General features: G+C 44.6%; 3 protein-coding genes across 8 annotated transcripts; 2 read left to right on the top strand and 1 right to left on the bottom strand.

The window, feature by feature from the left end:
* Positions 1 to 7,671: 7,671 nt before the first annotated feature.
* Positions 7,672 to 18,546, bottom strand: MTHFSD (methenyltetrahydrofolate synthetase domain containing). Of its 6 annotated transcripts, none has more exons than XM_039356044.1 (8): positions 18,168 to 18,546; positions 16,927 to 17,030; positions 15,329 to 15,442; positions 14,109 to 14,222; positions 12,458 to 12,548; positions 12,053 to 12,165; positions 9,985 to 10,110; positions 7,672 to 8,500 (listed from the first exon to the last, which is right to left on the bottom strand). In XM_039356044.1, exons 1-8 carry the CDS (start codon positions 18,187 to 18,189, stop codon positions 8,003 to 8,005), a joined length of 1,182 nt encoding a protein of 393 aa, XP_039211978.1. In that variant the 5' UTR covers positions 18,190 to 18,546; the 3' UTR covers positions 7,672 to 8,002. The 6 variants fall into 6 exon arrangements, with proteins under 6 accessions (XP_039211978.1, XP_039211980.1, XP_039211977.1 ...); XM_039356046.1 differs by having other exon boundaries at positions 16,927 to 17,027; positions 18,168 to 18,545; XM_039356043.1 differs by lacking the exon at positions 15,329 to 15,442 and adding an exon at positions 15,189 to 15,302 and having other exon boundaries at positions 18,168 to 18,544.
* A 3,920-nt stretch (positions 18,547 to 22,466) lies between these two features.
* FOXC2 (forkhead box C2) lies at positions 22,467 to 25,970 on the top strand. Its single transcript, XM_039356049.1, has one exon. It carries the CDS (start codon positions 23,154 to 23,156, stop codon positions 24,792 to 24,794), a length of 1,641 nt encoding a protein of 546 aa, XP_039211983.1. The 5' UTR covers positions 22,467 to 23,153; the 3' UTR covers positions 24,795 to 25,970.
* A 16,138-nt stretch (positions 25,971 to 42,108) lies between these two features.
* FOXL1 (forkhead box L1) lies at positions 42,109 to 44,877 on the top strand. The gene has a single exon (XM_039356050.1). The coding sequence runs from the start codon at positions 42,220 to 42,222 to the stop codon at positions 43,741 to 43,743; it is 1,524 nt and encodes a 507-aa protein (XP_039211984.1). The 5' UTR covers positions 42,109 to 42,219; the 3' UTR covers positions 43,744 to 44,877.
* The last annotated feature ends 26,074 nt before the right edge of the window (positions 44,878 to 70,951 follow it).

A 70,951-nucleotide genomic window follows, 5' to 3' on the forward strand; every position in this document is an offset into this window, starting at 1 on the left:
AAACTGTCGTGAAACACAGTCACGTGACCCCGGGATGTTGCAAACCACTGTAAATGCAGCTGTTTATCAAGAACCACCTGCCTGGGAACTGCATGGCAACATTTTGAAAAGAGCAGAGTTTGGTGCACACATACGATACAATTCTCCCAATGTAAAGATATGGGCACAGTCAATCCTGATTTAAAAAACAGATGAGCCTATTTTAAAACATGGACCACACGTGTTTTAAAATGGCTGACGTGTTCTTTTGACAGGAGTCGGGTTTTGCTTTCATGAAAGCCTGGAGGTGGGGGGGCCGTGTTTTGCATCCCAATTAACCGGTCTCACTTGAGTCACTTTCACTGACCAAAGATAAGCTTTGCATGAGGGCTTGCTGAGGTGTAAGCCCTAATGGGAGTTGCCCTGAAGTCAGTCTGCCAACAATTCATCACCTTGAATTCAGTCTGCAAACAAACTTCCACCAGATTTCATTATGCCTTTGACTCTGTGTCTTTCTTCTTGAAAGCAAGCAAGCATAAACCGAGATCAAGTTTGCTCGAATGCAGGGATTTGGCCTGCTATTTTAGCCCCGATGTGTGATGCCCAACTGATAAAAGACAGGAAATGGCTACTTGGCTGAGGTAAACATGAAAGAGGGCCCTAAACACAAACCAGTGGTTTATTTCCAGGGAGGCCTCTTTCTCTAGCTGGACAATTTGTTCTTGGAAGAAAGTGACTCTTTTTCTTTGAATTGAGTGGAAGTAATTGATCAGTCCTCAGTCGTCTTGGCCAGGAAGAATCAAATTATCCAAGTGTGTCCTCAGGATATGTAGTTAAGAACTCAAGATGGCATCCACAAGGGTGTGATGGATGTTCTGGCCATTTTTACGGGCTTTGTGATGCCCATAAAAAACCTGGACCTATTTTGACCCCACCCCGTGGACATGTCTGAACAGGACAGATACGTAAAAGGAGAAATTAAGAGTCTCATTTGGATCTCAGGTAGCCTTGCATTCATTTATCTGTTTTTGGATTGTATCTACTGGCAATCTTATTAGATTCACGGCCTGGCTCCACCAAACCAACTGCCCCAAGTTCTGGATAACAAACCAGCAGGTCCCAATATTTTTGCGTCTCCAAGTGGTGTGTGGTTATTTAATTAATAGAAGGTTGATTATACCTTCCAATTTCAGAGCAAGCTACAACATGCAGTTCACAGCAACTAAATTTCAGGGTGGTGTTTTTCAAACTGGACCCCTTGAAGATGTATGGACCTCAGTTTCCAGAATTCCCCAGCCAGCCTGCTTGAAACTTACCACAAACCATGGTTCTAAATTCTGGCTTCCACAAACCAAAATGAGAACTTCTCTAACTTTGAATGACACATTAAGCCGATGACTTTAATTACTGAGCCAGGACAGGGCATTGAAAGGATCTCCCTTGTTCAACTTCTAGGGCTATTTCAGAATTTGTTTTGTTTTTCCCAGCACCAAAAAACTGGGGTCATGACTAATTCCCCAAATCTGGGACTATTTGAATTTTAAATATGGTGTTGAAAGCCAGCTAGAATTACAGCTGTGAAATATCTATTTAAAAAAAACCCCACTGCTCATTTACTTCTATTTAGCCTTCTCCAGTTTTTCTTTTAATGGTGCAAAAGCAGGAAGCAATATTTATAAAGTCAAGATTCTCAAAGATCTGTTTTTGGGAAAAAGTTATTCCAAAAGAGATTAAATATAGTTAAAGTTGATTCTAATTCAGTATTATTTCCTTCTTTCTCTAAAACAGGATTTTTTTAAAATGCCAAAATAGACATGAAGGAAACTTAGTGAAGCTGGAAGACTTCTTTACAGAGTAAACTAATAACCATATTAAAAAGCTATTAAATGTAACTGAAACAAGTAACAGCTATTTGTTTGGCTAGAAATAACTTTTTTTTTCTTATCTAAGAAATAAATCAATGGGTAGAAATAATGCCAGAACATAGAAACAATTTTACATTTTTCTGCAGTTCTTATTCATTTAAAAGAAATTGTTTACAATATTCTTTCTACTTACGTCACCTACTTCACGTTCTTCCCAGGCCTCAGTATTCACATAACTGTGGTTTGCAATATTACCGAGATGTAGAAGATGCTAATTATATACTGATACACTGTAAGGATTTTCAAATTTTTACACATTTGCTGCTAAGATTATCCTTTTGTTTTTACAACTGCAGAAGTTGCCAAAACATGGCAAGTAAAAAGAAATTAAATTGCCACTGAAACACCAAAAAAGAATATAATTCTCCTTGCTTCTTATTTGGCACGGTTTGCATCCTTCTAATATTATCCCTGGTTTATATAATACATTTCAGTAATTTTTAGGAAATATTTTGAATAGACTTTTGCATTAAAGCTGTAATTGCTAGCATAAAATTAGTAACAGTTACTTTTCTTTCTGACTCATTTTCTTTTCTTTTTTCTTTTCCTGATTTCTGGACCCACCACACTTGGAATGTCTCTAGAGATCAACTCATTTTTTTTTCCCTCAAGCTGATTATTCTAGGCCACGGAGAATTTTTTTTTTGTTCGGTTTACAGAGAAAAAAATCAATAGAACCCACTGAAGCAATTAGTAGCTCAAATTCCTCACTGTGAGCCTGTCTGGAATTGCTGCATTTGGGAATAATGTGGATTCTAGATTCTTGATTTTTAATATGTCCAGAGTTAGCAAATACTAATAAAAGAGAAAAGTTTTTCTCAAAGTGAACTGGCAATGATGCAGAGCAATGCGACTGTTTCAAAGTCTTTTTTCCCCCCGGTCACAGAGTAGCAGACACTTTTATTTCATTTTTTTAAAAAAATTCTTCTTTCTCCCTTCTCAAAATAAGGCTTGTCAATCAAACTGTAGAAAAAAAAAGAGCTGGTGCTAAAAGCAGGAGGGGTGCCTATTTGCAGAGCAATGAGGTTATAAATCCCCTTCTGGGCTTGCAAGAAATTGGTGTTAAATTGTTTGTGTCTGTCGCCTCTTCAACTGAAATACCCACCTCCGCGCATCTGTCCAGCGTGGAAAAATTCAACTCTCAATTTTTCCTTTCAAACAAGAGATTGAAACTACGCCATGCGGGATGCCAGACCTTTTTAATGGCTTTCTTAAATATCTAAAAAAAACGGGAAAGTCTTTCTAGTAACGTGGGCTGTATCAAAAGCATGCCTGCATTCCTTTGTGATGTTAAATTGTCTTCCTAATTTCTTCTTGGTATAAAGGGCTCTTTTCATAAAATGGTAAACCCGAGAAGTGAATTTCAAAAATCCAACAGGCGGCCAAGGTGCATGGAAAATTCCCAACTCTTTGCTGCCATCTAGTGGTTGTCTGGATTTCTTCAGACCGAATCTGAAAGCCGTGGAGGTAACCACATGTAGGCAGATCCATGCCATCTTGCCAGCTTGATGGAAAATGTTTGTCATTTTGTCAGTTAATGGGATTTTCTTCACTCCCTTAAATGCACCAGCCTAGCCAAAAGTTTTGGGATTTTTGTGGTGTTCCATCCAAACTCTACACAGGCCTGACCCTAATCTTAAAACTTAATCTAAAAAGGCAGATTCTTCTTATCCACGTTGTGTCCCTTTCAAACAGAAATTCAGATTGAGGCCCGAAGAATTCATATTTAACCGTATTTAAGGGTACGAGAGATCCTTTTCTGTAATATACAGAAAACACTACACCAATTAATTAATTCAACTGATTACTGAAGATCTATCTCAATCTATCTGTCCATCAAGGAGGCTAACAACAGCAAAGAAAGACAAAATGGGGAAAAAAGAAAAAGCAGCTTCTATGCAATCAAAATCCAGATTAAACTCTACAGTATTACAATAAAATTCCCCAGTGGCTTTATAATGCTTTCAAACTGATTGTTTTTCATATATGGGTGGGTTGTGGGGTTTTTTTTTTTTTGTTTTGTTTTTTGTCTTTCATCATGTAGTGTTTTGGTGCTGTTCTGCATAGGTTCAATAGCACCAAAAATCCACAGTGGCAAGACGTTTATCTGCAGGAAGCGTATAAACATAATTTAATACCAGAGATGTTTTTTTTCCCTGTGAACATGTCCTCCAAATGCCGAGATTCAATGAACCATCAAAATTAATGGCTTTTGAGCTGCAGCCACTAAGCCTTTTCCCCTTGATTTCAACTCCATCGCTCTGATTCATCCCTAGCTCAGTCAGCCTGAAGGCCAAAAGCAACAGTGGAGAAATATTTCATATAATCACTTTTGGAACTTCTAAAAAAATGCAACCCCATCCCACCTGCAACTTTATTTCTGCGGTAGCAAGAATCCACATCTCTGCATCAGGAGAGCATTTAACACTGAAACATCATAAATGCTCTGTTCTTCTGCAAAGAATCTGCAAACACCCCAAAAATTGCTGGCTTCATTTTTTCCCCCCTTCAACCTATATTCAGCCCTGATGATTTTTGTAGGCTTGTGAATATATCTGCTAGCACCCTAGAAGTTGTCCCAGGCCCCCTTCAGCATTAGCAAGAGAATTCTAACATTACCCTAGAAATGGATTCCAAGAAAAAAAATGGGATCAACCCCATTCAGTCTCTGCTTGGCCTTCTCCATTTGATCTTCTCAGGCCCAGGTGACCTTGGAGATGTTGGGCATCAGGGTCATAAGGAAGTCAAACTGATATAGGGTCTCCAGCTTGAGCTGGGGGTTGGACTAGACTACAAAGTCCCTTCCCACTCTGCTATCCTGTATTCTGATCAAAAAGTAGGGATGTCTATGATCCAACTTTTTCTTCAGGAAGTTCTCCAGATGAATGTACACCAGGGACACACTGTATTCTCACCTTAAATACTCAGTGTCAAGAAAAATAATCAAGGTAAAAAAGAGATAACCTGTAATAATGGGGAGATAATGGCAACCCCTGTGGGAAGGCCGTTCAACAACATCACATCTGGTTAGTGACATCTGCTTTCCTGTAGGTGGTGTTTCATGCACCCATTGTGCCACCTGCTGGAGAAGCAACCTCCAGCCCAGTTTTATGGAAAGTTTTGTTTCTACTAAGTTGAACTTTTAGGGAGAGAAAATCCTACTTAGGTTGAGTAATCTGAAGTTTTAGAACAGCAGATGCTGGATCTGTTTCTCAGCCACATCATTCGAGTAAAATCCTTTAAGTGAAGATCTGGGCTGATTTCCGGGCACTTAATATTCTGAGTCGCACTTGGAAAAGGAAATGTTGAAAATAGCTCCAGGCTCTTGAAACATGACAGTGGAAAGGCAGGCTGGGAATCTAAGGACCAGAATGCGAGTGACACCTGGATGAACAGGATCTAATAATGCTTCCCCAGAGATTTGCAAGGAACCAGCAGTTTATTATGTACAATAGGACCCTCATCCCTTGTTTATATGCAGCAGCAAAGAATAACCCCATAGCTCAATAGCCTGAATTGTAGTTTCCTTTTTGAGCTGAAAAAAAATTTGCTTTGCTTAAAACGGTCCAAAATGATAGAAGTCTGAAAAGCAAATCACCTTTTGAGATTCTAATAGCTAAGTTCATTCTGAAGGCGGATCTTTCCTTCTTCCCCTTCTCCCTCCCTCCCTCCCTTCCCCTTTCCTTGTTTTCCTTCCTTCTTTCCTTCTTCCCTCCCTCCCCCCTTCCTCATCTTCCTTTGTTCCTTTCTTCTTCCCTCCCTCCCTCCCATCCATCCATCCATCCATCCATCTACATTGATTTTCCTCCATCTGCTTTGGGAGCACATCAGCCTGCCTGGTGCAAGTCCATTTCATTGACTGGGGTTAGAGTGACTGCATTAAGCCTTCACATGGTTGCCTTGGTTTTAGTTTACTGTCTTAGTAAGACTCAGAACTGTGGTTTGTGCTACACTCAGCTCATGAATGCAGGCACTTGCAGCTTGTGCTAGAAACCGTGCTTACAAACTATAGCTCAAGCAAGGCCACAAACTCAAGGCTAGAGAAAAGTCTCTATAGCACTTCTCAGTTGCAAATCTTGATAAGCCTTGTTTGTGAATGACACCTTACTCTATCTGGCAGGCATAATCTAAGAGAGGGAAGGAAATATGTTTTCCCCTGTTTTTCCTATTGTGTTGATGGCTTTTCAATCCTTGCAAGGTGCTCCTGTCATTGCATCAGACTCTGGCTTTCTTTTGGTGAGGAAAGAAATCAGCAGAGGGAAGAATAGAGTAGAACAATCTGCCAGTTTTCTTTTTTCGTTCTTTTTAAACAGTAACACTCTACAACCTTGGGAAGGTTTATTTTAATGCTTTCTGAAAGGCCCACCTCTCTTGAGGCACAATAATATACTTAAAATACACTTAGTAGCACACCCTGGAGGTATGAAAAGATTTCCAACTCTCTCCGATTTTAAAGTAAAGAAACATTTCATTGCTTATTTTGACTTCCTGCCTGAGATCAGCTGCGAAAGAGCTTCTGTTGAGAAAGAAGTACAGCCAAATTCAACTTTTTGTTCCAACAAAGCAAAGACACACACACACACTCACTCACTCACTCTCTAGAACTGCTTTGCTTTTGTTTTGCAATAAGCATTTGTCAGTACTTTCTAAATTTAGTCTTTCTGTCAACAATCTCCTGTAGAGAAACTAGTGACTGAGGCTTGAGACTCGCTGGTCAAGAGGGCAGAGGAGTATCCCACAGCCCACTCCAGCTTGGATACCCTCTGGGAATAAACTGTGGACTAGAAACCTAACCACCTGAAGGGCACCTGGTTGAAGAAGGGTAAGCTCATGTTTACCGGGAGGGGAAAAAAACATTTTCTGTAAGACTCGCCCTTCCTTCTGATTTTCCAAACTATTCTGTAGTGAACAAAGATATAGACACCTTGTTTTTGTGGGGTGCTTGGTGCTCTCTGAGCTTGGTTGTTTCCTTGCAGACGTTTCATGACCCAATTAGGTGGCATCATCAGTGCTAGAAGGGAGTGGGGTTTGTAGAGAGGAGGAGGAGAGGATGGAGGAGGAGGAGGTGGAGTAAGATTGTGGGGTGCTTGGTGCTCTCTGAACTTGGTTGTTTCCTTGCAGATATTTCATGACCCAACTAGGTGACATCATCAGTGCTAGAAAGGAATGGGGTGTATGGAGTGAAGGAGGAGAAGGAGAAGGAGAAGAAGAAAGAAAAAAAGAAAAAGAAAAAGGAGGAGGAAAAGGAAGAAGGGGGGAGGAGAAAGAGGGGGAGGAGGAGAAAGACTGTGGAATGCTTGGTACTTTCTGAGATGGGTGGTTTTCTTGCAGACATTTCATTACCCAAATAGGTAATATCTTGAAGAAGATACCTAGTTGGGTCATGAAACATCTCCAAGAAAACCATCCAGCTCAGAGAGCATCAAGGACTCCACAGTTCAACCCGGAGCTACATATATTCTCTTCTGTTAGCAAACAAAGAACTCTTTGCTTGATAAATATCAACTCAGTAGCACTTGCCTTTCAATAGGCTATACAATAAGGATCTGAGGTGGAGAGAGCCACCACAAGAGTTGATAGGCATTACTCAAGAGTTGTGCTATGCAAAGGAACAGACACTTCGCAGAAAGGAGAGACCAGCCAAAGGTCAAAAAGGATCTTTCCTTCTGCAACCCAACAGAGTGTATTAACATCTCCGAGTCTTGATGCAAACCCAGATTGGGTACCTTCTCATATTCTAAAGACCACAGATAACAAAACACTGAACTGGTGTTGCTTTGTAATGTGTGTGTGTGCGGACAAATACAAATCAGAGCCCTTCTCCAGAAAACATGTCCACTCGTGAAGGAGGTTGGGAGCTTCAAGTGAACTCTATCCAGAAGATTACAGGTGTTGCCCTAATCTGCTCTACAACTTCACTACACCTTCTCCACCTAATGGTGTGAAAAAGTCAAAAGGCCAAGAAAACAGCTGTCATATAAATAATCAAACCGCCCAGATGTAGCACAGCCTCATCTCTGGTAGACCGCCCCATCAAACTCTTGGCTGGCTGCCATTTTGCTATCAAACTGGCATCTGTTTCAGCAGGTCCTTCTCCGCTAACGGGGACTAGGAGCCATTTTGCCCGACTGGTTCCTGGCCCATTCCACCCGCAGCAAACGCCCTTGGAGAGTTAAGCCTTGCAAAGCTGTGATGGCCTCTTCAGCCTTGGATTGATCACCGTAGCTGAGGAAGGCTTGGTGATGTGCGCCTCGCCAGGAGAGCCTTGCCGGAGTCACGTGGTGCTTTTTGAGGGCCTCCTTTAAGTCACTCACTCTGGTTCCAGAGGAGATGTTGCCCACGTAGACGGTGGCAGGAACACTGAGGTGGCCTCTTTCATCTGATAAAGCCCCTTCTTCTCCCCTTGGCTGGGCCAAGCCGGTCTCTGCCTGTGACCAGCTGCCTTCTGGAACATTCTCATTGGCTACTCTCGGTGTCTTCCTAGCCCTCAAAACCTCAGGCCATTCATCTTTGAGGAGAACAGTTTTGCCTTCCAGCTTCTCTCTGCCGTGAAGAATCCTGAGGACTGGGATTTTCTTCAGAGTTTCCTGGCTGATCTAAAAGGAATAGAAACAAAAGTGAAGCAAATTACAGGGTAACGACCATAGCTACCACCTGATTTTTCCAGGAGCATCATGAGGGCATCAAAAGAGGCTTAAGATAAGACCAATTAATCTGAAGAACAAGATGCTGCCAGGAAATATTGTGTGTGTGTGTGTGTGTGCTTGACCAACTGCCCTATTGAAACCCCATCATCCTTACAATTATCTCCATAGAATGGAGCAACATCTGTCTGTCTGTCTGTCTGTCTGTCTGTCTATCTATCTATCTATCTATCTATCTATCTATCTATCTATCTATCTATCTATCTCTATCTGTCTCTATTTGTCTGCCTCTCTCTCTGTGCCCACCTCTCTCTCTCTCTCTCTCTCTCTCTCTCTCTCTTTCATCTATCTATCAATCAAATTTATATACTGAAGCTGTCTGTCTCTCCTGAAGGGGACTAATTTATCCTAATCCTGAAACCCAACTAGAAATTCTGAAGGTGAGGAAGGTAAGTTAAGTACCTCTGAAGCTGTGAAAACCTACACTGGGTAATAAAAACTCAGAAGGGAAAGGTCCTTTTCAAAAAATGCAACCCCTCTCAGGGCTGCGCATGTTGACAATTCTTCTGATGTCCCATTCCTGTAGTATTTGCCATCACAATCAAAGCCCCTGTATTTTTTTTCCTTCCTTTTTCCTCCTTCCTGTCTTCTCTGCTGGGGGGGGGGGGAGGAACTTCACAAGAGACTCTCGTCCTGGTCCAGATCCCTGGCTAAAGAGGTAGCAGTGCTGGGATCAAAAAGGACTTCTTCAATCAAGGAAACAGATGGGAGCGCCTGGAGGGAGATCTTTGCCCTCCGGCAGAATGAAAGCTTTCATCTCCTTTTCCCTGATAAGTGAAGATCAGTCAGATAAGCAGGATCAGGCTGCAGACCAATCTTGTCTGCTGGGGTGTCAAAATCGGCACCAAGATGAAAGCGTCTCTGGAGCCTCAGCCAGAAGCTGGCAGATTTCTCTTGCAAGACTAGAAGCCAGGGAGCCCAAAACAACCAAGAAAAGATTTATGGAGATTGAATTCCAACACCAAAAAGGTGTGTGTGTGTGTGTGTGAGAGAGAGAGAGAGAGAGAGAGAGAAAAGAAGAAGAAGAAGAAGAAGAAGAAGAAGAAGAAGAAGAAGAAGAAGGAGAAGGAGAAGGAGAAGGAGAAGAAGAGGAGGAGGAGGAGGAGGAAGAGGAAGAAGAAAAAGAGAAGGAGGAGGAGGAGGAGGAGGAGGAGGAGGAGGAGGAGGAGGAGGAGGAGATGGAAGGGAGACAGGAATGTCCGAGGCTGAGCACAGTAGCATCCAAGGCCATCCTTGATAGAAACAGGAAAGAAGGAATTAAAGTCACTTAGAAAATTTAGCTAGGTTGGTGTTTCTCAACCCTGACAACTTGAAGAGAAGTGGACTTCAACTCCCAGAATTCTCCAGCCGGCCATGGAGTTGCAGAGGAAACCTACCTTATGCCACATGATTCCCCAAGGTTTCGGCCGCTTGCATTCTGTCTTGATGATCCTTGTTGGGGTAAGGATATAATCCACAGTTAGATCATGGTCATCTAGAAGCTCTTCTGGAATATCCACTACCTAGTAGAGATGCCAAAGTGTAGGATAATCCCACGGGGGTCCTTCAGTACCTTCAAAGGACAATTTTTCACTTAATCAAAGCATTTCCCTCACCCCCCATTTCTACAATCTGGGGTCTCTCCAGAAATATGAACTTCAGTCCTGGAGTTTCTCAGCCAGCCTGGCCATTTCCAAAACTCTGGAAGTTGATTTTCATGGGTCAGCCTGAGAAGGTGTCCACGTTGGAGAAGGCTGATTTGAGGTCCTAATGATCAGCACCAGAACCTTGACTTGGGCCTAGGAATTTTGGACAGTAGATGAAGCTGTCCTAGGCAAAACCAGACCCCAGTCCACCTTGCTCAGAATGATTTACCTTGATTAGGAGAAAGTTCTCTGGCATTGCAAGCAAAGAACACGGGATCTTCTGAAACAAATCAAGTGGCACGTTCGACTTAAATGAGCACCATTCTTTTACTAGAGCTGGTGCAGCTGACATAATCCTGACCCCAGATTGCTCTTTATATTGCACAAAATTAGTGTGTCGGTGGTATTCTGGAAGCCCTTGAGAAGGGGGTCTCAGGGCTGTTCTCTGTCACTGATCAAGGTGAGCTGAATCACCACTTCTTTTCACGAGAAACATTTATCCTAGGTCAGTGTCAAAGATGCTTTTTCATAAGGGCACCTTTTTCATGTATGGTGGACATGTAGAGAAGCACAGGTGTATTGGCGTATGGTCTGGGATTGGGCAATAGAAATGACTAGGCAAAACATTCAATACAAACCGGAGACATTACTATTAGGAATACTAGGGAAAAATGTAAATAAAGAGGACACATATTTAATTATCCATGTGGTCACAGCAGCAAGGATACTATTTGCTCAAAAGTGGAAAGCAATGGAAGTACCAAGTGGGGAAGGACTAATAAAGAAAATCATGCATTGCGCAGAACTAGATCGGATAACTAAAAGATTAAAAAATCAGGAAGAAACAGAATTTTATCGAATATGGAATAAATTTTATAGATGGAGGGAAAAAAATTGGAGGTCACAGTAAAGAGATAAACTGAGATAGAGACTAGAAATGTATAGTTGTATATAGGTACTGTATATTATATGTAATTAATGTACAATATGGACTGAGATGTCAGTCAAAGACGATTTACCATGTTCAATGTTTTTAATCCTTTTTTTTTCTTTGTACTTAATAAAAATTTAAATTAAAAAAAAAGATGCTTTTTCATGAGGCAACTGGACTTTCTTGTTTTTTCTCTGAAGATATTTCGCTTCTCAGCCAAGAAGCTTCTTCAGCTCTCAGTGCATAGCTAAATGTCTATGTTTCTTGGATGAGAAGCGAAACCTCTTCAGAGAAAAACAATTAAGTCCAGCTGTGCCGCATGAAAAGGCATCCCTGGGATAACTATGACCTGGATGACTGAGAATCTCTATAGGCCAGTGGTTCTCAACCTGTGGATCGGGACCCCATTTGGGGTCGAACGACCATTTCACGGGGGTCGCCAAACAACGCAGTCCGCCATTTTTCCCCCCTTTTCCTTAGCTGTGCTACTCCTTTTTATTCTATTGGCTTTTGAAAGCCAATAGAATAGACTCTCTTAAATAGAGTCTAATTCTATTGGCTTTCAAAAGCCAATAGGAATTGTCCAGGCTGTCTCTGCCCTGCTGAGCCCGCCAAAAGTCCCATTCTGCAAACGGTGCTGCACCCGTTGAGTAGTCCTCGACTTACGACCGGATGGGGGTCGTGGCATTAAAAAGGTTGAGAACCACTGCTCTAGACATCTTAGATCAGTGCTTCTCAACCTCGGCACCTTTAAGAAGGGAAGACTTCAACTCCCAGAATTTGGCAGTTGAAACCCCTCCATCAAAGTTTCTGAGGTAGGGCAACGTTGCCTTCAATCTCTCTCTCCCTCCTCCCAAAGGTTTTTAGCTCCCTGGCCCTAACCATTACCTGGCAGTCATGGACCGCTGTGATGACCACCGTCCTCTGCCCTACGGCTCCCATAGAAACCATCATGGCATATTCCATGTCCGCGAAGCCTTCTCCTTTCCCGATCCGCCAGCCTATAGTAAGAAAAGGGAGCACCTGTCTAAAACAGGAATTCAAACATCGAGTTACAGCAGGGCCAAAAGGACGGAGAGGACCCTTCGTTTTTCCCCAGCTGGCCCGAAGCCCTCCTGAGATGCAAAGAGGTCACTGAATCTCATCAAATCCCCGCTGAAATAGTTCTCCGGGGATCTGGGAGAGCCCATCATTTTGCTGGGAGAGGCCAAAAGAGTCTCAAATGTTAGCAGGAACTAAGATAAAGAGACAAAGCCGGCATGGAAATGAGAAGGACACTTGACAGCCACCAACCTTTCTCAGAGACAGCCACTGATCCCACCACAATCAGGTCCACGTGGACTTTTGCATCTAGCCCTACTGGGACACTATAACCTCTGACACCCTAAAAAAAAGAGGGGGGGGGAGAAAGACAAGACATGATAATCAGGAGAAAGAAAATATTTCTGAAATCTCCCCTTCCTACATCTCCATCAGGGGTGTCCAACCTTGGCAGAGTTAAGACCTGTGGACTTCTACAGACCTGCTGGCCAGTGGACTTCTGGGAGTTGAAGTCCACAAGTCTTAACGTTGCTAAGGTTGGACACTCCCTGCTCTACGTGGACATTAACCATTCAAGCATTCAAATAGGTAGGAACCATCCCTAGGCTTCACATCACTTGAAAATATCTGTCAGCAACTAAGATGCTCTAATTGTCTAGGTTAATTTTTGGCTACGATTGATTAGGCAGAACACAGATCTAGGTTGTCATTTCAACACCAGCCCTCTACTGTAGGGTATCAATATGATCTAACTCAGTGTTTCCCAAACTTGACAATTTTAAGGCATGTGGACTTCAACTCCCAGAATTCCACAGCCAGCGTTGCTGGCTGTGGAATTCTGGGAGTTGAAGTCCACATGCCTTAAAATTGTCAAGTTTGGGAAACACTGATCTAACTCAAAGCAAATGTAAATGGGCCTTTTCCAGAAGCTGCGCTGATGTCCTCTCATCAGTTCTACTATTGGGAAGATTTCACGGGACTCTGTATTTCCAGAGACTTTGTCCTTGTTGATCCAGGGAAGCAGAAACTCTCCCTCATGTCCTCCTACAGCAGGGGTGTCAAACTGCTGGCCCACGGGCCGGACACATCACGCGGAAGCCGCGCCCACCCCATGGCTGGCAATGGCAAAACCGTCCCGATAACATTGCGCGACGTCATGTGATATCGCGAGTTTGACATGTCTGTCCTTGTTGTTAATTGTGAAGTCATGTCCGACCCATCGCGACCCCATGGACAATGTTCCTCCAGGCCTTCCTGTCCTCTACCATCTTCTGGAGTCCATTTAAGCTCACACCTACTGCTCCGGTGACTCCATCCAGTCACCTCATTCTCTGTTGTCCCATTCTTCTATTGCCCTCAATCTTTCCCAGCATTAGGCCCTTCTCCAGTGAGTCCTTCCTTCTCATTAGGTGGCCAAAGTATTTGAATTTCAACTTCAGGATCTGGCTTTCTAAAGAGCAGTCGGGGTTGATCTCTTATGTCTGTCCTACAGTGTCCTTTTTTAAATGAGGCTCCAAGACACACTCTGATCTCCTCGAATGTCTCTAAATTTGAAGGTCACACTTATAAATTTTACCATCATTATTTTTTAAGGGATGCCAAGCCCACATTCACGTGTCAGGTGTCCAAATACTTTCACCAAGTTATACAACTGCAAAACTTTTAATCAGATACATCATTTTATTGTCCTTTTTTTTTTGTTTTGTTTCCCAAGAACGAATTGAGCCAAACTAGCTTTTTTTATTATTATTCTAAAGGCTGGGCAGACTGTAATAAATGTGTTTGATTTGTCGTTTCAACACAAGAGGGCACCAAAGTGCCGCGTTGAAGTGGACAGATAAAAAGGGGACCTTCTAAATCAGCCACACGATGCAATCCAGCCTCACTTGTTTGTGACACTTACTTGGGAGGTTGCACATTTTCTTAGGGTCTCCTTAGTGGCCCTGGGAGGAGGCACGATTCTGTTGAACAGCCCTGTACGCAGACGGGGGGTGGGCACCAGGAGGGTTTTCCTGGCCTGCAAGAAGAGGAAATAAGTCAATGGAGCAGCCTTCCAATTATAATTGTACGTTGCTTTCTAAACTTAATTGTTTAAATTTCTTACAGACGTTTCATTGCCCAGCTAGGTAACATCACCAGTCCTAACACTGATAATGCCTAGTTAGGGAATGAAACATCTGCAAGAAAACAACAAAACAGACAGCACCAAAGGCCCACAGTCATTGTTCTCCTCCTCCTCCTCCCTGCAAACCCCACTCTCTACTAGCACTGATGTTCCCTAGTTGGGTAGTGAAACATCCACTAAAAGCAACAAAACAGACAGCACCAAAGGCCCAGAATTGTTGTTGTTGTTGTTGTCCTCCTCCTCCTCCTCCTCCTCCTCCTCCTCCTCCTTCTCTCTGCAAACCCCACTCTCTACTAGCACTGATGTTCCCTAGCTGGGTAGTGAAACATCCACTAAAAGCAACAAAACAGACAGTACCAAAAGCCCAGAGTCGTCGTCGTCCTCCTCCTCCTCCTCCTCCTCCTCCTCCTCCTTCTCTTCACACCCTATTCCTTCCTAGCACTGATGATATTCCCTAGTTGGCTCATGAGACGTCTGCAAGAAAACAACCAAACTCAAAGAACACCCTGGACCCTGCAGTTCAACCCTGACTAACTCTCCCCCACTTAAGACTCAACAACCCCCCCCCCCAGAAAATGATAAAACGAGTCAAAAGGAAGCGTTTGCTCACATCATTCATGATGGACTTATGGAAGACATTAGCACAAAATGGGATGGTGAGGACAATTTTGAAGACCAGAAGAAAGGCACAAGCAGAAGTTATGGAAAGGGAGAATATACATTGGAGGTAGTGGTGACAATGACTAAGTAGACTACATATTTGGAAGAATTAGAGCTTCATAAGGTAGGGACGGCTTTTAGGGATCTTTGATAGAATATCTCTGGTTTGATTTCCTTGAGCAATGAAAACTTGTTTACCTGGATCACCGACAGGCGGATCCCCTCGAGAGGTTTGTCTGGATCCACCTTCACTTCCCTGGCTTCATCAAACTCATCCCAGCTTTTGATGGACACCCCTGTTTGGAAAGATCCCTGCAAGGAAAACGTGACCTACTCACTTCCAGGGTTAAAAAGCGGATGTCCTTCTGGGGAGAGTCAGGGTTGGCTTTAACTGTCCTGGCACTTTGGAATTCCCCCAAATCTAGAATTTGCACCGAGGCAAGAGAAGCGCCCTGTTGGGTAAGACAGCTCAGATCAGTGAGGGACCCATACAACTATGGCAACTGTCTTCCTAGTTTCTTTCTAGAAGAGACTGGACAATCATTTGTCTGAAATGGTATAGAGTTTCCTGCCTGAGCAGGGGGTTGGACTAGAAGACCTCCAAGGTCCCTTCCAGCTCTATTCTATTCTATTCTATTCTATTCTATTCTATTCTATTCTATTCTATTCTATTCTTCTGTTCTATCCTAATTGTATCCTATCCTATTCTCTATTCTATTTCTATTCTTCTGTATTCTCTTCTCTTCTCTTCTATTCTTCTGTTCTATCCTAATCCTATCCTATCCTATCCTATCCTATCCTATCCTATCTTCTATTCTATTCTATTCTATTCTATTCTTTCTTCTGTTCTATCCTAATTGTATCCTATCCTATCCTCTATTCTATTCTATTTCTCTTCTCTTCTGTATTCTCTTCTCTTCTCTTCTACTCTATTCTACTCTACTCTATTCTTCTATCCTAATCCTATCCTATTTTCTATTCTATTCTCTATTCTATTCTATTTCTATTCTCTTCTGTATTCTCTTCTCTTCTACTCTACTCTACTCCACTCTATTCTTCTGTTCTATCCTATCCTCTATTCTATTCTCTATCCTATTCTCTATCCTATTCTCTGTTCTATTCTATTCTATTCTATTCTATTCTATTCTATTCTATTCTATTCTATTCTATTCTATTCTATTCTATTCCTATTTCTATTTTGTATTCTCTTCTCTTCTATTATTCTCTTCTCTTCTCTTCATCTATCTAGGCTACTGTTTCTCAACCTTGAGAACTTGCAAAGGTGTGGACTTCAACTCCCAGAATTCCCCAGCCAGCAAAAACTGGGTCTATGCCTCTTCAAGGTGCCAGCTGACAATGGCAACTTGAGAAACATTGCTTTAGACTAAGCCTGGGCATTTTATGGCCTGTGGTCTCACCCATCCCACAGGGTGTCCCAGTCCAGCCCACACTGGTAGGTGGCATGGGTGGGGGATGGGGCGATGGCCCTTTTTCTTTTTTCCCGTCCTTTTCTTCAGACTCTTTCTTTCACTTTACGGCCCCTCTTTTAATAAAAATTGTGTTCGTTTGTGTGTGTAAGAGGCACAAAGACCAAGGAGGGTTTACGGAAATGCCCTTTTGAATGTAACAATTGAATTGCTTGAATTAATTAAATATTATGAAAATCCATTCATTGTTACCAGGGCTGCACCCGTGATTTTAGTAATTTCCGAGATGAAAAAGTACAGTTTGGGCAGCTTTGAGAATTTAATGAGAACCTTTTGAGCGCAAAGTATTTGGGTCCTCTAATTAACTGGAAGCACTCTGTGTGTCTTGATTGTAAGAACTAAAAGAGTATTCTGGAATTTAACCGTATGCCTTTAAATATATTATTTAATATGAATCGTTAAATGTTCTTGTGGATGCAGAAGTGGGGAAGGAGAGAAGAGAGAAATACCTTGAAATTGGGAATCCGATGGTGGACCGGTCTTGGAAAATCAGCCAGGTTATGGGCTTCCATGTAATCCCAGATTTTGTTTCGGATGTTCCATTTGGAAACTTCTCATGGGGGGAAGAAGAAGAAGAAAAGAGATCAAACTCACCCCTAAGTTTTTCCTTTAGTTTTCAGGCTAAGCTAAGCTGTAAATGCATATTTATCTATATTTATCTATTTATAGTTATATATTTTACTTATATTCTATTCTATTCTATTTATATTTATCCATATTAATCTATTGCATCTTAAAAATATTTTTCTCCAAGGAATGTCAAGTTTTTTTTGTGTGTGGCTGGGGATGATGGGACATATAATCCACCTTTTTTAGGAAGGCGCCACTTTAGTAAAGGATGGCCAACTCCTTCCATGATGCAGCAATTTGTTTCTCAGCCTTGGCCCCTTGAAGATGTGTGGACTTCAACTCCCAGAATTCCACAGGTCATCTTCTGCACCATGCTGGCTGGGGAATTCTGGGAGTTTGAAGTCCAGACGTTTTCAAGTCATCAAGGTTTTTAAGAGACTGGACAATCACTTGTCTCAAATGATAGGGCAGTGGTTCTCAACCTTTTTAATGTCGCGACCCCCAACCGGTCGTAAGTCGAGGACTACTCAACCGGTCGTAAGTCGAGGACTACTCAACTGGTGCAGCACCGTTTGCAGAATGGGACTTTTGGCGGGCTCAGCAGGGCAGAGACAGCCTGGACAATTCCTATTGGCTTTTGAAAGCCAATAGAATTAGACTCTATTCAAGAGAGTCTATTCTATTGGCTTTCAAAAGCCAATAGAATAAAAGGGAGTAGCACAGCTAAGGAAAAGGGGAAAAAATTGGCGGACTGCGTTGTTTGGCGACCCCCGTGAAATGGTCGTTCGACCCCAAATGGGGTCCCGACCCACAGGCTGAGAACCGCTGTGATAGGGTCTCCTGCTTGAGCAGGGGGCTGGACTAGAAGACCTCCAAGGTCCCTTCCAGCTCTATTCGGATTCTGATTCCGAATGAACGGAAGCCACCTCACGCAGGGACCCATCAGCTAAGCACGTCGGCAGGGGGCGCACATTTCTGAGGCGAGAGCAGGCTGGTTCGTGAGAATGCGCCCAGATGCGGGCAAAGAGGAGGCTCAGTCCCCGAGTCTTCTGCCCGCCGAGCTAAAGGTCGGCTCCTCTCCTTTGCCTCCCTTCTCTTCCTGTAAAATCCTTCCTCTTACCGGAGCTCCCCATCCGCTCCATGGTCCTTGTCGGGGGCAACCTCCAGAGCGAGATCAAAGCCTCGGAAGCCAGGACGTCGTAGCCGAGCGCTTCATCCGCCAGTTACATTGTAGCGCCGCCCCTGCGCTCCCACGGCCACGTGTCTGCTCTGACTATGGCAGCCGAAGGGGGACAAGCCGTCGAGCGTCTCCCGCCGCTCAGGATCCCCCCCAGGGCGGCTGGACAGGATCAAAGGGTCGCCTCGCTGTGGGGTCAGCATCCTTTCCGCCTGCGAACCGCTAGATTTTCGGGAAAGGAGATACTGCAAAGTTTAAATCCTTCCTTCTTTCCTTTCCTTTCCTTTCCTTCCCTTCTTTCCTTTCCTTCCTTCCTATTTCAACTTCCTTTCCCTCATTTCTTCTCTACCTTCCTTCCTTCCCTTTTCCTTTCCTTTCTTCCTATTTCAACTTCCTTCCCCTCATTTTCTTCCTTCCTTCTTCCTTCCTTCCTTCTTTCTTCCTTCCTTTCCTTTCCTTTCTTCCTATTTCAACTTCCTTTCCCTCATTTCTTTCTTTCCTTCCTTCCTTCCTTCCTTCCTTCCTTCCTTCCCTTCTTTCCTTTCATTTCTTCCTATTTCAACTTCCTTCCCCTCATTTCTTCCCTTCCTTCCTTCCTTCCTTCCTTCCTTCCTTCCTTCCTTCCTTCCTTCCTTCCTTCCCTTCTTTCCTTTCATTTCTTCCTATTTCAACTTCCTTCCCCTCATTTCTTCCCTTCCTTCCTTCCTTCCTTCCTTCCTTCCTTCCTTCCTTCCTTCCTTCCTTCCTTCCATTCTTTCCTTTCCTTTCTTCCTATTTCAACTTCCTTCCCCTCATTTCCTTCCTTCCTTCCTTCCTCCCTTCCTCCATACTTCTTCTCTGGGAGTAGGAGATCTTCCCCATTTCAAAGTTAGCTCCACTATTTTTTTGGGGGGGGGGAGGGAGGGGTGACAAATTACTCCGACCTCTCCCTCCTCTCTTCCTAACATCTTGCTTGGCTAAGAGTTCAGGAAAGCAGAGTCCTCTTTTGTAACATTTTGGAATGTTCACCTTGGGCAATTCTCAACGCGTGTAGAAAGCTTTGCTCCCTACAGACGCCAACACGCCTCATAGCTATTTGCTATTTGTACTCTCTCTCTCTCCCCCTCTCCCTCTCTTCCTCCCTCCCTCTCTCTCTGTCTCTCCCTCCCTCTCTTTCTCTCTCTGCCTCTCTCTCCCTCCCTCTCTCTCTCTCTCTCTGTCTCTCTCTCTCTTTCCCTTTCCCTCTCCCTCCCTCCCTCCCTCCCTCCCTCTCTCTCTCTGTACTATCGCAGTCCATACACGAGGTGTCACTGTCTTCAAAGAGACTAAACTTTTTTTCCAAAAAAGGATTACAATTCATTCTTTTGACCTCTAGAGGGCAGTAAACGCCAGGCGTGATGATTGCTGACAATCGCGGTGGCTCCGCCGGCAGTCTTAACGATTACGCTGAATTACCTATTTCCAGGGTTTTTGTGGGCAAAGCGGCGCGGTTCGCCTCGCCCGTAGCCCCTGAGGTCTCCGCATTCTTGAAACAATTCCACGGGGCAGGGAATGGAAAGGAAGCGAGGTGCGTGAAGATGCTAAATGGCGTTGACCGAGGCAACTGCGTGGAAGGAGTGGGAAGTTTGCGCGCCGCTACCCTTTGCCAAACTCGCTCGCGCGGGGAAAGGGCCCCATATTTTTAATTTACAAGACAGGTGGTGTCATTTAGGATCAATAATTATGCGAGCGCATGTGACTGTAGGAATTTTATTTTAAAAGACAAAAGGTTTTTTTTTTTTTTTAAAAAAAATAAGTATCGTGTAATTTAAGAGAAAGCTACAAATATCTTTCTTTTCTTTTAGGTAATTTAATACAAACGTCCTTTCTAGAAAATTAGCCATCAGGAATGCAGGTAGAGCGAGTAAGATCATTTATTCTCCAAGAGAAGAAAACTTATTTTTCCCTTTGAAAAATTCTATCAGGTCTTTTACAGGACGTGATTATGATAAGGATTAATGCATAACTAGATCCTCATTTCTGCGTGTCCTTTCTAGTTCATTTCCCAATTATTTCATTCATATTTTTGACCAATATTTAATTAGACATTGGAAGGCTGGATTAATCCTTATCATCAAGTAAAGCAGAACGAAGAAAAGCTTTTAAGAACACTGCAAACGTAACCTTTTCTTGACTTAATTTAACATTACTAATTTATTTAACTTTTTTCATCTCTTTGCTTTGTCTTCTCACAGAAAGACGCCTCCTTCCCCCCCCCGGAAAAAAAAATCACGGGAGAAAAATCGAAAAAGGGATTTCGATTTTGTAAAGGGATTTTCCAATCATTTTAGCAAGCTTCCTTTTAGTTTAAATAATTGCCTCTCAAGTTTCCTGCATTTGAAAATACAAATATTCCTCTGAGTTCCTCCTCAAAAGAAGTCAGTTTTTCCGAAGCTGGGTTTTTTTTTTTTCTTTGTAACTTTCATACTGAAGCGCTGTAGTTTCCCAGCTTCATTTCCCCAAATATAAACGACTCTGGACTCCTGCGTTAAAAAAAAAAACCCTTCCTTTTATTATAAATAAATACATTTTTAAAAAGGCATAGGGTGTAGACCATTTTAAATTTGTTTTCATTTTAGAAGCTTGTGCTTAGTGAATTAAAACCACCGCTTCCAAAACTGGGACACCCCTCAGAAAACGTGCGGGCATCGCCTCCACCCGTTTCATCATGACAATTTTGACAATTTTGCAATGAGACACAATCCGTGCGAGAAAAGTCCACATAATCACAGAAGCGATTACTTCCAACTCTATCTAGCTGCTTAGGAAACGTCCTGTCGAGCTAAGCGCGTTGCTAAAAGAGTCAGGAAAAGTTCTGGCGGAAAAAAAAAAGTTTGCAAAAATATAGGAGAGAGTTTGGAATACGTTCCCCTCCCCCCAAAAATTTGGTTCAATTTCTCCTTATTTCAACCTTAAAAAAAAAAGGGGGGGGACGCGCAAGAGATGGTAAAACATTTTTTTTAGCCGTGGCTTTTCCCTATCACCGATTCCCTGCTTGCTAGCCAAACGAACGGAATTCTTGCCAACTCGAAAAAGGCACAAAAATCACATCGGGTTAATTATCCAGCCCTGAGAATCTCTAATGGAACAATCAAGGGGTGGAGGGGTCCCCCGGGGGGGGGAGCGGGGGGGGAGGAAAGTGGGGAAAGGGCGATGAGGAGGAGATGCAGGCCAAATTTAGCAGAATAATATTCAGCCCCGTTATCTGTGCAAGGCTTAATTAAGCCTATTTGCCTGCTTGGGAAGAAAAATCAGCGCGTTTCATTCCAGGCGCGATCCTTTGGGCAAAATTCCTCCCCCCCCTCTTTTCGGAGGAGCCCCCCCCCCAAGTCCCTTAATTCCAGGTATTTAGGACGGAGGTGTTAATTGAGTTTAGAACCGAAGTGCTAAATAAGCTTCTTCGGAATTCTTCACCCCAATGAGCTGATGCGGCGGAGCGAGGTTCCCCCGTGGGGGGGGGGGGAACGGTCGTGGCCGCTCGCTTCTCTCCCGCACCTTTCCGAACCGGGGCTGCCTGCGGAGGAGGGTCGGGGTCCAGGATGGAGAACCGGCGGGCTGGCCGTTGAAACCGAACCTGCTTCAAAACACAAACAAAATACAACAACCGGCGCTTTCTTTTCTCTTTTAGGAAAAGTTTCGCGCTGCCAGAACTCGGAGGGCCGGACGCAGGAATATAAAATAGAGCTGGAAGGGACCTTAGAGGTCTTCTAGTCCAGCCCCCCCCCCCCGCTCAAGCAGGACAACCTATCCCATTTCAGGCCAGTGACTGTCCGGTCTCTTCTGAAATTCTGCGGGTTCCCCTCCGCCTCGCGCTGAGCGGCTGAGATTCCATCCAGGATCGGGGAGGTTAATCGTTACGGTGGTTAAGGAGGGTGATGATGGTTTAAGAAGGGTGACACTTTGGGGCAGGGAGGGGGAAGGATCGCCCCTCGGCCCCCCCCCCTTCCCCAAAGGACGGACTCAGCCAGCGCTGCCTTCTCGCCCTCCTTCGCCCCTGTCTCCCCCGTAAGAGCCCCGAGGGGTCCGGCGAGGCCTCCCCAGCCCCGCGCCTAACCCCGGGGTGCTCCCCGGAATCCCGGTGTCCTCACGGCGCCTTCCTCCGCCTCGCCCATTGGCCGAGCCGGACCCCGAGCCGGCTGCCATTGGACGGCGGCGGAGGGAGGGGCCAGCGAGAAGTCAAAACTGGCCTGGCCCAAGAGAACTTTGGAAAACTTTTCCCGGCCCCTGGATGCGGGACTTGGCTTCGCGCGGGGCGCTGCCCAGGCTCCGGAGAGGCGCGCGCGCCCCCGTTTATTTTGATTCGGAGCGCTTGTTTTTGTTTACACGCTTCACTTTTCGCCCGGAAGGGGACGGGGACGGCCGAGGCAAAGCGTCGGGGACAGAGACGGCCCAGCCAGCGCCGCGCTGCCTCGGTCTTCCTTCTGGGTCTGCTATTTGATTTTGATTTTTCTGCAAGAATTTTGCCTTCTTCCCCCCTCGTCGGCAGCGCGAGCAGATTAGATCCTTCGGACCTGCCGGGGTTTCTATTTAACCCCCCCCCCACCCTCATTCCCTCCATCATTTTCTTCAGGAGCACATTCGCCCTCCTCCTGCACTTTTACGACGGGGGGAGGGTGGGAGGAGGCGAGCGAGCGAGCGAGGAGCAGAGACCGGAGCTTGCCGACCCTTTTGCAAAAGATCTGAATATGAAGCAAGCGGGCTCGGCTCGGCGGGCCTCTTAACCCAAGACCCGAGGAGGACCGGCCGAGGAGAAGCTTCGGCGGAGGAGTCCGTGGAAAGGCTCGGGGGGGTCTCCGGAGCAGGGCGCCCCGTTGGCACAGGGGCCGGCTTTCCTGGGCGGGCCCGCGCCCTTACTTTTGGGGGGAGGGCGGCGGCGGGAAGCCTCCTCGCCCTCCCGGAGCTGGGCCAACCATGCAGGCTCGCTACTCCGTCTCGGATCCCAACGCTCTGGGAGTGGTACCCTATTTGAGCGAGCAGAATTACTACCGGACGGCGGGCACCTATGGGGGCATGGCCAGCTCGCTGGGGGTCTACGCCGGCCACCCGGAGCAGTACGCGGCCGGCCTGGGACGCTCCTACGGGCCCTACCCGGGCCACCAGCCGGTCCAAGCCCCGAAGGACCTGGTGAAGCCGCCCTACAGCTACATCGCGCTGATCACCATGGCCATCCAGAACGCGCCGGAGAAGAAGATCACCCTGAACGGCATCTACCAGTTCATCATGGAGCGCTTCCCCTTCTACCGGGAGAACAAGCAGGGCTGGCAGAACTCCATCCGCCACAACCTCTCGCTCAACGAGTGCTTCGTCAAGGTGCCGCGCGACGACAAGAAGCCCGGCAAGGGCAGCTACTGGACGCTGGACCCCGATTCCTACAACATGTTTGAGAACGGCTCCTTCCTGCGCCGCCGGAGGCGCTTCAAGAAGAAAGACGTCTCCAAGGAGAAGGAGGACAGCCTGCGGGAGAAACACCTCAAGGAGCCGGTCAAGGCCGCTGCCGAGCTGGGCAAGGAGCCGCCGCCGGCCGCGGCCCCCGTCCCGGCCTCGGCCGTGGCCCCGTCCGAGAAGAAGGTGGTCATCAAGAGCGAGGCCTCCTCGCCCGAGCTGCCCGTCATCACCAAGGTGGAGACGCTGAGCCCGGCCAGCGGCAGCGCCTTGCAGGACAGCCCGCGCAGCGTGGCCTCCACGCGCTCGCTCTCCACCGAGGGCTCCTTGCCGGGCGAGCCCCACCAGCCCCACGCCCACCCGCACCACCACCACGCCGCCGCCGCCAACGGATTGCCGGGCTTCAGCGTGGAGAACATCATGACTCTGCGGACTTCGCCCGGCGCCGACTTGAGCCCCGTGGGCAGGGCGCCGCCTGGCCTCTGCGCCTCCTCCTCCTCCTCCTCCTCCTTGCCTCTAGGCTACGGCCCGGCGCCCGCCTCGTCCCTCTACAGCCAGGCCTGCAGCCAGGGGGGCTTGGGCGAGGCCGGGGGGGGCAGCTACCAGTGCAGCATGCGCGCCATGAGCCTCTACACGGGCGAGCGCAACGCGCATCTCTGCGGCGCCGGGGCGCTGGAAGAGGCCGCGGCTTCGCTGTCCGAGCCCCCGCCGCAAGTGGCCAACGGCGCCCCCTCGCCCCTGGCCGGCCTGAACCTGGCGCCAGGGGGACAGCAGCAGCAGCCGCCGCCGCCGCCGGAGAGCTCCCTCCCTCCCAGCCACCACCACCACCAGCCCGGGCACCACCACCACCATCATCCCCTCCCGCACCACCAGGCCCCGGGGCAAGCCGCCGCCGCCGCCGCCGCTGCAGCCGCCGCCGCCGCCTCCTGGTACCTGAACCACGCGTCGGAGATCAACCAGCCGCTGCCCAGCCACGCCTTCGGCGCCCAGCAACAGAGCTTCCCCAACGTGCGGGAAATGTTCAACACTCACCGGCTGGGGTTAGAGACCTCGACGGCGCTGAACGAGCAACAGGTGAGCCCCAACTCCACCTGCGAGCTCTCCTACCGGGCTCCGCCCTCCATTTACCGCCACTCCGCCCCTTATTCCTACGACTGCGCTAAATACTGAGCTGACTCCGGGTTAAGCAGACAGACAGAGGGACAGAGGAGACCCGGGAATGGGGGGGAGGGGGCGCCTGGCCCCCGACGCAGCAGGCGGACTAGAAGGAAAAATTAGGCCTCTGTGTTTAAAACGTAGTTGGGGAAAGCCAACCAAATTGACTCTGGTGGTTTGGGGCTTTTTTTTTTTTCCTTTTCTTTTTGGTTGTTTTGTTTTTAAAAACAGATTTACAGACTTGGGCAGAAAGAAAGAAAGGACAAAAAAAGAAAGAAAGAAAAGGGAGAAAAATCGCCCCCTCCCCTTTCCCGTCCAAAGTCAATAAAGAACCCGAAAATTCGATATTTTTTTTCCCAACTCATCTTTCCAGTCGTGGGGGAGGGGGGGAAAGCAAAAGAAATTAAAACAGCCAACATTAGAAACGGAAAAAGGACAGCGTGACCTGGGCTGGGGGTTTTCTCGAACAGAAATACTAACGACAATAATAATATAGGAGTCAAAATGGATAAACAATATGTTGGCGATGAGGGGGCAATGGAAAATCGCCCATTCCACAAGGACAGCTTATGCAATTTTGAAAAGGAGAAAATAATAATGGATACGCTATATAAATATAAATGTATAATACGTCTCGACATGGTTGGTTTTGTTTTAATGAGGGGATGATTCCATTTATAATGTTGTAAATATGTGTGGTTTTTGAATTGGGCTTCCGTGCAGGGCCGTTAATATAATATTTAAAGTTGAGGTCACTGGATTATTCGTCTCTCAGCCCCCCCTACCCCACAGCTGCCAAATGAATTATGCTTTTCTTCTTATTTCTTTAGTTTTATGTACAAACTTGCATTTAAAAAAAATCCCCTTCTTTTTAAAGTTAGTCTTTTTATATGAATAATTTATTTTTCCCTTCCTTGTTGAATATTTTCCTGCCCCCCAAAAGTGGAATAATAAAAAGAGGAGGGTGGGCAAACCAAATACTTTTTTTTAAAAAAAAAGTGGGGAAAGAAAAAGCAGAAGTGAGCTTTATTTTATTTTTCTTGTAAAATAGAGTCCCGTTCCCTTTTTTTTTTTTTTTTTTTTTGAGCCTTTCCTCACATCGCTTTGATTTTATGTGGTCTTCAATTGTTGTATTCATTCTTTTGGACAAATAAGAATAATAAACCCGTGCTGTTTATTTCTCCTTTGAAACAAAAGCGCATCTTGTGTCAATTTTTGCCATTTCCTGACAATTCCTACTCTCCAGTCTGGAAAGCTGCAGTTTTGGGGCATTGCAGACTAGATCCTGTGTGCGTGGAAAAAAAAAAATCTCTGTTTTCGGATTCGCGGGGGGAGGGGTGATGGCTGGGGGGTATCAGTGGACTTTTCAGAGTTTTAGGTTAGGCTTAGGCCGGGCCCACCGAACTAGTTAAACCGGACCTTCTAATCTAGGCTGCCGTTCTGAATCTCAAACGAGCCGCTTCCTCTCTAGGGACTTAATTCGGTTTTAGGGACCTCCATGAAACATATAAAAGTTTAATCTCGACAGAGCAAGGCCAGATGACGCTGCCGAGATTTAGGGAAGGGAATCTGGGCCTGCGGCGGGTTTAGAGTAAAGGAGAAGCGGTAGGCAGCCCTTCCCTCCGTGGGGAACCCCTTTCGCGCGTGGATCGGAAACCTCGTCTTCCGCGCGGCAGCCGCGGCTGGGGAGACTTGTCCCGCTTTGGGGGACTAATCTGCCAATAAGGCCCAGCCGGAAGGGTCCATAATCCGCTATGCCGGGAAGCTGGAAGGACGCAGGATCCAGAGCCGCTCCGAATCTGGGGAGAAGTTAGACTAGATTAGTCTTTAAAACAATATATATATATCTGCCTCTCCTCCGTTTACGGGCCCCGGGATTGCAACGGTTTAATTTATTCCTTTAACCACGCTTTCTTTCGAAGCGTGAATTAAGCTGGGGTTTGGGAAAGGAATTCGGAGCTGGTGGAAACGGAAGGGCCCCGGGTCTTTTCTTCCGCGTCCGCTCGACTCCCAGCCCTGCCCAGGGAACAAGGCTCAAGCTAGCCAGGTTTGTTTGTTTGTTTGTTTTTACGCGGGGGGGGAGGGGAGAAATTAGCAAAGAATTGGAGAGAAAGAGAAAAAGGCCAGGCGGGCGGGCGGACGGACCGAAGCGCAGGCTCTTGATTACTTTAGTTCCAGGAAACTCGCCCAGGAAGGTCCTCGGAACCGTCCCAGGTCAAAACCGATTTCACTTCGGATCCTCGCCGATTTGCGAACCGCCTCGTAAGCAATTCCTGCGGGCGGTTTGACTTTCGGCCAGAGACACGGGACTCGGTTGTTAAATAGGTCTTTCCTTTCCTTTCCCATTTTCTTTCTTTCTTTCTTTCTTTCTTTCTTTCTTTCTTTCTTTCTTTCTTTCTTTCTTTCTTTCTTTCTTTCTTTCTTTCTTTCTTTCTTTCTTTCTTTCTTCCTTTCTTTCCAACTCTCAGCCAAATCAGAGCTAACTCCAGGGAAGTCTTCTCCCTCTCTCCCGTGCCCCCCCATCCCCACCCCCAGGCCCCATCTTCCAAACGACTTGGAATCAGAGCGTTTAATTCTACCCCCCCCGGAGAAGGAGCTTGGCCCCTTCATCGTGCTCCTCCTGAGTGGGGGGGGGGGGTTCTCGGCCCCCAGGAAGTCGGGGTGGTGGTGCTGGGGGGGGGGGGGCTGAGGAACAGCCACAGTTTTGGGGTCATGAATTCTCGGTGGATCTCGGTTTTCTGAAAGAGAGAAATAAAACACCCAAATAAAATAACGTTATTGCGGTCACTAACCAGAAAGAAAAGACCATCTGCGCTCTAGGGAGATTTGGGGCATCTTGGCACCTCTCAAGGTGCTTTGGGCCAGTGCCCCCCCCCCCGCTCTCCCTCAACCCAACTCACCTCAGAGTTGTTGTTGTGGGGCAAACAGGCAGAAGAGGGAGTTTTAAGAATGTTTGCTGCTTTACTGATTCAGTAATAAAGGTGGGATTAAAAAAATCAAATAAATAAGTTCTATCTTTGGTATGGTCTTTGACCTACACTTGTTTTTATCCCAGCAAAGACAAGCCTGCAAGGTAGGACAGGCTGTGAGGAACTGTCCCCAAACAGCTCTGTGAATTCTGCCTTCAGATCCAGGACTAATTCTGGCATATCTGCCTTTAAGCCGCCGCTCTGACCTCACCCCAGAACCTCAATGCTTCCCTCTTCCTTTCTTACTTTGAGGTAAGCTTATTCCAAATCTGACGCGGTCCCTACTTTCTTTAGGGCTATTTCATTCATTCGTTTATTTAAAAGATGCATTTAGCCAGCTATCTTAAAGTAGCCTAACGTTGAACAATAGCAATAAAAATAGATACTTCACAATCTTGGATTCTTCCAGTCATCCTTCTTTATTTTTCTGCTTCTTTTAAAAATGTCTTATCCTAAAGCTTAGAAGCCCCCACCCCTTTGCCCAGGGAAGCCAGCAGCAGGCAGGCTGGGATGGGAGGTAGAGGAAGGAAGGAAGGTGGACAAGTGGAAAGAAAGAAAAAGAGAAAGAGAAAGAGAGAAAGAAAGAAAGAAAGAAAGAAAGAAAGAAAGAAAGAAAGAAAGAAAGAAAGAGAAACATCTACAAACTGAAAGAGATTGGGGAGGGCAGGAACTGTCATAGCTTTCCTGAGACGCCTTCAGCCCAATCTTAGATCTGTCACCAAGATCATAGAGCTTTCACTCAAAAGTAAATTGCCCTTCACTTAATTAAATGGACGACTGCAGTTTTTTTTTTTTTTTTAACTAAGAACGTAAACGGGATGACAGTTTGGGTCTTCTGTTCTTCAGGAAGGCGAATGTTTAATGGGTGAACCTCCAAATAAAAGAGACATTTATTTTCCTTGAAAAATATTTCTTTTGTTTCTGATACTATAACAAGAAATTAAATAACCCATTTAATGTGGTTCTTTATACAAAAGATGTGGTTTAAAAGTGAACACAGAACATAGAATAAAAGAGCTGGAAGGGACCCTGAAGGTCTCCAAGTCCACCCCCCTGCTCAAGCAGGGAGACTTTATATCAGCTGGGACCAGTGGCTGTCTAATTCCTTCTTAAAATCTTCCAGGGAGGGAGCACCCAGAACTCCCGGAGACAAGTAGATCCATTGATTAATTGTTCTAACCATCAGGAAATTTATCCTTAGTTCTATGCTGGATCTCTCCTTTATAAGCTTTCATCTGTCGTTTCTTGTCCTGGAAACGGTGACAATCTTGCCTAGTTTTTGGTTTTTAGCAGTATAGGTAAATTGAACACCAATTTAGCCAAAGCAAATCAGTTAACCTGTTGCTTGCTCTCCTTGGCTTGTTTTCTTCCATCAAAGCATGATCTCATGACCTTTTAATTTGGGGGGTGGGGGGAAATTCTCTGAAAGAAGATGTACTTTCTCAGATAGCATCTAAGTCTCTTGAGGTCCTCTTCAGTGCTACTGTTTGTGTAGAGATGCAGGTGGGAAAAAACAAGCAGACCTCGTCAAAACATCAGAGAATAGCTTCCATCGGCACAGGTAGAAAACCGGATTTCTGGCTGTTTGATAGGATGGGACTGTAGCAGATTTTACTGTAGCTGGGATTTCTCCTAACCTAACAGAAGTCTTTGCGTTTCAGCAGTCTTTAACTGCTGGAGACAGAAAACCGTTTTCCATTCACCTTGCCTATTCTGAGGGTTATTTCTGAGCTGCTCCATTTTGTGTATTTTTAATTACAGGTAGTCTTCAATTTACAATAGTTCATTTAGTGACTGTTTAAAATTACAATGGCGCTGAAAAAAGCGACTTACGACCATTTTTCATACTTACGACCGTTGCAGCATCCCCAGGGTCACATGATCACAATTCAGACGTTTGGCAAGTGGTTTATATTTATGATGGTCACAGTTTCCCCGGGGGTCACATGACCCCCCCTTTTGTGACCTTCTGACCCTCAAAGTCAAGGGAATCAAGATTCAATTAACAACCATGTTGCTAACTTAACATCAACTTAACCACTGTGGCAAGAAAAGTCGTAACATGGGGCAAACTCGCTTAACAAATATTTTGCTTAGCAACATGAAGTTTGGCCTCAGTTATAATCCTAACTCAAGGACGACCTGTATAAATGCAAACTTATTCTAGAGAGTTTTGGAGGGCCTGGAATTCAAGTCAAGATTGGCCCCATGGCTGGCTTGGTGGGTTGATGGGCTGTGGGTCCCTGGGCATAAAGATGGACTTAAGTTAGAAGAGGCAATGCTGGTCTTGGTGCCCAGAGTTAAACTAAATTTTTCTTTAATTCTTCCACTCATTTTTCCCCCTTCTCCTTGGGAGTGTGTGTGTGTGGTGTTTGTGTGTATGGTGTGTGTGTGTGTGTGTGTGTGTGTGTGTGTGTATGTGTGTGTGTATGGCAGGACTGGTGTCTTTAATTTCTCCCTTTCTTTTGATGTTGAAAAGAATGTGCATGGACTGCAAAGCAAATATGCATTCATGCACAATAATTTTGAGCTGGCATGGGGTGTGTATGTGTGTCTGAATGCCGATGGATTTGAGAGGGGAATGCTTTGGGGGCACTGAATGCATCCACTTATTTATGAGATGAAAACCCCACCTTTCATAAAATAGTTCAAGGGGGCAGGCATAACTTGGCCTCTTATTCCCCCCCCCCTTCCCCAAGCCCTGGGACTCTGCAAAGTAGGTTGGTCTACTCTATGACAAAGGAGCTAATTCAAAGTCCATCTAGAAAGCTCCCTGGCTGAATGTGGATTATCCACTAACCAATATACATTACTGCCTCTCTTTTAGAAGCCCCTTTTGATTCTGGGGTCTGACACCACTGGGCTGTGCTGCCTTAGCTTTGATTGGAACTTAATGGCTGCTCTTGGACAGAACTTTTAGTGGAATTGATAAGTTAAACAAGCTGGCTTCAAGTTGTCTACTCATTTGGTGTGTGAAGTAAAGCAGAGAGAAGGAAAGGAGGAGAGGAAGGAAAGAAGGAAGGAGAGAGAAAGGAATGAGGAAGGGAAGGGAAGGGAAGGAAAGGAAAGGAAAGGAAAGGAATCCAGCCTTGAAAAGTTTTTTGATACCAAACAGTGTTTTGGGCATTCTGCTTTTTTAGAAATAATTTTCAGTTAACTCTTACATTCCATATTTTGGAGGGTCCAGGTAAACGATCAGAAAGTCACTGTGGTCAGAAAAAAAGTTTAGTTCTGTGATGGAGAGGACCAAAATCTCACACTAATTTCACGTTGTTCGGTTTTTCCAAAGACATGCTCTGCTTTTTAACTGGCCCTTTTTTGCACTCGCTGACATCACAGTATCACTTATAAAAGCCCAGCTATCTAGATGGCCTTTCATTTTGTTCATAGGATTGTGCTACCTTTTAGGAGTGGCCTGCCTTGAGATTGCTAGATTTTAAAATTGCAGAATGGCCTTTTTTATCATTCATAAGCATTCCCCAAAGAAAACAAACACTGGCGCTTACCGGTGAACCTCAATCTTTTTCCCTCTCTGCTGGCTTTTGTCATGAGTCAAACTGTTTACCGAAAGGGTTCAGCTAACCTCTGATCACCAAGAAGAAATTCACACATCGTTTGCTGGGCGTCCACGTAAACCTGAATTTATGACCACAACAGGGATCACAATTTCCAGCACTAAGCTAGATGGCTGTTTCACAACCTGGTTTGCTAGGACTGTTAAGCGAATCCAGCTTCCTGCATTGATTTTGCTGGTCCGAAGCTGGCTGGGAAACTCTCCAAATGATGATCACAGGACGCCAGGATCTTATAACTTCATCAGCACACGTTGGTTGCCAAGGGCCCAAATTTTTATCACCTGACCCCCAAGGATGCTGCGAAGGTCGTAAGTGTGAGGACTGACCTTTTTCAGTGCTGTTGTAACTTTGAATGATTGCTGAATGGATGGTTGTAAGTCAAGAGCTACCCTTTAATTTATTTCCTGGATTTACACTGCCCAGAGGATCATAAATTAACCAACATCCCCAAGTGATGCACACAAAACGGCAGAGATGGCAACTAACCAAATTTAGCCCACTGTGGAAATGAGGCTGTTTGTTTTTTCCTTGGTTTAATAACCTCCTTCTCTCTACTACATTCTCCTTTCCTTGTTCTTCTGGCTTTGGATCTTGCTGGTATCAAACTTGGGGAATCTTTGTAGATACCTTGTTTGTTAACTGCCCTTGGCCTTGTGATCTGGTGATTGGTGATTCTTGTTTGATAAATGAGCATGTGTGAAAGGCAAATCTCACCGGCTCAAGGTTGACTCAGCCTTCCATCCTTCCGGGGTAGGTAAAATGAGGACCCAGATTGTTGGGGGCAATGTAAATATATAGATATACATTGCTTACTGGTGTACACCGTTTAGAGAGTGCTTGCACTTAAAAGCGGTATATAAGTCTCATCAATAAATAAATAAATGTGGAGACGACGGCAAAGTGACTCTGATCTGCTGGAAGGAGACTTGGACCAAACCAGAGACAAGCAAGTGCAGTGCCAGTTGGTGGTTTGGCGGCCACACGTGTACTTGTGTAAAAGGCACAGCTGTGTCCCGGCACGCAATCCTGGTCTGTGCCCTTTTCTCAAGCGCAGCCGTGTTTCCAAAGGTGGGTTTGGAAATGGCACAAAGCAAGAACATCCTGGAGACCACAGAAGGATGCCATCCAACACCACTTATGTGTGGTCTGTGGCTTACCCAGTCGTGGAGTAGACCTCAAATCTGTTTATTTGTTAATTTAGAAAACCTATATGCCATCCACTCCAACAGCTCTGGATGGTTTGCAGGATACAGTAATAATATCTATTCCTATCCACTAAAAAAAGCATAGAAATGTACTGACCATTAATAACAATAATTAGGGCATGTCTCTTTTGAGTTGGTCACATCCATGCCATTTTCTTGGCAGTGGGAAGGTTCTCATTGCTTGCTTAAAAAAAAACCCCAACCTTTTCCGATCAAGGCAACACTCCTGCAATTTCCTGTTGGTGTCTCATTCCTAAACAAGCCACCTCTGACCCAAATTAGCTAATATATCTCAGCCTAACCCACTTCACAGGGTTGTTGTCCTGGATAAAATAGGAGGAGAAGGAAGGAGTATTAGGTATGTTCGCTACCTTGAGTTATTTGTAAAAATAATATAGGCAAGATAAATAAAATAGTAAATAAAATTGCAGCCCAAGCGCTTTAAAGTCAAGAGAATCATAAGATCTCTCTCTCTCTCTCTCTCCCCCCCTCTCTCTCTCTCTCTCACACACACATACACACACAGAATATTTGTGCATTTATCACATGAGCGCACAAATCTTTCAGTCACCTAAAGTGCACCTGGAAGCTGAAATCCACACATCTTAGAGCTGCTGAGCTTGAGAAGCACTGCTCAGTTAGAATAACTATTAAGATACGACTGATAATCATTTAATAATTGGCATAGCGTTATACCCAAAGACATTTTCACCTGGGCTTCCATTGTAAACTGTAGAACCCCCGAGATGGGCAGAGCATCTGAACCCAGGTTACAGGCACAACGTTACCTGCCGCCGCTTTTTAAAATCAGGGTTTGATGACATTGGGTGATATTTGCAAAATACGAAGAGCCTTTTATCCTCCTTAAAGTCTTCCTGGGTCTTTCTGCCAACGTGAAAGAGTAAGCAAACGGAGATCCCTTTCTGCGGCTTTGAGCGAGATAGTTCGTGGATAAATCCGACACTGGCTGATCTTTTGCCGCATGCTCTTAAGACACCCAACGATTGGCTTAATTTTAAACGACATTTCCTTCTTAATCTTAGAGCCCAGCCGCAGGAGGAGTTAAGAACTGGATCAGGAGAGGCTGACATTCCAATCTCAGCCCAGCTCCAAACCCGCTTTTAAGCAGGGCAGGCAAACAGTGAAGGCTGGGTTCACACGACCCACTCGCCTCGATTCTCTAGCCAGAGTCTCGCGCGCAGGAGCAGATTTCTCCCGGGAGCTGCTCTCCTCTCCCCCCACCCCCAAAAAGCCACCTTATTCTTTGATCCTAAAGGAGCAGAGATCAAGGACTGGACGTAAGGATGCGCTCAAGCAAACCACGACTTGATCAAGATGTTAAAAGTGAGCAGGGGGTTGGACTGGAGGACCTCAAGGTCCCTTCCAATTCTATTCTGATTGTGATTGAAGTATAGGCCGGCGGGGGGGGGGGAATAAAAGAGACAGCGAAGCAGCTCCGGACTCTCTTTTCAGCCACGAAACGATCCGGGCCTTAGGACGAAATTTCGGAGATGGAGAAGAAGATTCTCCCCAGGGGCCAATCAAGAGCTCGCAGGCTTCTGATTGGTGCTTCTAAAAATACCGTATATCTCTTAAGCGCGGGGCCGCCGCGCGTTGGGTTTTTAGACCTCTCCTTTCGTTCCAACGTGGCTGCTTTCCTTGGCTGGTTCCGGAGTCGGAAGGTGATTCTTTTTCCTCTGATAATGCGGATTATGATTTTAACCCGTTGGGTCTGGACCTCTCTTGTTGCTTTTGCTGAATCGTTTCCAAGAAGGAAGGAGAGCGGGGCGATTTCCAGCCCAAGGTTCCTCTCGCGAAAGGATAGGAGAAAGGGCGGGCTCGGTCCTTCCATTTCACCGCTCCGAATCCTGCCGCTCCGCTCTCCTTTTAAAATCCGAATTGGTCTTGAGGCGCCGAATTGACATTGGAGGCGGCGGCGGCGGCGGCACCTCTTTCCATCCCATTTTCTGCTGCCTTCTGGCTCAGCCGCGGCTTCAGGTCAACATCGGGGAGTCTTCACCCCCAAAGGGGGTCCCCATCATTTAATTCGAAGACGCGGTCAGAAAGAGCGCAGAATGGGATCCGTCGCGCTAGGATTTTCACTGGGGCGGGGGGACGATCTCGCTTTTTTTCCAGAGAGGAACATGTTTTGAAGGGCTCGGTAAGGTTTCCTTTCTCTTGCCTCCCCAGAATAGAATAGGGTGGGATGGGATGGGATGGAGTGGAGAGTAGAGCCTAGGCCCTAGAGCGTAGAAAACGCAGTGTAGAATAGAGAATGGAATAGAATAGGAATAGGAATAGAGTAGAAGCAGAATAGAATAGAATAGAAATTAGAATAGAATAGAGTAGCGTAGAGTAGAATAGAATAAAGTAGAGTAGAGTAAATAGAATATAATAGAATAGAATAGAGTAGCGTAGAGTAGAATAGAATAAAATAGAGTAGAGTAGAGTAGAGTAGAGTAGAATAAAATAGAATAGAATAGAATAGAATAGAATAATGGAATAGAATAGAATAGAGAAAAGGGATAGAATAGAATAGAGTAGAGTAGAGTAGAATAGAATAGAATGGAATAGAATAGAATAGAATAGAATAGAATAGAATAGAATAGAATAGAATAGAATAGAATAGAATAGAATAGAATAGAACAGAACAGAATAGAATAGAATAGAATAGAATAGAATAGAATAGAATAGAATAGAATAGAACAGAACAGAATAGAATTCTTTATTGGCCAAGTCTGGTTGGACACACAAGGAATTTTTCTCCGGTGCAGAAGCTCTCTGTACACATACAAGCAACAGGTGATAAATCATGATCATAATCATCATAAAAATACATTCATCATAAATCATAAGACATAACACTTAGTGATTGTCATAGGATACTAAATAACCCACGTATTTCCCTTCTACTGCAGCTTCTAAAGAGATACATGTGAAGTTCCCCGGGGATGGTGTCCCTAAATAGGCTTAGTCAAAAAGGCCGTGCTTGAAATCGTCCGGCACTTTCTGGCTTGCAATTTCCACGGATGTCCCCTGGGCTGGCCGGACCGATGCTGGCTAGCTGGTCAGCTGGCTTAGCCAGGATTGGTGCTGGTTGGCTCACTCACCCCATTGTGCATCTTTGGCCAGTCTGACTGAGGAATTAAGGAGAAACTTCCTAACAGTGAGGGCAATTAACCAGTGGAACAGCTTGCCACCAGAAATTGTGGGCGCTCCATCACTGGAGGTTTTTAAGAAGAGACTAGACAATCAGCTGACTGAGATGGTGTAGGTTCTCCTGCTTGAGCAGGGGGCTGGACTAGAAGACCTCCAAGGTCCCTTCCTATCCTATCCTATCCTATGCTATCCTATCCTATGCTATCCTATCCTATGCTATCCTATCCTGTCCTGTCCTATCCTATCCTATCCTATCCTATCCTATCCTATCCTATCCTTTCCATATTCTATTCTATTCTATTCTATTCTATTCTATTCTATTCTATTCTATTCTATTCTATTCTATTCTATTCTATTCTACAGGTGTGCTTCAAAAAAAACCTCTACAGGACACAGTGAGAAGGCCCACCTGATTCAATGGACCTTGAATTGGGCATGCTGATTTATTCACCATACCTCTGCAGACCCCCTCAGCACATTGAATTGTTAAGGGACTGCAAAGAGTGCTTAAGTTGGTGGTCTTCAACTTACAATGATTCATTTAGTGACCATTCAAAGTTACAAAGGCACTGAAAAAAGTGACTTATGACTGGTTTTTTTAAACAGTTATGATGATTGCAGCCTCCCCAGGGCCACGTGATCAAACTTTGGATGCTGGGCAATTGGTTCATACTTATGACGGTTTGCAGTGCCCTGGGGTCAGGCGGTCCCCTTTGGCTACAAGCAAAGTCAATGGGGGGAAGCCGGATTCACTTAACGATGGTGTGACTAATTTAACAAGGGCAGGGATCCGCTTGGCAAAGGGGGCAGGAAAAGTCGTAAAATGGGGCCAAACAAACTTCTCACTTAGTGACGTCAATGGACTGACGGATGGATGGATTGATTAACACAACTTTTGTTAAGGGAATCTGATTTCCCCCGTGGACTTTGCTCGTCAGAGAGTTGCAAAAGGGGCATTGCCTGAAACCCCAGGCCACTGCAACCATCACAAATGTGAGTCAGTTGTCAAGCAGCCATCTTAAGTCACCTTTTTCAGTGCTGTTGTAACTTGGAAGCAAAGTGTTGTGTGTGGCAGTTTCATTCCACCGTTGTAGCTGATGGGCCTCTCTTTCAAAGGTGGCCTATCTTTGAATGATGAATGTGCTGGGTGTGGATTCTTGTGGAGAAAAGAGAGAAGCCACTTTGCCCACTAGGCCAGACCAAATATCCGATGGCAGATATCTGCCATTATTTAATTTATGGTTGCACTTTTATCATTCCCAGCGAATTCTCTACCTCCGATCCCAACAGACCAGCTTTCTTAACTCTGGCTCTTGATGCAAGAGACATAAAATATCATTTCCATTTAAGGAGGCCAGAAAATGTAAGGTATTGCGATGCTTTGCTCGGTGAGCCTACCAGAGAATCTCTTAATTGTAGTGGCATACAAGCTTGATCAAATAATGACTATATTTAGCCCACCTCCTGTAAGGGGGAAACATTGTTTTAGATTTCAGCCCCTCTTAGCAAAGTGCCTGGGAATTTTATGTAGATTTAGCTCAGGGGCTTTCAGACCAAAGAGGAGAGCGTTTTTTTGGAGTTTCAAAGGGACTAGTAACTTGATGATTTCAATAGAGGGGTGTTTGGGATGTCCTATTTTACATCTTTCTCAGGTTAGGGCAGGGCTTGAGAAGAGGTGACAGAGAATTTTATATAGATTTAGCTCAGGGGCTTTCAGACCAAAGAGGAGAGCATTTTGGAATTTCAAAGGGACTAGTAACTTGATGATTTCAATAGAGGGGAGTTTGGGATGTCCTATTTTACATCTTTCTCAGGTTAGGGCAGGGCTTGAGAAGAGGTGACAGAGAATTTTCTGTAGATTTAGCTCAGGGGCTTTCAGACCAAAGAGGAGAGCATTTTGGAATTTCAAAGGGACTAGTAACTTGATGAGTTCAATAGAGGGGAGTTTGGGATGTCCTATTTTACATCTTTCTCAGGTTAGGGCAGGGCTTGAGAAGAGGTGACAGAGAATTTTCTGTAGATTTAGCTCAGGGGCTTTCAGACCAAAGAGGAGAGCATTTTGGAATTTCAAAGGGACTAGTAACTTGATGAGTTCAATAGAGGGGAGTTTGGGATGTCCTATTTTACATCTTTCTCAGGTTAGGGCAGGGCTTGAGAAGAGGTGACAGAGAATTTTCTGTAGATTTAGCTCAGGGGCTTTCAGACCAAAGAGGAGAGCATTTTGGAATTTCAAAGGGACTAGTAACTTGATGAGTTCAATAGAGGGGAGTTTGGGATGTCCTATTTTACATCTTTTTCAGGTTAGGGCAGGGCTTGAGAAGAGGTGACAGAGAAGGGGAAGGCAGAAAGGGGCACAAAGCCAATGAAGGCCTGTGTCAAATCCTTTGTCCCTCCCTGACCATCAAACTCACACAGACACACAGTCACACACACACACACACACACCTTTTTTTTCTGAACTGCAACCATCTTTGAAGTAACCTATGACGCCAGTAAACAAAAACAGAGATAAATATCAGACTCACCAAACGTTTATACAAAAGCTAACCATCCCCGAAGCTTTATATAATCACCATCCAGCTGTGTGCTCTTGTAAAGTTGTTGTAAATCCCCCTTTTTTTTCTTGTAAACAGGAAAGTACATAATGTAAAGCAACAGGCTGGAGATCACAAATACTCAGGCTCTTGAAGGGGGGGGCAGCGGAAAAGGCGTTGCTAATTGTTCCCTTTCTAATGATGTTTGGGGGGGGGCTCCCCATCCCTGAATAACCCCGGAATGGAGGTAATTAAAAAAAATTAAAAATAATCTGTCCTCAAATGCCATCAAAGGATACCTTCCCCTTTTCCCCACACGAAAGGTTTGGATTACAGAAAGCGGCTGAATGTCAAACACATACGAGACCACTTTGCCTGCCTTTGCTTTGCGAGGAGAAGAGGAAGCTGGGTAGAGAAAATTGCCTGCTGGGTGGCCAAGATGGAACCAGACAAGGCCACGTGGCTCCTTCTAGTTAGGAGAGACTTTTCAGAGTCAGAATCAGAACTGAGCTGGAAGGGGCCTTGGAGGTCTTCTAGTCCAGCCCCCTGCTCAAGCAGGAGATCCTAGACCATTTCAGACAAGTGACTGGCCAGTCTCTTAAACCCCCAGCGACGAAGCACTGACAACCTCCGGAGGCAAGCTGTTCCACTGGTTAATTGTCCTCCCTGTTAGGAAGTTTCTCCTTCATTCCAGGTTGCTTCTTTCCTTGATTAGTTTCCATCCACCGTTTCTCTTCCTGCCCTCTGGTGCTTTGGAGAATAAATTGTCCCCTTCCTCTTTGTTTGCTGTCAGCACTGATAGCAACCAAGACTCCCCATGAAGATAACTTACTGACTGGATTTTAATGTTGTGTTCAAAGCAAGGATTTTTTCTCTCTCACTAGACCAGGGGTGTCCAACCTTGGCAACTTGAAGACCTGTGGACTTCAACTCCCAGCCACACCGGCTGGGGAATTCTGGGGGTTGAAGTCCACAGGTCTTCAAGTCGGAACGCCCCTGCAACCGACCAAATTTAGCTTTTCAACAACCTGAGGAGGTCGTTAGACTGAGGACTCTCTCAAAGCTAGGTGAGAATATGAAGATGGAGATCTTTTATTGCCCATCCCGCTGGTTGTCTTGAAATGTTCTCGATCACAAGGCCCACCACCTGTTAATTCCACTGCATGCTAACTTGACACCCAAGATGAAACTGATTTTCCGAGCTGAATGCACGTTTCCCAAATTGTTCCTCGTTCTTCGCGGAACTTGTGATGGAGGCTAAACCTGAGTTTACAATCTTATGAGCTGGCCAAATTGAGTTGAGGAGGAATATGGTCCTAACATGCTTTCTCCTGTGAGAAAAAAAGAAACTCTCAAAATGAAAGATGGATGGGCTGCCAATGAGCTGCCAACTGGGGAACCACACATCTGAAAGTGACCAAGGTTGAGAAACATCGCCTTTAACTCAGGACTTCGGCGTTCGTGAAGGTAGGGATATGGGGAGCCTTTCCCAAAAAAATCTCCTTAAAATTTGCTGTTGCTGTGTCTTTTCTCTTACAGCCATCGAAGGTGAAAACAATTCACTCTTTGGACAGTGGTGGTATTAAATGCAAAAATTAAACGAACACGATCTTATATTCAGGTTGTTTCAAATGCTGTCATTTTATTCTTTACTAGTTTTGGAGCTAGCAAACTTTGGTTTTGTTTCTCCAAAGCCAGGGAGTGCACCTGTCTGGAAATTTTTTTTGGGAAAACCCTGAATTTTAATTGGGGAAATCAGACTCAGCTCCATTCAAACCCCAAAACAGAACGGTTTTACTACCTGCACCACAGAATCGCCAATTTGGATTAGTCCATACAGCTGATGAAGTGGTGACCCATGAAAAGAAAAGGCACGCAATAATAAAAACGGGTTAATTTTTGCAGGAATTTTGCAAATTTCCATCTGTGTGGCTTGAATATAAACCTGCCTTTGGCTACTAGAAAGAACCGCCTGTGCAAAACAGAACACTTCCCACTTTGTATCTGGCATGCACAGTGTTTGCAGCTGATATTCTCCAGATGCCAGCTGGCTAACTTTATATATATGGAGAGAGGCAGTTTGGTCTAGTGGTTAAGACACCAGGCTGGAAGTGAGATGCCATGAGTACTTTGGGCCAATCACCAGGAGACAGAATTGTAGTCTCTGCATCTTAGCCATGAAAGCCAGCTAGATAACTTTGGTCCAATCACCAGGAGACGGTGAGTTCTAGTCCTGCGTTAGTCATGAAAGTCAACTGAGTGACTTTGGGTCAGTTGCGCGCTCTCTCTCTCTCTTGTCCCACCTCATTGGGTTGTTGTTTTAGGGAAAATAGGAGAAGGAAGGAGTATTAGGTATGTTTGTCGCCTTGAGTTACTTATAGAGTAATGAAGATGGAATACAAATCTAATTATATAATAATCTAAAACAGTGAGAAGGGGAGATTCAAGAGTGAGACCAAAATGAGAACGCCCCAATGGCTGATTTAGAAGCAAAGTTGGCAAACAAGAAAGGTGGAAATTGACTTGCTTGGAACTGGAAAGGACCCAGAGCAGACAGTGCCTTTGTGTGCATGAGTGCTGACACCTTTGGGGTGGGTACCACTGATAACATTTGGTGGAGTCCCCCCCCCCTAGAAATAAACAAAGATAAGTAATTAACTAACTGCAAGCCTTGGGGGGGATGACAAACAAGCAAACGGTCAAAAGCTACATCGGAATAAGCCAATTGCAATTTCATTCCAGATAAAGGCATCCTTCCAACTGCTAATTCAATAAGTGAGGTGTGTTAGCAATTAACCCGGTTTATCCTGGTCAGGGAGGGGAATGGGAAATGGGAGAGAGGGTGGGTTGGATCTAGCCATCATCCCCTGAAATGAATGGACTGAGACCTTGGGGCAGGTGAAAAAAAAGTCCTTCCAGACAAGGAAACTGGGCATCCTTGGGATACAGCTGTGGACCTTGGCACCCAGGAGGACTTCCACCAGTCAAGACAGATGGCCGGAGAAGGTACCACTGTGGCCTGATGGGAAATGAAAGCACCTGGCGCTGAGACAGGTATTCTTTTGGGGGGGGGGAGGTTACAGGGGAAGGCTTTTCAGAAAGGGCAGGGCTGCTGGGTGAGAGATGCTTGAAATGGAAGACTCAGAGATTGCCTTGGGTGTCTTCAAGAGGTTTGGTTTAAGGTACCAGCTTCTCCTGCCCTTTACCAGCAGGGTCTGGTGTGTGTGTGAATAGAGTGAGCAAAACTTTCTGGCTGAGATGGAGGGAGGGAGGAGAAAGACGAGGATGGATGGATGGATGGATGGATGGTGGGAGGGAGGGAAGAAGGAAGGAAATGGGAAGGAAGGGGAAAGAGGATGGATGGATGGAGGGAGGGAAGAAGGAAGGAAATGAGAAGGAGGGAAGGAAGATGGAGGGAGGGAAGAAGGAAGGAAATGAGAAGGAAGAAAGAAAAAAGGAAAGAAGGAGAAGGCAGGAGGAAGGGGAAAGAGGAGGATGAATGGATGGAGGGAGGGAAGAAGGAAATGGGAAGGAAGGAAGGAAGGGGAAAGAGAGGAGGATGGATGGAGAAAGGAAGGGAAGAAGGAAGTAAGGGGGTAGGTAGGAAGGAAGGGAGGGAAGGAGGGAGGAAGAACCTTCTCCCCGCGGCCTCCCGGCGCTCAGCCGCGCCTTCGACTCCCTCGTTCCCTTCCAGCCTCCCAGGGCGGCGGGGCGCTGGAAGGACCCAGCCAGGGGGCGGGGCGCGCGGAAGGGTCGGGGGGGGGAGGACCCGGCCGAGGAGGCGGGTTGGACGTGAGATTTTCAAACATCAGATCGGTGCGTTTATATATTGGGTGCCCGGAAATTTTTCCAAATAAACACAGCTTGATTCGACTTGGGTGGTCAGACTTATCAACAGACTAATGCTATAAACAAATGAAGGGGCGCAAGCGGGGGAGGGCCCCCCCTCGGCCCAGCCACGTGGAAGGGCTGCAGCCTTCGCAGGGAAACGTTAATTAATGTGGGTGGGCTGCGGCGCGCTCCGCGGCTGTTTATCGCAGCCCGTTTCTTTTCCAGCCCTAAGTCAACACAGCATCGCAAACTTACAACAAGCATCGCACGTTTCCTCCCCCCCTTCCTCCTCCTCTTCTTCTTCTTCTTCTTCCTCCTCTTTTTTTCTCCTTCGTTTTTTTTCTTTTCCCTCCCCACTTCTGGGGGAGAAAAAAGCGCGCTATGCAGCTGGGGCAGAAGGAGAGCAGGCGCGCCAGAGGCCAGGACGCGCCGTCGCCAGCGGGCCCAGCGCAGGCAGCTCCGGCCAGGCCTGGGGAGATCCCCCCCTTTCCCGGGCCCTCGCTCCCGCGCGCCGGAGTGACTCCGGATCTGCCATGAGCCAGCTTTACCCCGGCCAGCTGCCCGCCCCGATGGTTTACCTCTACGGGGCGGAGCGGGGAGCCTTGTCGGGCGCGCTGGGCTTCGCCCCGGCGGCGGGGGTGCTGCCCAGGCAAGAGACCCCGCAGAAGCCGCCCTACAGCTACATCGCCCTGATCGCCATGGCCATCCAGCAGGCGCCGGAGCAGAAGGTGACGCTCAACGGCATCTACCAGTTCATCATGGGGCGCTTCCCCTTCTACCACGACAACAAGCAGGGCTGGCAGAACTCCATCCGCCACAACCTCGCGCTCAACGAGTGCTTCGTCAAGGTGCCCCGGGAGAAGGGCCGCCCGGGCAAGGGCAGCTACTGGACGCTGGATCCCCGCTGCAGCGACATGTTCGAGCACGGCAATTACCGGCGGAGGAAGAGGAAAGTCCGCGGCGACCCCCAGGCAGCGGAGGAGGCCGGGCTCGACCGGCAGGGCGCCCCCGGGGAAGCCCCCAAGAGGCGCCTCTCGAACCCCCCCGGCGGGCAGCAGCAGCGCCCCCGCCTCCCCCTCCAGCCCGGCGCAGAGGAGGAGCTGAAGCCGAGCCCCGGCGGCCGGGAGCAGCAGGAGGAGGAGGAGGAGGAGGAAGAGGAGGAAGGCGGCGAGGAGAGCCGGCTGGCGGCCACGACGGCCGGAGGGCCAGCCCCCAAGCCGGGCCCGGCCGAACCGCCCCTCCGGGGGTCCCCAGCTGGCCTCTCCCCGCCGCGCCCCGAGGACCGAGCGCCCAGCCTTGGAGAAGGTCCCGCCGCGCGCTTCTGGGCGCCCTCGGCCGCCAGGCTTCTCCAGCACCCCGAGGCGGCCCCGCGGGCTGCGGCGCTGGCTGCCCACCGGGCCGAGCCGCTCAGACCCCCGCGGGGCTCGGCCAAGCCCCGCAGCTTCAGCATCGAGAGCATCTTGGCGCGGAAGGTCCTGGCGGCGCCGGCCAAAGGCGAGCCCAGCGCGGCCCTCTCCAAACTGGACCAGCGGGTGGGCAGCGGCGCGCCTGGCGAGGGCAGCGCAGCGCGCCCGGCTTTCAACGCCTCGCTGGGGCTGGATTCCCACTTCCCCGGCCGGTTCTACCAGCTGGGCATCCCCTTCCTTTCCTACCTGCCGCTCCGCTTCTCGGAGACGGTCTTCCCCTTCTAGAGCGCTGCAGCCCCGGGCGCGCTACGCCTCGGTCGCGCAAGACACCCGGCTCGCCTAGCGAAGGTCCGTCTGCCCGGGAGTCGGCTGGAAGTGGTGGGGTTCCCACGTGCAAGCCCAACCCGTCACTGCCCAAGTCCCCCCCCCCCCCGCTTGATCTTCGAGACTTGAAGCACCGTCCAATCGGCCCTGAATTTCGCAGGGACTCTGCTTGGGGTCGAAGGAGGCGACCAAAGGCGTGCTCAACGGCTTTGCGGATCGCGCCGCCAAATCAGCCGCTTCCAGGCTTCTGGCTTTGCCGCCCGAGAATTTCTGGGGTTGTAAGCCCGGCCTCTGCCCGCTCGCCTCGAAACGTCCTTCCGAGTACAGTCAACCTACTTAAATCATGGGAACCTGGGTATATATATGCGTGGGTATATATATAAAAAGCGGCTCGGAAATGGGATCCCACGGGAAGACAGTTTCCACGAGTAAACTATCACCTGTGGGAGAACGATCCCGAATTTTCTAGGACGTTTGGAGTAGCTGCAGCTTTTCGCCGTCCTGTCTATGCATTGCTTTTTTATTTTTGCGTGCGGCCCCTGACATCTAGAACGGGCCCGACTGGATGAACTCTGGAATAAAAAAAAAAAAACAGCGCTTTAATGGTACGGCTCTGGAAAGGAGGGCGGTTGGTTTGCAATGGAAACCTTTTACAGATGTGGAAGAAGTTCCGATTTTACATATAGCACACATCAGGAGGAAGAACATTTTTTCTTCTGCAGAAGCTCAAGTTTTGGGACTCCTGGGGGTGAAATTTCACACCGTTTCTCCCCTCCCCCCAACAGCTTTTGATTTGCAATCCGGATCAACAATGTGCTTTTGCTCAGAGAGAAAACATCTGCCCCCCCACACACGTGCATTTTTGCAAAAGCTGGCTCTGCTCTTTATTATGTCCCTCCTGGCTTATGTCCCTTGTTATACCCATTAATTAAGCCACTGACCACATTAATGGACTTGAAATTTGGAGGGTAGCTTTACAATAATAGCAAGCCATGCTCTTTTTAATATATATATATATTATCTTAACATACCTTAAAAAGCAATATCTTATTTTTGCTCTAAAAAGAGGCTTTTTTTTGTATATGAGTTGATCTATGTCTTTTACCTTTAAAAAACAATAAAATAAAGACCTATTTTCAAAAAGATTTGGTTTGCAAGAAAAACCTACACCAATAAACTCTTTTGTTTATCTTTTGCCATTTTAGATAATTTCTTGAATCAGGAATGGGGGGGGAGAATAGAGACAAGGGTCAACTGGAGAAAAGGGGGATGGGTAGGGAATAACAAAGGGCAAAATTAAGCAAGGATAATGCTGGGATAATGCAAATGTGGGTCCATATATAGGCAGCAAGGAGCTAGTCAGCTCTGTTTTCAGGATGCCACTTTGCACTGCTTCAGGCTGATAGTCCTCATGGTTTTAGGAGGGCTTGGTCACTTGGCTCCTGGAAGACTCACAGCCTAGGATTGCCACTCAGGGAACACCATCCCCCACTCCATATTAAAAGTCTTTTTCAAATTAGTCTTGATTGGTTTAGGTGCCCAGTTGGGCTGAGCCCTTGTTTTCTTGGCAACAAAGTGGAAGTTTGTCGGTCCACTGCCAACTGTTTCCAGGAAGTTTTTCTCAACTTTTCAGTTTAACCTTGACTGTCTTTCCGTTTGGTCTGTATGGCACGATTTGCAAAACTCCCTCAGGATGGAGTTGGCATCTTCCCTCTCCTTCTTAGTCAACCCACAGCAGCAACAAGAACCTAGTTTGCCTTAACCATCTAGCTTTGCCCTCCTCCTGGAAGATTCCTGTGAAGGTTTGGTTTGCCACAAACACACAACAGCTAAAATGCACTCAGAGTTCCTTCTGAAAGATGGATGAGCATATAAATAGGTTGGATAAATAAACTTAATCTGAAGATGGCCTCCTAACCAAAACTCAGTCCCATCCATCCATCCATCCACCCATTTGCTTAAAGTGTTCAACTTCATATACAGATACCTAGGCCCAGTTTGGCTTTTAATTTTATTTATTTATTTTTTTTGCAGTTCCAGAGGCTTCCACATCCAATGTAGGTTTGTAACTCCTAGCTCAGACCTTCGAAGTAGTTTTCATGAAAGATTGGAGAATTTCTGTGATGTGAATTTATTTAAGCTCACAAACTAATCCTATACTGGATATATTTATCTCCAAAAAGAGAAACGGCCAACATCTAAATATTCTTCTTCCTCTTCTTCTTTCTTCTTCTTCTTCTTCTTCTTCTTCTTCTTCTTCTTCTTCTTCTTCTTCTTCTTCTTCTTCTTCTTCTTCTTCTTCTTCTTCTTCTTCTCCTCCTCCTCCTCCTCCTCCTCCTCCTCCTCCTCCTCCTCCTCCTCCTCCTCCTCCTCCTCCTTCTCCTCCTCCTTCTCCTCCTCCTCCTCCTCCTCCTCCTTCTCTTCTTCTTCCTTCCTCCTCCTTCTTTCTTCCTTCTTCTCCTCCTCCTCCCCCTCCCCCTCCTCCTCCCCCTCATCCTCCTAACTTCCTCTGCCTCCATCTCTGGATCCCTTTTGGAGGTCCATGACTCCACTACCTCTGATTAGCAGAGAAGAAGAAAGCTCAAAAGAGCATGTTAAGATGTGAGGTGAGGCTGTTCCCTCACCAATGACTTCTTCCTGAGCCATCCAGCCACTTCTCTGTCCTTTGGACAGCTGGCCACAGTCTGATGACATTAAAAGTTGTTATAAATTGCTAGGAAGGGAGCAACCTAACTGTAGGCTGTCTTTTATGAAGTTTTCCCATCTGCTGCCTGAGGATAGGGCAGTTCTGAAAAAAATGATGCTACTTCAAGGATCATCCATCACTCCTTCCATACCCTATGGTGAAGGGCGTGAGTCAGAGGTTGAGCCTGCGTCCTGCTTGCCCACCCACCATGCAGGCAAAGGGGAGATCCCGGGGGACACATCTGTGTATGGAGGAACAGCTGGATTTGCAACCCAATCTCACCTTTCCTTCCTGCCATTCTCTGTATATAGACCTCCCGCCTCAGCAACAGAGCCATCTGTTTCTGCTACTTTTCCCCATACTACAGGTGAGTAGGAGCACTTTCTTCCTGGACATTTGGCACTCATAGCAAAGAAATATGGCCAGGTGGGAGTGTTGGGTCCAATCTGATTTCTAGAAGACAGTTGACTCATAGCTGATCTTTGAGTAGAGACTGAGGTGGCCTTTTCAGAGAGAAATGGGAGGGTGGGACATTTATTGGGGATGCATGTAACATCTGGAGTTGCCAGAAAGTTGTGCACACTCTAAAAAAAAGCAGAAGAAAATATATATTGGTTACTCCACAACTCTAAGCAGTGGAAACTTGCTGTGTGTGTGCACATATATGTGTGCTATAATGTTTGGTTTGGTTTCTGTGGTCACAAGGCCACTGGAAGTTTATTGTTGTTGGATATTTGTCTTGGTGATATTTCTGTTTATTTACTAATATGCAGATTGAGCTGATCAGAAGCAAAGCTGGGCTAGCCCAACTGAAGCTTAGGAGACTACAAGACTCTTAAGAACTCCACATGCCCATTTTTAAAATGTCTTTTCCAAGCCCCTGGTGCATCAGGTGCCGTCAAGTGGCTGTTGACTCTTAGCAATCAGACAGTCAGAGCTTCTTCAGATGATCTTTTATTCAACCAAGGTCACCCTTGTCTCATTTCTAGAGGACCTTCTTATGAGTGATTCTAGTGTCATGGAGGAGAACAGCTTAGTAAGTTATCCCGTAGCTTCCTTCTTAAAAGTTATGGCAGCAGCCAAAAAAGCCAATGCAGAGGGACAGAATCAAGATGTTGTGGGTGTTCCAATACCGGACAGCCATTGGTCTGCAATGGGAAAGGGTCTCCGGCTTGACCAGGGGGATGGACTAGAAGACCTCCAAGGTTCCTTCCAAGTCTTGCTATGTTAAAGTTAAAAACTTTATAAGATTTGACAACAAGTATCTTCCCTAGAATTGAATTTGCTTCCTTGGTGGGGAGAAAACCACTTCCTTCTTTAGAGTGAAAAAATGTAGCCTTAACTGTTCTCCTTTCTCTGAGTGATGAAAAATACAAATGAAAGAAACCATGTTCATCTCCAAAGAAAAGGACCAATTGTTTCTTTCCCCAGGCATATGTTTTTTTCCCCTTCCAATCTTTTTTAGCAGGGAATATTTGAGACTATATTATCAGATTTGTGCAAAGAAGCCATGAACGAGGCACAAATCCACCCTTCCCCTTGAGAACCTGCTGGTTGTTAGTCAGGCGGGTCATTTGATCTTATCCTAAAGAGCAAAAGAGATAATCGGTGAGTAACAAACGTTGCATAAAGGGAAATCACATTGCAGCTTGTTTTCCCTCCGCCTGTGGTCTCAACTGTTCCTGCTAGTCAACATTGTTCCTTCGTCTCCAAGGCTTCATCCAGGGATATTGCTCAATGCTTTGCCATCCACCAGATCCTTCCATGGACCTCAAGGCGTGGGGAGTGGGTGGGTTGGAAGAGTCTGTGGTCTAAGGTTTGGGGAATTACAGATCTACTTTAACTGTAATTTAAAATATAATTTGCTATCTCTTAAGTTGTTTTCTGCCTTCCTTGAATTAGAATACTGGGTATTGTGTGATGTTGCCAGAACTCAAAATGAGGATGTATTATTTTATTTACATCACTGGAATATGTTTGCAAAATTGCATATTCTTGTGGTTAGTATCCTTTCCTTCCTTCCTTCCTTCCTTCCTTCCTTCCTTCCTTCCTTCCTTCCTTCCTTCCTTCCTTCCTTCCTTCCTTCCTTCCTTCCTTCTTTCTCTCCTTCCTTCCATCCTCCCTCCCTCCCTCCCTTCCTTTCATTCCTTTCCTTCCTTCCTCCCTCCCTCCCTCCCTCCCTCCCTCCCTCCCTTCCTTCTCCTCCTCCCTCCCTCCCTCCCTCCCTCCCTCCCTTCCTTTCCCTCCCTCCCCCTCCCTCCCTCCCTCCCTCCCTCCCTCCCTTCCTTCCTTCCTTCCTTCCTTCCTTCCTTCCTTCCTTCTCTTTTCCTCTGGAAAAATTGAGTTTTTTCTTGAGAAGAAAAAAATGGCATGGTCTTTATTTTATACTTTTATATACTTTAATGCATATAAAGAATTAAAAATGCACAGGCCGAATGCTACCTTAAAGTGTTTTAATTCTAGCTTTCTCACAATAAGCACCCCTAGATGCATGCTGGGATCTTTTTAAAAATAAAATCTCAGCTGTTTCTTTGGTCTATGAAAGTGCTCTACTTTTCAAAAGGAGCAGCTGCACCTCCGCTGAAGACAAAGGACAGTCGGCAGTGAAGAAGCTTTAGACATGTGCAACAGAAGGAAGAAAGACAAGATGGGTGTGTGTGTGTGTGTGTCTCACCAGCACAATGGCATCCTCGCTTGTCAGATGTGAAGTGTTGGGTGCTGATTGGGGCTGGATTTTGCCTGATTATGAGGTCCTACACTGGGGTAATCTATCATCCTACAAAGAAGGTGAATTGATGTATTGCAAGGATCTCAAACTTGGCCCTTTTATGACTTGTGGACTTCAACTCCAAGAATTCCTCATCAAGGGCTACTGGCTGAGGAATTCTGGGAGTTGAAGTCCACAAGTCATAAAAGAGCCATGTTTGAAGATCACTGATGTATCGTTAGAGTTGAGTCTAGAATTGTGGAGATCCTGGTTTCCATTTGATCATGGAAGTCTTTGGTTCTTGGTTAATTGCATTGGCTTCTTGGTTAATCACAACCATCCCAATCATCTCCAGAATTTTCCCCAGGATAAAACTGGGTTAAGAGAATGAACTCAGAATGAAATGGAAGAGAGGTGGAATATGAAGGTTAAGAAATGAGCAAGGCTGAGCAGAGACTTCACTAATTCGTATTTGTGATCATTGGATTTGGAAAGGATTGGAGAATAAAAATGGTCCAGTCCCTTATTGATCTTGAAGACCATCATAATAGGGAAGCAAAGTTATTATCTAGAAAATGGGTCTTCAAACATGGCAACTTTAAGACTTGTGGACTTCAACTCCCAGAATTCCCCAGCCAGCATGGCTAGCTGAGGAATTCTGGGTGTTGAAATCCACAAGTCTTAAAGTTGCCATGTTTGGAGGCCTCTGAGCTAGAAGGCTAACATCTAGTTCTTGATATAAACACTTACAGATCAATCTCAGCTATCTAAGCTTGACATCAAATTTTGATAGAGAATCTTTCCTTTCACTGGGATAAGATTAAAATCATGTGGATTTTTCTGGCATATATTCTGTCCTTTCCATCCGATTACAGACCACTGAGGCAAGTGCAAGGAATAAAGAAACGTTGTGAATAACATCCAGGCAGACACAGTTGACTTTTAATCCAGCTTCAATGCCCATTCAGCAAAGCAGAAAGAATGTTTGTTTAAAAGATCATTGCTAAATTTAGCATGAGCTCACTCAGCCTAAATCTAAACGGCATTTTTAGAGTGCACATTGCAAATCAGGAATGCATGGAGAAATAAATAAACTTTCCCACATTTCTGGAAACCAGGTCAAATATATATATCTTCTTTGTTTTGTGCAAGATACTTAAAAAAAAAATTTTTTTTTGCATACATCAGGAAAGATGGTGGAGAAAGTTGGCCACAGATTGGCAGAACCAAGTTTGAAAGCTTCAATAATATGAAAACGGCATTTTAGTGTTCTGAACATTAAAACACATGAAGCAATTATATGGCTTGCTAATTGTAATTCCGTGGTTAAGTAGAGTACCATGCTTGTTTAATTTCTAAATCTTTCTATATTGTTGGTCTGTATGTTTGCATTTATTCAGACAGGTGCAATATACAGGTCTATACAGATGAAATATGCAGGTAAATACAGGTCAAATATACAAGTCTATACAGATGAAGTATACAGGTATGTAAAGGTGAAATGTATGGGTATGTCTATACAGATGAAAGGTACAGGTCTATGCAGGTAAAATATACAGACGTGCAGGTGGAATGAACAGATCTATATAGATGAAGTATACAGGTCTATACAGATGAAATATACAGGTATGTGCAGGTGAAACATATAGGTCTATGCATGTAAAGTATACAGGTACATACAGGTGAAATTACAGATATGTGTAGATAACATAGATAGGTGATGTGTACAGTATATACAGGTGAAATGTACAAGTGTGTGCAGATGAAAAATATAGGTCTAGACAGATGAAAGGTACAAGTCTATACAGGTAAAATATACTGATCTGTGCAGGTAAAATATACAGGTCTATACAAGTGAAATGTACAGGTATAGCACTGCGTGGGCTTCAACTTTTACAGCACCTTGTTCTATAAAAAGCAGCACTTTCTTTCTTTCTTTCTTTTTTTTTTTAAAAAAAGGCCGGAATTTTGCATAACAACAAATATTGTGTTCAGTTCCATATTTCCAGATTCTAAAACTCACACAGATGCCTGGTGGTGTCATGTGTGAGTTCCACTCCTAATACTGTATCCCAATCTGGAAAAACGGGTGACTCCATCCAACGGCTCTTGTGAATCCCAGAAAGTGATTCCACCCAAGTCCTTCCAAATCTGAGCAACAGAATTTCCAGAGTCCCAGCTCCCAACCCTTCACCCCTACAGCGTGCAATCGGCAAGGCTGGAGCCCTCTCATTCTTTTTTTAACATTTCCATCTGTTGAGATTAAGGAGAAAAAGACAAAGACTTTCAACAGATTTCATGTCAGGCAACCATAAATTTCAAAGCTCTGGGGCCCCTCTTTTTTTTTCACGTCACCACAAATGCTCCAGAACATGCATGGAGATCAAGCAGCTCCTCCGGAGATGTATTTATAAGAAATCCCTTCGTCAATAAAAACTTCAAAAGGAAAATCACTTTGCCCTTCGTGGAGAGAGAGCCAAAGGAAACGAGTGTCGAGATTTGCTTTGAAAGAAGTGAAAGGAGAAAGAGAGAAAGCACACGATGTTTTGTTTTGAAAAATGCTGATTTCCATGACGGGAGGGAGGGGTGGATGGAGGAGGAGAGAAGGGAACTGGCAACGTGAATGGAGTTGAGTAATTCCATTCCCATTGGAGAGATAAAGTAAACTGTTAAACCTAGGTATTATTCTGGCCCCCAATGGATAGAATGGAATGGAATGGAATGGAATAGAAATAAGAATAGGAGTAGGAGTAGGAGTAGGAGTAGAATAGAATAGAATAGAATAGAATAGAATAGAATAGAATAGAATAGAATAGAATAATATAGAGAATGAAATGGAAATAGAATAGAATAGAATAGAATAATATAGAGAATGAAATGGAAATAGAATAGAATAGAATAGAATAGAATAGAATAGAATAGAATAGAATAGAATAGAATAGAATAGAATAGAGAATGTAATGGAAATAGAGTAGAATAGAATAGAATAGAATAATATGGAGAATGTAATGGAAATAGAGTAGAACAGAACAGAACAGAATAGAGTAGAATAGAATAGAATAGAATAGAATAATATAGAGAATGAAATAGAATAGAATAGAATAGAATAGAATAGAATAGAATAGAATAGAATAGAATAGAATAGAGAATGTAATGGAAATAGAGTAGAACAGAACAGAACAGAATAGAATAATATAGAGAATGAAATGGAAATAGAATAGAATAGAATAGAATAGAATAGAATAGAATAGAATAGAATAATATAGAGAATGTAATGGAAATAGAGTAGAACAGAACAGAACAGAATAGAGTAGAATAGAATAGAATAGAATAGAATAGAATAATATAGAGAATGAAATGGAAATAGAATAGAATAGAATAGAATAGAATAATATAGAGAATGTAATGGAAATAGAGTAGAACAGAACAGAACAGAATAGAATAATATAGAGAATGAAATGGAAATAGAATAGAATAGAATAGAATAGAATAGAATAGAATAGAATAGAATAGAATAGAATAGAATAGAATAGAATAATATATGGAATAGAATAGAATAGAATAAATGGAAATAGAATAGAATAGAATAGAATGAGAATAATGGAAATAGAGTAGAACAGAACAGAACAGAATAGAATAATATAGAGAATGAAATGGAAATAGAATAGAATAGAATAGAATAGAATAGAATAGAATAGAATAGAATAGAATAGAATAGAATAGAATAGAATAAAATGGAATAGAATAGAATAGAATAGAATAATATAGAGAATGTAATGGAAATAGAGTAGAATAGAACAGAACAGAATAGAGTAGAATAGAAAATATGGAATGGAACGGAACAGGATATTCTTTATTGACCAGGTGTGATTGGATCCACAAGGATTTGTTTCCAGTGCAGAAGCTCACAGTGTACATACAAACAACAAAGTAATAAACAGGGAGTCCTCAATTTACGACCACCAATGAGCCCAAAATTTCTGTTGCTAAGTGAGACAGTTGTAAAAGTGAGTTTTGCCCCATTTTATGACCTGTCTTGCCACTGTTGTTAAGTGAACCCCTGCAATTTTAAAGTTAGTAACACGGGTGTTAAGTGAATCTGGTTTCCCCATTGACTTTACTTGTCAGAAGTTTGCAAAAAGTGACCACATGACCATCCAGGATACCGCAAGCATCCTAAGTATGAGCCAGTGGCTAAGTGTCTGCCCTTTGATCACGTGATCACAGGGACGCTTGCAACGGCCGTAAATATGAAAAACGATCATAAAGTCATTTTTTCCAGGGCTGTTGTAACTTTGAATGGTCACTAAATGAACTTTGTAAGTTGAGGACTACCTGCAATCAAAAGAGAAGGTACTAGAAAAGACGAATAGCAATGCAGCCATACTACATCGGCAAATATCTGTTCCCCAGCTGAGGCCTTCGCGGATGGGATGGGGAAGGTGTAGGGGTGTCCGGTGTTCCTACAATGCTCTCCTTCTTTCCCAGCTCACTTGGAAGGAAGGAAGCCGGGCTGAAGCCTGCAACGGAAACGTCTTCACAAGCATGCATAAATTTGGTCTTCATGGAGCCCAACCAAACCACACATTTGCATTCCTCTAAGTCAAACCAAGGTTCCTTCCAGTGCTGCCCGGTTGAAGTTGTGGGCTTGTCCACCTAATTTACTTGAGGTCAGCCTGGAAGTGGTTTACTGATCCCTTCTTCTGGAGGCTGTTTTGACTTCCCAGGTTCTCCAGGACTCTGGTGGTTTTCTGTAGCCTCTTGAGTTCCTTTCTGAGTCCAGACAAGCCAGCACATTATGAGACACTTAGAACTTTCTGCAACAAGAGCTGTTTTGTCCTTTTGGTTGCACACACATGGGTGCTCTTCAAGTCCTTTGGGCCAGTGCATGGAGCAATGGGCATGTTTTCCCAAGAAGAGGCATCTTTGAGCTCCGTAGGGCTTATTTGAGAATATAAATCCACTGAGTAGACTCGTATTTCTCACCCTGGGCCACGTAAGCTGTGTGGAACTCCCAGAATTCCCCAGTCAGTGTGGTTGGCTGGGGAATTCTGGGAGTTGAAGTCCGCCCAGCTTAAAGTGGGCGAGGTTGATAAACACTGTAATAGACATAGTATGATTCTAACCAACCAATAAAGCAACCAAGCAAATGTTCAAGAGTTTGAAGTCTTCAGTTTTCTTTACAAATCCTGAGGACTAAAAACTTACATTTCAGGCAGACAAAGGAAGAGGAGACAACATTACAATTAATGCTAGTCTTGTGAGGTCTTACAGATGACATAGAATGCTCTGTTCATCATGCCAAAGCTTAAATAGAAACAGAGATGGAGCCCCTGTAAATGGTTTTCTTTTTTCACTATACCACGGTTTCTACAAATATACTGCGACATACGTTACAAAGAAGTGGAGGTGACAAAGAAGACAGCAGTTAAATTTAAGGAATTAAAGTTAGTAAATTGGAGTTGATAGGTAGACATTTGTGTGATAGAGGTTTCCCTCTTACAAAACAGTTCCTTGAATGCAGAAAACTAGACATGCAGGAAAGCTGTCGAACAGCTGAATCCCTGATATGCTAGCTTTCTAGGTGCAGGGATAAATCTTTCTATCACACCCTGGAGATTTCTGTCCTTGTGACAGAGATACATGCACCCATATCATCTGAATCACCGTGAGCAAAATCTGAAATATTAAGAGCCCAGCCTTTGACTATTGGGAACTAGTTATAAATCTTTCATTTTTCTCAGTCAATCTGTGTCAAACTGGATAAAACATTTATTTTCTCTCTACTTTGTACATTTCTTCTTCTTTTTTTCTTTAATGCAAACTGCTGGTTAGGCAAGATTTCCATAATGGATCTCCTGTTTTGCTGCTGGTGATCAAACCGCAAGTTAAACATTTGCTGGGCTCAGCTGAAGTCACCCAGGAGGTCACTTAAAGGTTTGAAAGCTCAAAACACACACATGAGAAAGAATATATGGGCCTCTGTTCGGCTTCTAATCTTCCCTGATCTGCTCTTTAGAACATTTCCATTGGCAGGAATCCATCCTGGCCCTGAAGGATGTGCTTAGAAGAAAAAGCTCCCATGTTTTAGGGCAGGATTGTCCAACTTTGGCAGTTTTAAGACTTGTGGACTTCCACTCCCAGAATTCCATCTGCTGGCTGGCTGGGGAATTCTGGGAGTTGATGTCCAAAGGGCTTAAAGTCACAAAAGCTGGACACAATCCTATTTTAGGGGGCTGTTGGGATGAATCAAAATGTAGCTGGAAAAGCTTTTCAAGATAGTTCATCTCGGGCTTTGTATTATACCTGTGGAATTTCTGACTATGAAAGTTACAGGAAGTCCTATCGGAAGAGGCTGAAGCTAGTTCTCCTTCAGCTTCATGGGATCCCTCCCAAGTTGAAACGTCTGTTTCACAGCTGCAGCGAGGCACTCTTTAAAATTGCCGAGACACAAATGGCCCTCCTTAAAAGCAGAAATTCTACATTATACTGGCCCATTCTCCATCCTTTGGAGATCTACCCAGCTTCTGACAAGCTCCATAAATGTCTCAGTGGAGGAAACTCTATCCTGAAAGAAAGCATGGGAGCTGCTTCCTTCATTCTACAACAAGGGTGTCCAATCTTAGCAATTTCAAGACCAGCAGACTTCAAGTCCCAGAATTCTGGCTGGGGAATTTTGGGAGTTGAATTCCACAAGTCTTAAAGTTGCCAAGATTGGACATCCCTATTCTAGAACTTTCATACAATGTGGGTCAAGCTTCGAAGCATGGTTTTGCTGGTGCAACCATTTTTGCTTCTCAGCTTGCCAATGAACTTGGGGGGGGGAAATGCGGGAGAGCTGATTTAATGTCAAGTTTCCAGCTGACGAACCCAACCAAGCAAACATCTTTGACACATTCCAATCACTTAATGCAATTTTTTTTTTTTTTGCTTTCATCCGTGACGAAGTGATGTACTCAATAAAGTTTTGCATTAAAAGATTGGAATGTCTTAAAGATGTTTGCTTGGTTGGGTTCGTCAATCAGAACCTTGACCATGTGTCTCTTTCGGCAAGGACATTTCATTGCCTCTACCAAAGACTCAAGATCAGGGGTCTTCAAACTTGGCCCTTTTATGACTTGTGAACTTCAGCTCCCAGAATTCCTCAGCCAGGCATGCTGGCTGAGGAATTCTGGGAGTTAGTCCACAAGTCATAAAAGGGCCAAGTTTGAAGATCTCTGCTCAAGATCATTGAATTCAAGAATGACAAATGAAAGATTGTTTTGAAGAGGGTCCCATCACCATGTTAATGACTTCAGGACAAAGAAGATGCCTTGCTGGAGATCCACTCATCCTGCAGGACATCAAATTACCCTCAATGTCCATTGCGTCTTGCACCCTGTGACATTGTGGGAAATTCAACATGGCAAATACAACTTCCCAGATTCTCTGGCTAGATGACCTCGTAGTCAAGTTGCTCGGTAGACGGAAGATTGGGAAATATCACTGATGGTTTTCTAACATCTCTTCTTCTCCCTTGAGTTCCTGGAAAGGCAGCATGGAAGCATTAATATTAGCCATAATTTTTTAAAAATAAAATTAGCCAATATATTTGCTCACCCAAGAGCTTCGGTAGATAGTTTAGCTGAACATTGTGGACAGGGTCAAAGGTCATCCTTTGCAGCACTTCTTGCAATAACCTAATCTGGACATTATTAAGAGATGGATGAATGCAACCGACTCAAGCTTATCTGTAAGGAATTGCAGCTGGCGGAGCAAGCAAGGTTTTTGGACTCTGGGAATGCCGTGATAACAACCTCAACTTTCTTGCAGAAAGATGCTTGGCTTCACCCCAGGAAAGGAGTAAGATCAGAGGATTAATTTATTGCAGAGTTTGTCTGGAATGCATTTCTGAGAAAGGAACAGAGATCTGCAGAGAATTATCCCAATCTGAACCCAAATTGGGGTTATTTGGTGCTGTTGCTTCGATCTTGAGGAGGTGCTTGGCCAGATATAGCTATTGGGTGGATGTGATCCTTAGGTTGGGCATCAAACACAAAGTTAGCTACCACGTTAATATCCCAGGGAATGCTGGGAGAATGTTGGTAGTCCTGGAACAGGAGGTTTCTTAAGACATTTGAGTTCAGAGCTATCCCTTGAGTTGGAAGGGATCTTGGAGATCTTATAGTCCAACGCCCTGCTTAAGCAAGTAGGAGACCTGTACTAGGGGTGTCCAACCTTAGAACTTTAAGACTTGTGGACTTCAAGTGACAGAATTTCCCACCCAGCATAGCTGGCTGGGGAATTCTGGGAGTTGAAGTCCACAAGTCTTAAAGTTCCAAGGTTGGACCTCCTTACCTTATATCATTCTGAACAAATGCTGTCCAATCTCATCTTGAAGACCTCCTTGACCAGCCACAACTTCTGAAGGCAATGTGTTCTCACTGTCAAGTTGATCCCAACAGCATTCCAGTGCCATGGAAAAATAGACCCCCCCATCTTTCCTTAACAATGTTCAGGTTGGCTCTCCCAAAGATGGGTGTTGTCAAAACTGGATCATATTCACAGGAATTAAGATCTTTATTGATCCTACTCTCTATTGATTAGGTATCCATAGAGGCTTGCTGGGATCCCTTTTCTGGGGAAAGCTGGATTTAGAAGGTTTGGAAAACATGATTTTCAGAAATGTTTAATTTACTTTTCCTTCATGATTTCTCCATCTTTAAAAAAAAAATCTGTGGTGTTATGCAGAAGCCTCATTTTATTACAGAACAATTTGCAAAGGAAGAGGAAGACAAAGAAGAAATACTGTATTTACCAGAAAAGAAAGGCAGTTGAAATTTAAGATGACAGAATGTTATGGAAAAGGAAAAGGCTTCTTTGGTTTCAGTTACCATATTTTTGGTGAATTTAGGATGACCTTTCCCTTAAAACCTATTTGGGCAAAAACTCTAAATCTTCTTCTTTTTGACTAAATACAGGAAAGGAAGCTATTATGTCAATATTTTCTTTAACATTTAATGTAAATCTAAGCCTGGCAAACTTTCTTCTGTCCAGTTAGCAGTGTGCCTTTTTTTTTTTCCTTTTAAAAACCGCAGAATATTGATTTTAGGGAACTGCCAGAATGATATTAGTCATATTCCCAAAGTGGAATTTCTGAATTATATGGGAAAAAGAATTGATTTCAAAAACCCCTTGAGGAGAAGAAAATGGAGCTTGGCAATTAGTATTTATTGTATAACTAAATACTGAATAAATATTAAGTCAATTAAAAATATTGTTGCCATAAAAACATGGTGGACATTCTTTTTTGGGCAGGATAGCCAAAAGTTTTTTGAACCCAAAGGCAAAAATGGACGCCGGCATAAGATTCAGGATGGAATTTCAAACATGGTGCTGGTTGCTGTTTTAAAAAATCCACGGGTGCTGTATCGGGTGTCTTGGGAAGAAAACCTCTGATGTTGGGGTCAGAGACACGGTGGGCTGGATGGCTAAATTTTTTTTGAACCCAAATGCAAAGATGGAAGCTGACTGAAGGAGGATGTTACGAAGGCCACCAGGTGATGATTGTAGATCAACCTCCTGATTTTCTGTTTGCTCCTGGATTTTATGGGGCTGATGTGTGTTGTTGTTTTTTTAAATTAAAAAAAAAACCATATTCAACTATTTTAAGGCTTGCTCTGGTTTGTTGGCTGATGTTAAACAATTGGGGTTTGGAGAAGATTCTTATGGGACATAATATTGAGAAATGGGAGAAACTCAACTTCGGCTACCTCTACAGCCCCATACGTCCCAATGTTGTCTGCTCATTAATTTGACAAGCCAACAACAGAGTGAAGAATATGAGCTGATGGACCCCGGAGTACAGATAGCCCTTGATTTACAACAGTTCGCTTAGTGACTATTTGAAGTTACAACAGCACTGAAAAAAGTGACGACCATTTTCAGACTGGTGGCCGTTGCTGCATCTCCAAAGTCATGTGATTTACATTCAGATGCTTGATAACAGAATAGAACAGAATTCTTTATTGGCCAAATGTGATTGGACACACAAGGAATTTGTCTCCGGTTCATAAGCTCTCAGTGTACATACAAGCCACAAGTGATAAATCATGATCATAATCATAAAAACACCGTAAAGCATAAGACACAACACTCAAGGAGAGGATACTAAAGAAGCAATCGACATAAATCATACTAGGATACTAAATAAAGCAATTAATACGACTGACTTATATTTATGATGGTCGCTGTGTCCCAGGGTTGCGTGATTCCTCTTTTGGGACCTTCTGACAAGTAAAGTCAATGGGGAAGCCAGATTTACAACCAGGTTCCTATCTTAACAACTGCAGTGATTCACCGAACAAGCATGGCAAGAAAAAATGGTAAAATGGGGCAAAACTCACTTAACACGTTTCTCGCTTACCAACATAAATTTTGGGCTCAAATTGCGATCGTCAGTTTGAGGACACGGTGCGAAATTCAAAGGCAGAAGTTAAAAAATCCATCCAATGTTAATGTTTCAATGGGTAAGGGCCACGACGGCACGAATCCTTGCATTATGCAACTCCTTATTCCTTGGATGGCTAGCAAGGGGAATCGGAAGAGAAATTACAGGAGTTTTTATACTGTAGCTTTCAAATGAGCAGACTTGGAAGCAAAAGGTCTCAGCGCAGCAAACCGAACAGATTGTTTTATTTGCCTTCCAGAAACGTAAGATTCCCCAAACCCTCATCAATTCTAACTAGCTCATTAAGGGAAGACAAATGATCCACCTTAGAGATTGTTTGCAAACGGCTGGCTTGGATAGCGTTAATTCATCTGAGCAATTTTACAGCAAGGTCATGTGTGACAAAGTGATTACGAAAGCCAAAGGCTGCCTGTTATAAAGTGATTTTGACTTTAAGAAGCTGAACATACCATTTACTGTTAAATGATTCCTCCTATTTCCCTAGATTTCTCTCAAGGGCCAGCCTTATATTTGGCACTGATAAGAGGGCTTTTTGTTTATCCATTTTAAATGAATTTTTTTCCAGCATCGTCCGATGCTCCTAGAAAAAAAAAAAGGGGGGGAGGTTCATGTACGGATCAGTATCCACAGTCTTTTTGCAAACTTTTAAAAGGCTGCTCGTTTTCTATATTCAGCTTTTGATATAGGGTAAGCTAGGTTATGTTGTTGTTGTTGTTAATTGCGAAGTCGTGTCCGACCCATCGCGACCCCATGGACAACGTTCCTCCAGGTCTTCCTGTCCTCTACCATCTTCTGGAGTCCATTTAAGTTCACACCTACTGCTTCAGTGACTCCATCTAGCCATCTCATTCTCTGTCGTCCCCTTCTTCTATTGCCCTCAATCTTTCCCAGCATTAGGCCCTTCTCCAGGGAGTCTAGGTTATATGTGGGGCTTATAATGCATGCTCAGTGATCAGCTAGCATGATGTATATTTATGGATTGCTTTCTCCAGGGAAATTAGATTTATAGAAACCTGTATATAAGGAGTAGGTAACCCATAACCTTTTGGCCGTAGAAAATCCCCCAGGTCAAATTCTGAACTTATTTTCTTGGACAAAGGAAAATAGGTGTATTAAACCCCAGGTATGATTGTAAATCCATTTTATATTTAAAAGTCCCCCCCCCCACACGCACACAACCTTTCATTATATATTTTAGAAATCTTGATTCTGCTCAAAGAAGGAAGGCGATCCTTTGTGGGTATCTATTCACACCCATGACAATAGCCTCCTTTCTCTTGCAAGAAGCTCCACTGAATTTGGCAGTCTCAGTGGTTTCCACCACCACCCCGTCCCCCTCAATCTGCTCCCCCCCATGATAAAACTTGAAATGGTTTTATATGAACAGCCTTTGAAGTCAGCCCTTCTCTTTTTATCTGATTGCACTTCCTCTCTTGGTCCTCCTTGACTTCTGTTGCGCAATCCCAAAGGGCTGGGAATTTACATATCTGAAGGAAGAAATATCCAGTAATAATAATGAAAATGTAGGGCTGTTTAGATTCCATCCAAGGTGGTGCATTTTCTGAAGCAAAAAATAAATAAATAAAATAAATTGAAAAGAGCAGAATGGGGTAATGGCAAATTTTCTTGTGTGAACGAGCCCAGATTTAGAAAGAAGATATTGGCCTACAGCAGGGGTGGGCAACCCAAATACATTCAAAGAGCCACTTGGACCCATTTCCCACTGAAAACAAAACAGTGGGAGCCGCAAAACCCTTTTAATATCTAAAATGAAGATAACACTGCATATATCCTTTTTTTATCTTTAATATATATATATATATATATATATATATGTGTGTGTGTGTGTGTGTGTGTGTGTGTGTGTGTGTGTGTGTGTAAGAAACAGCTAAGACCACACATTGCTCCTCGAAGCACGAAGCTGAAAACACCAGCCTGAAGATGATGAATGGGACTTCGTCGAAACGTCGCCAAGACACTTCCAATTTTACGCAGGAGAAAACCCGAATAACCAAAGACCTACATACAAACACCCACGAAAACCTCAGAAAACACACACACACACACATATATATAGAGATAGAGAAAGTGACTGGGTGAAGTGTGATTGGAGAAAGGAAAAGGACAAATACAAACTACCACTCGAACCCGAAAGGGGGAATGGATTGAGGGATAGAGGCAATCGAAGAGACAAGGGGTTTACATCACCTGCCTCAGAATCCAAAGAAAAGAAGGTAGATGAAGATACACACCCAGCTAGGAAGGACAGAAAGAAACGAACCACCGGAGCACAATTCAACCAATTGGGTCCGGTGACGAGATCGAGGAGCCAAGTGCAGACTCCGGCCTGCCTATAAAATGACTCTCTCACACCCTGACGGTCCAGCCCTGATGATGCCGGCAGATGACGGCGAAAGCTTGGCGTTTTTAAATTAAACTCTTATAGTTTTAATCAATACCTTGGTGTTCATTTTATTTTAGATATGAATATTCCCAGGGTTCATATTTTTAGTGTTATTAACTATATATATATATATATATATATATATATATATATATATATATATATATATATATATAGGTCTTTGGTTGTTCGGGTTTTCTCCCGCGTAAAATTGGAAGTGTCTTGGCAACGTTTCGACGAAGTCACATTCGTCATCTTCAGGCTGGTGTTTTTAGCTTCTTGCTTTGAGCAGCAATGTGTGGTTTTAGCTGTTTCTTCCTTTTAACTGCCAGTGAGGGTATGAACTGATTGGATGGGAGCTTGGCTGTGTTCTGATTGGGTGGAGGTGTGTTCTGAATGGTTAGGGGCTTGGCTGTGCTCTGATTGGCTGGGGGAGTGTTCTGTTTGGTTGTGCTCAGGTTAGTCTGAGTTGCAGAGGGGTTTAAGATTTTGGGGTTAGGGAGTCGTTTGTCAATAAGGGCAGGTTTCCAAATGGCTGGTAGGCGGGAGGTATCATCTCGCTTGTTCATGCTGTGTGGGCGTTTTTCTATCTCGATGGCTTCTCTGATTATTCTGTTATTAAAATGTTCACTTTTGGCAATGGTTCTGGTATTTTTAAAGTCAATTTCATGTCCTGTGGCTTTAAGGTGTTGGACCAGGGAAGATGTTGGTTCCTCTTTTTTGACTGAGTTCTTATGTTCTTCAATGCGTGCACTTATTCTTCTGTTGGTTTGTCCGATGTATGTGGTGGGACAAGTGGTGCATGGGATTTCGTATACTCCTTGATTTTCTAATTCAATTTTATCTTTGGGGTTTCTAAGGATGGTGGATATTTTTCTGTTTGTGCAGAATGCTGTTTTGATGTTGTGTTTATGAAGGATCTTACTGATTCTGTCTGTGGTGCCTTTTATGTATGGGAGGAGGGCTTTGCCGTTTTCTTGTTCTTTGTCTTGGATTTTGGTGGGGGTTTCTTTTTGGATTAGGTTTGTAATCTTATTTCTATGGAATCCATTGGATGTTAGTACATTGGTGAGAGTGTGTAGTTCGGGTTTTAGGTGTTGTTCGTCAGCTAAGCGTTTTTTTTACGCGGGAGAAAACCCGAACAACCAAAGACCTATATACAAATACCCGCGAAAACCTCAGAAAACAAATATCGAACCTCTACGGGGAGGAAATCCACCATCTGACCAGGACCTATGAAAAACTTGAAGTCCAAAGAGCTTCCATTTTATGTGACCTCGCATTCCTACGTAACTGCCGAGATCAAAATCTAATCCCCACATGTTTCCAACTGAAATTCCACTCCAACTCTGCAGCCACCAAACGGATCCTGAAAAGAACAGAATTGGCCCTAATCAGAAATGAACTTCACACAAAAAGATTCCTCCTAGACCGAATTAACAAAGATCTCCTCACACTCCACCTCAAACTCAGCAACAAGATCCACCCCGCACTTTGGGACAAATCCAAACAACTCGCCGTCTGGAGAGCCGAAACACAGACCACCCTCAAGACAGATACACACACCAACAAACTCCGAAGACTACAAGAACGCCAGAAACAAACCCCTCCTCCCTCACAGCCACACATGAAACAAACAGTGCATAACATCTCAGATAGGATCCTCACCAAAGCCGAAACCAATGTCCTTTCCAAAGGATTCAACTTTGCAGTCGCTCCCAAACACATCCCCACTGAAACCATTATATGTGAAGTTGAAACCAGCCTGACCAAAATCAACCCCGATGACGCTAACAAAATCAGACTCAAAATCACCAACATCCTCTGCACCAGCAAGCCACCCAAAAGCAACTTACCCAAAGAGGAACAGACAGCACTACGTAACCTGAAAGAAGACACCAGCATAATAATCCTACCAGCAGACAAGGGCAACGCCACGGTGGTTATGAACACATCTGACTACCAAACCAAATTAACCAACCTACTCCAAGACTCCACATACAAACCCCTAAATACAGATCCCACCACCTACCTGGAAAAAACCACCAGAACCAAGATAAAAGCCTCCCCCATTAGCGAAGAGATCCAGCAAAGAATCATTCCCAGAGAGAAATCATCCAGATGCCCTAAACTCTATGGTCTCCCCAAGATACACAAAGAAGGAACCCCACTCAGACCTATAGTCAGCTCCATAGGCTCACCTCTACAAAACCTAGCCAAATTTCTCGCCAAACAACTACAGCCCTATGCAGAATCCATCACCTCACACGTAAAAAACTCATTCCAGTTTATAGAGATCATAAAGAAACAAAGCTTACAGCCCAGCGACCTACTAGTGAGCTTCGATGTCATATCCCTCTTCACCCAAGTGCCTATCAAAGAAGCCTTGACAGCTATTCAAAACAAATATAACCCCCCAAACACATCTTAGATCTGACCAACCACTGCCTATCCAACACATACTTCATCTATAATGGACAAAAATACAAACAAACAGAAGGAGCACCCATGGGATCACCCCTCTCACCTGTCATTGCCAACCTCTACATGGAACACTTTGAAACCCAAGCTCTAGAAAAATCGGATCACAAACCCAAACTCTGGCTCAGATACGTAGACGACACCTTCATAATCTGGCCACATGGGAAAGAAAAACTGGACAACTTCCTCACACACCTCAACAGCCTACACCCCAAAATACAGTTCACCATGGAAACAGAAGCTAACAACCAACTTCCCTTCCTGGATGTCTTAGTCTACAAGAAATCCAATGGCTCCCTAGGACACACCATCTACCAGAAGAAAACACACACAAACCGCTATCTGCACGCTCTCTCACACCACCACCCAGCACAGATCAACTCTGTAGCCAAGACACTCATCTCCAGAACAAAACGCTTAGCTGACGAACAACACCTAAAACCCGAACTACACACTCTCACCAATGTACTAACATCCAATGGATTCCATAGAAATAAGATTACAAACCTAATCCAAAAAGAAACCCCCACCAAAATCCAAGACAAAGAACAAGAAAACGGCAAAGCCCTCCTCCCATACATAAAAGGCACCACAGACAGAATCAGTAAGATCCTCCATAAACACAACATCAAAACAGCATTCTGCACAAACAGAAAAATATCCACCATCCTTAGAAACCCCAAAGATAAAATTGAATTAGAAAATCAAGGAGTATACGAAATCCCATGCACCACTTGTCCCACCACATACATCGGACAAACCAACAGAAGAATAAGTGCACGCATTGAAGAACATAAGAACTCAGTCAAAAAAGAGGAACCAACATCTTCCCTGGTCCAACACCTTAAAGCCACAGGACATGAAATTGACTTTAAAAATACCAGAACCATTGCCAAAAGTGAACATTTTAATAACAGAATAATCAGAGAAGCCATCGAGATAGAAAAACGCCCACACAGCATGAACAAGCGAGATGATACCTCCCGCCTACCAGCCATTTGGAAACCTGCCCTTATTGACAAACGACTCCCTAACCCCAAAATCTTAAACCCCTCTGCAACTCAGACTAACCTGAGCACAACCAAACAGAACACTCCCCCAGCCAATCAGAGCACAGCCAAGCCCCTAACCATTCAGAACACACCTCCACCCAATCAGAACACAGCCAAGCTCCCATCCAATCAGTTCATACCCTCACTGGCAGTTAAAAGGAAGAAACAGCTAAAACCACACATTGCTGCTCAAAGCAAGAAGCTAAAAACACCAGCCTGAAGATGACGAATGTGACTTCGTCGAAACGTTGCCAAGACACTTCCAATTTTACGCGGGAGAAAACCCGAACAACCAAAGACCTATATACAAATACCCGCGAAAACCTCAGAAAACATATATATATATATATATATATATATATATATATATATAAGGTAAAAAAGAGTATATGCAGTGTTATCTTCATTTTAAGTGTCAAAAGGGTCTCTCTCACTGTCTCTCTCTGTCTCTGTCTCCCTCCCTCCCTCCCTCCCTCCCTCTATCTCTTTCTGCCTTTCTGTCTTTGGTCTGCCAGTCTTCTTCCTCCACTCTCTCTCTCTCTCTCTCTCTCTCTCCTCTCTCTCCCTCCCTTTCTCTTTCTCTCTTTCTCTTTCCTCTCCCTCTCTCCCCTCTCTCTCTATTTCCTCTCCCCCTCTCTCTCTTTCTCCCCCCTCTCTCTCCCTCTCTCTGATCTTCTGCTCACCTGGCAAGCTGGCTTCAAGCTGTTCTCCAATAAGCTCAGGGGTAGGCAACCTCGGCAGCACAAGTGCCTCTGTCTGTCTTTGTCTCTCTCTGCAAATGGCAGAGGAGGCTGGGAGCTGCAGGGGAAGGCTCAAAGAGCTGCATGCGGTTCCGGAGCCGCAGGTTGCCGACCTGTGGTCTACAGTATTCCATATTTGATTTCATTCTTCACTTTGTAAGTATATAGGTATCCCTTGAGTTTTGACCACAGCTGGAACCAGGATTTGCATTGCCAAGGAAGGTAATCGTTACATGAATCATGGCCAATGTTACAACCTTTTTTTTGCCATGCTTGTTAAGTGAATCACGCGGTCGCTAAATGAATCACACAGACGTTGTCGATTCCATCATTGATTTGCTTGTCAGAAGCTGGCTGGGAAAAGTTGCAAATGTAATCCATGTTCCATAAGCCACTTTTGTCAGGGTCTCTGTATCTTTGAACAAGTTACTAAACAAATAGGTTGTAAGTTACCTGTATCATAAGGTTCCCTTCTCCACCTCTCCAGAACAGATATAAAATGATTGGGTTAAGCTAGATCATTGTTGGAGAATCCTTGAAATCCATATTTTTTTCTCCAGTAAGCATCATGTCTAGAGATGTATTGGGGCTGAAAATCCATGATATAAATTATTTTGTCTTGGGCACAAATATCCAAGTATCAGGTCTTTTTAATTAATTTTAGGGCATTTGCCTTCACCGAAGTAGAGAAGGGTAGCCTAGTTAGATCCATGGCTGAGGATTGAACACAACTTTGGCTTATAAAGAATTGCACAAAGCACGTCCATGGGTTCTCCGTGTTGATGCATAAACCAAACGCTGGCGTGAAAAAGCTTCTGGTCAATTGTGACATTTGTCCTTTTAAGGGTTGTGCCCCAAACATCTACGATATGCACATTTTCCCTTGCAAAAATCTCTTGCCCTGAGTCTCCTAATTCCATATCTCTGAAAGGACCTTTTGACAGGCATTAATTCTGAAAACAAATGGTGGGCTTGCAAAAACTTTTTAAAGCAATGAAAAGCCCAAGAAGGAAGAGTCGGAAGAAAGAGGGCTGAGCTGCAGAATGTTTTAATTGTGAGTTGGAAACTTTATAAACAAAACAGGAGAAAGCTTTGTGTTTAATCACGAACTTGACCAGAACAATAATTATGATAAATCCTTTGTCAGCTCAAAACCCCTTTTGGAGGTAAAGAGGAAATCAGCGCACGTTTTTGAGACAATTGCTAGGGAGAAATGCTTTCCAGCTTTTCTGACATATGGAATTCTACGTGGTTTGTAATCAGATGCTCTCCAAATCACACTTGTTCAATTGCTAAACTTCTTGGCAGTTTAACATAAACAAACCTTGACTTCATTAAATTGCTTTATTTTGTAAAGAAAAAAAAAAGAGGCTCTCTAATTAGTTGCAACAGCTGAAGGTTTAGAATTTAAACACATCAAGAGCTGGGTTTTTCCAAAGGTATGAAAACCCCACTGAACTGACCATTAAACATTTTGCGCGGCTGGGTGGATGGAATGTAGAAATAATGAGATATTTTGCAACCTATCTTTGCCTGGATCTGGTAAATATCACCCTGCGGGATCTTGTAAACAAAGCAAGGAGCACAAATCAACAAACACCTGTTTATTTTTAAAAATGAAAAGACTTTGGTGTGACAATATTGGAAACAGGGGAAGGAACACTTCCAACAATTGAAGAATTCTCCCCTCTTGTTCCTTCTTATGTAAAAAACAAAAACAAAAGCCCAAAACCCAATGACATAAGGATCCTCTGACTTGGGCAACTTTCCAGCTTAATTTATACCATGTTTTCACCCACCTGGAACCAATTTTTAGTGCACAAGTCTCCAGAACATGTGAAGTCATATGTGGGAGTGGATAACCCACACATACCAGCTCTTAAACATGTACAGAAAGCCCAGGATTATATGTAGGTTCTTTATAAGATGAATCAGTGCTTTTTTTGTAAGAAAAAAGGTGCCGGAACTCACATCTTGTTTATCTTTTATTAAAAAAATTATATATTCAGTCCTTAACATAAATTTACCTTTTGCACATAGTCAATCACTGTACACACACCCACACCCATCAGTCATGTAACGAAACATAACGGTCGCCACTCGCAGTAAGCACTCAGTGCGTGACCACACGACCAATCACAAGCCGAGCAGTGCCACAAGCCAAGCAGCGCCATCACAACCAGTGCGGACGAAGTACGCATGTATCGGACTCGACACACAAGCAGCACACATGCACACCTGCTACACTCGACAGAGCAATTCAAGTCCATGTGGACCAAACATCAAATTTTCAAAAGTTACTTTTAAAACTTGGAAAATCTGTTGAAAAAAGGTGCCGGAATTCCGTTCCAGTGCGTTCTATGACAAAAAAAGCACTGAGATGAATGATGGTTTCTTGGATTAATGATTTAATAGACTGTGCGAATCTGGTCACAGTGGCTTATTTAACAAATGGTGATTAAAACAAACCATGAAAACTTAGCTGCAACAGCCTAAAGCAGGGGTGTCAAACTGCCTGCCCACGGGCCGGACACGTCACGAGGAAACCGCACCCACCCCATTGCCGGCAATGGGGAAAAAGTTCCGATACATCATGCGATGTCATGTGACATTGTGAGTTTGACATGTCTGGCCTTAAGCAATATTTATTAACCGTGGCCACTAGAGTTGAAGTCCACCCATCTTAAAGGACCAAGACTGAGAAACATGGATGAGAGGATGTCTAAGTCATTCTTTAAACATTCTTTTGTCCCTGTCTAATGCTGACATATCACCATCACTACTACTACTGCTACATTCGTGTCAGAAGCACATTAAGGCACTTCCGGGTTGAAAGGATGACATCACCATTACCCAGGGGATGCCTAAAGAGGCTCCTTTTACTTCCCTGATTTTCCTGCCTAGATGGTACCTATTTATCTACTTGCATTGCATCCCTACTGAAAGACACAAACACTTTGTTCAAAATAGGTCTGTGGATGATCATGGCATTTGTGCTTGCTCAGGGGAATTCTGGGCGTTGAGGTCCTCCATCTTCAAGCAGCCACGGTTGAGAAACACTGTCCTCAAGCATCACATAGCAATTGGGCAGATCCAACCTCTGATCCAATGAAGAACTCCATCATCCATAAAACACGCTCAGCCAAAATTAGGTTGGAAGAAGAAGTAATGCAACCTGAAAGCTAAAATAGCTATTTTAAGCATACTCTGACAAGGCTGAGTAGGAGGAATTGGCCTTATGGACATGGCGGAACAAAGAAATTGCTAGGATTTGTTCATGGCATCATTAAGAAGCAGACAGGTAGAGTCCTTCACCCTACCTAAAGCCAAGTCTTGTTTTCCTCAATGGGTAACAGGCTTTGGTCTGGTCATTAAAGTCCACGTGTCACTTTCCCTTAAACATTCAGCAGATCCTCCCAAATCAACTTGAAAAGTCGGTGTACTTTTCCACTCTTAACCATCATTATGAAACCGCATGGGTGGAAATGGGGTGTGTGGGGGGGGGTAAGGAAAGTTTATGCAGGCCATCTGATTTCCTCACCCGATGCTTCAGGTAGGAGACAAAGGCCGCCTCAGTTCCCCTTCGAAAGACGGGCAGCACCCAGGGCCCCGCTTGGCTGAAACGTTGATCAAAGCCGAGCTGTGAAACGCAACTATCCCTTTGCTAGTGGTCGTGTTGACTTAAGGCATACTTCCCAAATCCCCTTCTTCCTCCAGAACTTTTGACCACTCGGTTTCTGAAAAGAGAAAGCTTGCATTTCATATCTCCTCGCTAGGCCTGGTCTTACCAGGGAGTTAAAACAGGGCTTTCCTGTATTATAATTAAAAGAATCAAACGTATTCATGAAAAGTTGGGACAGGCCCAGATAGGAAACATATGTGGTATCATTTCAGGCTCCTGTAAGAAAAACAGTTAATTAACTCTGGACCCCGGGAAAGAGGAACGTTCGTTTTTTCCTCCTAGATTCGGTTCCCAATTGCTCACATTAATGCCAGCCTGTTTTAACTCAACCTTTTCCCTCCCTTCCGAGGAGAGAAGCGTTCACGATTTAAATGATGGCGGGGAGAAACCACAATATCTCCCAGTGATTCAGCCGTCATTTCAAATCGATCCTGTCACCTGTGCCCTTCAAATGGCACCTTCCAGGTTCATGCTCAAAGATGCCTTACTTGATTATTGAATTCACCCATTTGGGGGGTGAGTACCTGGGCTTAACTCACAAAGGAATCTCACCAAGGATAACATTGAACTTGAAATTGAAACATTGAAATTCGAAGCAGGAATTGGGCATGTCTAGTTTAATGAAAAGAAGGACCAGGAGGGATATGGTAGCAGTCTTCCAATATCTGAGGGGCTGCCACAAAGACGAGGAGGCCAAGCTATTCTCCAAAGCACCTGAAGGCAGGACAAGAAGCAACGGATGGAAATTAATCAAGGAGAGAGCCAAGCTAGAACTAAGGAGAAATTTCCTGAAATTAATCAGTGGAACAGCTAGCCTCCAGAAATTGTGGGTGCTCCATCACTGAAAGTGTTTAAGAAAAGACTCAACAGCCATTTATCTGGAATGGAATAGTGTTTCCTGTTTGAGCAGGGGGTTGGACTAGAAGACCTCCAAGGCCCCTTCCAACTCTGTTTATTCTGTTATTCA

This window comes from Crotalus tigris, unplaced genomic scaffold, assembly GCF_016545835.1.
Source record: "Crotalus tigris isolate CLP2741 ecotype Arizona unplaced genomic scaffold, ASM1654583v1 scf7180000018783.1386937, whole genome shotgun sequence".
In the NCBI taxonomy this organism is placed as follows: domain Eukaryota; kingdom Metazoa; phylum Chordata; class Lepidosauria; order Squamata; family Viperidae; genus Crotalus; species Crotalus tigris.

Bases quoted from the DNA above. Each gene is read 5' to 3' on its own strand.
- FOXL1 (XM_039356050.1), top strand. From the start codon at position 42,220: ATGTGGGTGGGCTGCGGCGCGCTCCGCGGCTGTTTATCGCAGCCCGTT.
- MTHFSD (XM_039356044.1), bottom strand. From the start codon at position 18,189: ATGGAGCGGATGGGGAGCTCCG. The intron at 15,443-16,926 runs GTATTTCTCTCT...CTTACCCAACAG, and splicing joins ATCGGATTCCCAATTTCAAG to GGCGCTTCTCTTGCCTCGGT. The intron at 12,549-14,108 runs GTAAGTGTCACA...TCTTTTTTTTAG, and splicing joins GAAAATGTGCAACCTCCCAA to GGTGTCAGAGGTTATAGTGT.
- FOXC2 (XM_039356049.1), top strand. From the start codon at position 23,154: ATGCAGGCTCGCTACTCCGTCTCGGATCCCAACGCTCTGGGAGTGGTA.